Source organism: Gobio gobio, assembly GCF_949357685.1.
Source record: "Gobio gobio genome assembly, chromosome: 4".
Taxonomy (NCBI): Eukaryota; Metazoa; Chordata; class Actinopteri; order Cypriniformes; family Gobionidae; genus Gobio; species Gobio gobio.
The window spans coordinates 67791273-67861859 of record NC_137100.1 but is presented as its reverse complement, the minus strand read 5'-3'; the positions used below and the strand labels follow the sequence as shown (position 1 = coordinate 67861859).

The 70587-nt window shown below is 44.1% G+C and overlaps 4 protein-coding genes across 6 annotated transcripts in view; 1 reads left to right on the top strand and 3 right to left on the bottom strand.

Moving 5' to 3' along the window:
* Nucleotides 1-8434: 8434 nt before the first annotated feature.
* Nucleotides 8435-11123, bottom strand: LOC307125285 (polymeric immunoglobulin receptor-like). The gene is made up of 5 exons (XM_079815036.1): nucleotides 10956-11123; nucleotides 10502-10819; nucleotides 9965-10282; nucleotides 9557-9877; nucleotides 8435-9031 (listed from the first exon to the last, which is right to left on the bottom strand). Exons 1-5 carry the CDS (start codon nucleotides 10993-10995, stop codon nucleotides 8904-8906), a joined length of 1125 nt encoding a protein of 374 aa, XP_079671162.1. The 5' UTR covers nucleotides 10996-11123; the 3' UTR covers nucleotides 8435-8903.
* Nucleotides 11124-17898: 6775 nt separating this feature from the next.
* On the bottom strand, nucleotides 17899-28660 carry LOC307124968 (polymeric immunoglobulin receptor-like). Its single transcript, XM_079814489.1, has 8 exons — nucleotides 28530-28660; nucleotides 28076-28393; nucleotides 27542-27856; nucleotides 27132-27452; nucleotides 21372-21419; nucleotides 19371-19466; nucleotides 18474-18517; nucleotides 17899-18388 (listed from the first exon to the last, which is right to left on the bottom strand). The coding sequence occupies exons 1-8, from the start codon at nucleotides 28567-28569 to the stop codon at nucleotides 18041-18043; spliced, it is 1530 nt and encodes a 509-aa protein (XP_079670615.1). The 5' UTR covers nucleotides 28570-28660; the 3' UTR covers nucleotides 17899-18040.
* Nucleotides 28661-32676: 4016 nt separating this feature from the next.
* Nucleotides 32677-52815, bottom strand: LOC307124496 (inactive phospholipid phosphatase 7). Its single transcript, XM_079813718.1, has 3 exons — nucleotides 52670-52815; nucleotides 50234-50677; nucleotides 32677-34296 (listed from the first exon to the last, which is right to left on the bottom strand). The coding sequence occupies exons 2-3, from the start codon at nucleotides 50655-50657 to the stop codon at nucleotides 33908-33910; spliced, it is 813 nt and encodes a 270-aa protein (XP_079669844.1). The 5' UTR covers nucleotides 50658-50677; nucleotides 52670-52815; the 3' UTR covers nucleotides 32677-33907.
* Nucleotides 52816-67629: 14814 nt separating this feature from the next.
* Nucleotides 67630-70587, top strand: part of fam78ab (family with sequence similarity 78 member Ab) — a 14878-nt gene continuing 11920 nt past the window's right edge. The window contains exon 1 of one of the 3 annotated variants that reach the window (XM_079813876.1): nucleotides 67630-68544. In XM_079813876.1, the coding sequence (XP_079670002.1) occupies nucleotides 68252-68544 (293 nt within the window). In that variant the 5' untranslated portion in view covers nucleotides 67630-68251. Of the gene's footprint in view, nucleotides 68545-69056; nucleotides 69081-70587 lie in introns of those variants that run through there. The other 2 variants (XM_079813878.1, XM_079813877.1) reach the window with 2 other exon arrangements.

The following is a 70587-nucleotide window of genomic DNA, read 5'->3' as shown; positions in this document are numbered from 1 at the left end:
CTGACAGGATCTGCAAAACCTGTTCTTTTTGCCATTGGGTTGTCTGTTGGGTTGTCTGCTACCTTCTCCTGGAGTTTCAGTATATTCATGACTCTCGGATGCTTGCAAATCATCCTGCATCCCCTTAAGAGCTAAAATAGACACACTTTCTTGTGCATTTTCTGAACTAAATGCTTCAGATTCATTAGAGCAAGTCACCTCATCTACGAAGTGAACATGCTTTTTAATCCCATTGCTGTTAAGCATTATGGGAGTCATGCACTTTTCAGCATTTAGCTTAGATTTCCATCTATTTTCTATTCTTGAGCCCCAGTCTACTATGGATTGGAATGTGTTTTTAACTGGATCGACGCCATTTGACAAAGCCCGTTGGATTGGGATGCCAGCATTATTTTTCACAAGTTGTAATAACGCGTCATGGTCTCGATCTGCATTTTCTAATCCTGAGTGTTCTCTGTAAGTTACCCATAACCGCTCGGCGTATGTCTCAAATGTTTCATCACTCGCCTGTTGGATTTCTAGTATTTTGCTCCAATCTGCGTGTGTCGGTCCCCTCATTTCTAATAATGCCTGTTTTAGTCGTTCATATATGGCTTCGTCTGTTTCGTTGCGGACTCGTTGGATTATGTTGCCAGATTTCATGCCTTCGGTTAGTTTCGGTCTGAGCTCTTCAGGGAGAGTGAGAAGTGCTATTTGCCACACGTCTCTAACTGCTAGCTTATACACCGTAGCCTGTAACATCAATGTTTCCCAGTAGGGTTGAAACGGCCCTTTTCTTGGCATTACTCCAACGACTTGTTTGTGTCTGGAACATTCTTCGCAGGTTAACGGACGGCTGATCGTTGTGGTTTCGTCGTTCGCATTAGTCATAGTTTTAAGCACGGCGACCTTAACAGATTTCTTAGCTGTGTCGTTAGCTTTTGTGCGAGTCTTTATCAGGCTTCGTTGTTTTGGATGTTCAGGCATTAACACAGGAGCTCGGTTATGAGTTTCTCTCTGTGGCCTGTATCCTAACGCAGCATCATTGTCATCATTATCATTTGGCTTCGCTAGCTCAAAAGTTTCATTCAGTGCTGCTTGTTTTACCGCGGCCACTGGAAATCCTGCATTATCACAACAATCTTCGAGAGCAGATATGTAATTATTGCCGGTTTGAAGTTTTCCTTGTAACTGATCAATTTTTGTTGCCATATTTTCACGCTGCCTAGCCCACTCAAGTTGCTCGTATGAGACTGATTCGACTTTTGATCTTAACTTTTGTAATTCGTCAGATCGCAATCTTTCAATTTCTTTGATATTTGCTATCGTTCGTTCGTTCTCGACCATTGTCTTGAGATCGTTACGACGAAGCAAATAAACAATTGCAGCGGGATTTTCTTGTATTTTGATTCAGATTTGAGCTGTGCGCCCTTAGCAGAATACCAGGATATAATTTCGGTGTTACTCCATTTCAGGTTCAATCCTTTATCGCTTAATCGAACGAGGAGATCTTGTAATTGTACGCCTAAAATTGCCATAATTTCCTCATCTACACTGCTGCTGTTATTTCCCTGAAAAGTCATGTTTCACGTCTAATTCTTACACAATATCGGATTTCTACGGTTCCGATCTATAGTGGGCATACCGACCCGTTCTAGAAATGTGTCTATATGTGTGAGTTGCAAATAAAACTTTCCCTCAACAAAACTAAAAGGCAAAGAAAGTTTACTTACTCATTCTCTGGTCGGAGGGTCAGCTTTAATCCATTCACAAGATCAACAGAACAGCTGAAAAAGAGAAGCTCAAATCTCTTGTTGATTTTAAATCCAATACTTCGCTGAAAACACGTTGCTCGTCTGCTCGCAACATCACGTCGAGGTCACCAACTGTAAGACCGCATGAATTCGCTCCAAGGATCGGCAGCGAACCGCGGTGAAGGCCTTACGCGTTCAGTGTCTCAGCTGGAAGAATGGATTTGATTATAATATTCTTTATCTGACTCCATTTCATTTAGTTGTCGCATTTAGAAGAGAATCCCAACCGAATGTTTGGTCATCTATATTTGATAGTTAATCATACATTTAATCGTTCCGTTTTAACCCTTTGTTACAATTATAACGTTCCACATTGGAGATAGTTAATAATTACAGATTAATTCAGAAAGGATCAAAATGTAACAATTTATTAACAATCAAGTAAATGTAAAATGTCAATTACATCATAGACATAAATCTCTTCTAAAAGGAAACACAAATTCTGGTTATGGTTACACTTAAAATCGTTTCAAATAAATGTAAAACATAAACCCTTAATTATGCTCTGTAGGCCTCTGCCTAGAATGTTACCTGTGAGAGAGAGAGATAGAAAGAGAGAGAGAGAGAGAGAGAGAGAGAGAGAGAGAGAGAAAGGGAGAGAGCTAAAGAACAGCTCTCTCCAGAGAAAGCCAGAGAAACCAAAGAGAGCGAGCTACAGATGAAATCCTCTTTTATACTCTTCCCTGATGTCACCAAATTCAAATCTGACTCTTGTAAAACTGACCAATCAGACCAACCCGTGAGACATTTGAAAATAACCAATCAGACAAAACTTCCCCCATTGTATCAAAGGTGCGAAAACCTGTTGGCCAGCCGGCCAATCATTCTTTTGTCTTTCTAACTCAACCTGGCCCTTCTGATGGCGTTAAGGGGGAAGGGGTTGAGTCAATTTCAATATCTTGATCACGACGATGGCAGTTAACAGCAAAGCAGAGGATTTTGTTCCATTTCAAATATCTTTGATTATTTTCCACCTTACATACCTTTCATTGCAAAGACACTTGAGCGGGCTGTGTTTAATCAGCTCTCTACGTTTCTTGAACAGAACAATCTCCTGGACATCAACCAATCCGGTTTCAAAAGCGGGCACTCAACTGACACTGCCCTGCTCTCAGTTACGGAGGCACTGAGACAGGCAAGAGCAGCCTCCAAATCCACAGTACTTATCTTACTGGATTTGTCTGCTGCTTTTGACACAGTTAATCACCAGATCCTCCTGGCAACTCTCATGAAGATGGGCATCTCAAGAACCGTTCTCCAGTGGTTCAAGTCTTACCTCTCAGGTAGGTCCTTCAGGGTGTCATGGAGAGGTGAAGTGTCTAAGTCACATCATCTAGCTACTGGAGTTCCCCAGGGCTCAGTGCTTGGACCACTACTCTTCTCCATCTACATGTCATCATTGGGATCGGTCATTCAGAAACATGGCTTTTCCTATCACTGCTATGCCGACGACACTCAACTCTACTTCTCATTTCAACCTGATGATCCATCGGTTGGTGTTCGTATCGCTGCCTGCCTAACAGACATTTCAGCCTGGATGAAGGAACATCACCTGCAACTCAACCTTGCCAGGAACCTTGGGGTTGTGATTGATGATCAGCTAAAATTCACTGACCACATCACTGCAACAACCCGGTCCTGCAGATTTGCACTATTCAACATTAGGAAGATTAGAGCCTTCCTATCAGATCATGCCACACAACTACTGGTCCAAGCTCTCGTTCTCTCCAGACTGGACTACTGTAATGCTCTTCTTGCGGGCCTTCCGGCATGCACTACTAAACCCTTGCAACTGATCCAGAATGCAGCGGCGAGGTTGGTCTTTGGTGAGCCGAAGAGAGCACACGTCACGCCTCTCCTCATCAGTCTGCACTGGCTACCAATAGCCGCTCGCATTAAATTCAAGGCACTGGTGCTCGCCTTCAAAACATCCACTGGCTCTGCACCAATATACCTAAACTCGCTCGTTCAGACTTACACACCCTCCAGGAACCGATCAAATGATCGAGAATAGCACTTATCATTCTATTCATTGTCTGTCTGTCTAATTTATTTAAAACAAAAAACAAAAAAAAAATAATTCTGTACTAGACTAACTGAGACTTGTTACAGCACTTGCATATTGCTGATATTGTTGCCCTTCGACTGCTCTAGCTGCTTCTATTGCCCTCATTTGTAAGTCGCTTTGGATAAAAGCGTCTGCTAAATGACTAAATGTAAATGTAAATGTTTATTCTGTGTGCGTCTTTACAAGTAATAATCTGTATTTTGTTGATCTTTTACTGTCATTGCTAAGGCTAGATTGGTAGTGTTTTGTCTGTTTAGTGTTGCTAACTGTAAGCTCAGGCGAGAAGGTCACGAGGTCACGGCAGGACAAGGAGGCCCTTGAATGCTTGGATAAACAAACGGTGTGAGTACAGGTTAATGGTGTCCACCGCTATGCTACTCCTCTCCTCCGCGTGAAGAACTTTCCCCAGCTCTGCGCACCAAAGGAGGCAGTACTTCCTCAGCTTCGGAACACGGAAAGGTGGCTGGCGAAGAACCCTGAGATGGCACAAGTTTATAACAAAGAGATCCAGAGACTTGAACAGGCTGGTTATGTGGCGAAACTACCCCCTGGCACAGAGAACACCTCAAGCAGCTGGTACATCCCTCATCACATTGTCGAGCACAATGGCAAGCACAGAGTGGTTTTTAATTGCTCTATCCAGTACAGCGCCGCTGACTTGAACAAACTCCTGCTCCCTGGTCCAACCCTTGGTCCACCACTCCTTTCAGTTCTCCTGCGATTCAGAGAATATTGTGTGGCCTTCAGCAGTGACATACGGGGATGTTTCACCAGGTCAGGCTCCTTCCAGAGGATGAGCCTCTCCTCCGCTTCCTCTGGAGGGAGCTCAAGCGTGATGAACAACCTACCATCTACCAGTGGAAGGTGCTTCCCTTCGGCACTACCTGTAGCCTCTGCTGTGCTACATATGCCCTACAGAAACACATCACCGACCATACTCAGCCAGCTGATGCAGTGAGCGACTCTGTGTTAAGACATTTCTACGTGGATAACTGTCTACAAAGTGTGCCTACAGTTGAAGATGCCAAGCCCATCATTGACAAGCTGCAGACTGTCCTTGCCGAGGGAGGCTTTGAGCTACGTCAGTGGGCCAGTGCTAAAAAAAGTGGATCGCCCAAGGTCAGCCAGGCCAAGAAGAATCAGCCTTGGGCCTGCAGTGGGACTGTCGAGAGGACACTCTGTCCTTCAAGTGTCGAGAGGCTGTAGCCACTGAAGAAGGCGTCACTATGCGCTCCATCTATAAAGTGGTGGCAAGCCAATACGCCCCCCTTGGCTTTCTAGTACCTTACACCACCAGGGCCAAAGTTGTCATCCAACATCTGTGGGACAAAAAGTGTGAATGGGACGACCCTGCTCTGCCAGATCACCTGCTAGCCACATGGAGAGAGTGGGAGGACGAGTTACCTCACCTACAGAGCATAGCACTTCCGAGGTGTTACACTGGCCGTGAGTTAGACTCTCCCACCTGTGAATATGAGATCCACGTGTTCTGTGATGCCTCAGAGCGAGCCTATGGCTCCGTGGCATACCTCCGAACCGAGAATCCTCATGGCGTCCAAGTAGCTTTCGTCACTGCAAGATCCAGAGTTGCTCCAAAAAGGCAGCAGTCAATCCCACGACTGGAGTTATGCACTGCTCTGACCGGAGCACAAATGGCTCGGATCCTCAAATCTGAACTCACACTGCACATCCAGCGGGTGGTGCTCTGGTCGGACTCTACTACCGTGCTCCAGTGGCTTCAGTCGGAGTCATGCCGATTCAAAGTGTTTGTTGGTACACGCGTGGCAGAGATTCAAGATCTCACTGAGGGTGACACATGGCGGTATGTGGACTCTGTGCAGAACCCTGCCGACGAAATAACGCGCGGCAAACCTCTCGACACATTGACACCAGACAGCCGCTGGGGGCAGGGCCCAACCTTCTTGTGGTGTGCCCCAGACACATGGCCACAAAGTCCTCAGATCCAGAAAAAGGGCAGATCAGGGTGAAGAGCTTAAGAAACCTCATTTCTGTGGCCTCACCACTACCGCGCCAAGTCATCTCCCGGACGCTAAGCAGTTCTCTTCCTTCAGAGACCTCCTGACCTCCACAACACAGACTCTACATGCCTCAGGCATCATCTCAGCCTACAGGCAAGCCCAGTTGGCTCTGCTACAACAGGTCCAACAAGACAGTTTTCCTATTGACTATGCCCAGCTGCAGTCAGGGAAACCAGTCGCCAAAAGCAGCAGACTTCTCAAGCTTGCACCAGAGTTCGACCACAGTGACAAGCTCATCCGTGTTGGTGGATGTCTGCGCCATAGTAACCAGCTGAAAACTGTTCACCTGGTGGTGCTGGATGCCAAACACCCAGTCACGCAGCAGCTCATCTAAGAGTATGATTATCAGCTGCACCATCCAGGCTCAGAGAGGGTCTTCGCAGAGATGCGCCGCAAGTATTGGCTACCAGGAGGGCGAGAGGCTATCCGCCGCTTTCATCGCAAGTGCCAAGAGTGTCAAAAATGGCGTGGAAAGCCACAATTCCCTAAAATGGCAGACCTGCCTCCATACTGAGTCCGACTTTTCAAGCCAGCATTTTACTCAGCAGGAGTAGACTGCTTCGGGCCATACTCGGTGGCGATTGGAAGGAGGAGTGAAAAGCGCTGGGGAATAATCTTTAAATGCATGACCACCCGAGCCGTGCATATCGACCTGCTCTCCAGTTTGAATACAGACTCATTCTTCATGGCCCTGAGACGGTTCATCGCCCGCAGAGGAAATCCATTCGAGCTGATTTCAGACCAGGGGACTAACTTCAGAGGTGGTGATCGAGAACTCCGGGAAGCATTCGCCGACCTTGCTCCAGACATCAAAGCTCAACTCGCTTTAAGTTTAATCCACCTAACGCCCCCCACTTTGGCGGCTGCTGGGAGCGCGAGATACGCTCAGTAAAACAAGCCCTGCAAGTAACCCTTGGAGCCCAGCTTGTTACAGATGAGGTGTTGAGAACCCTACTAGTTGAGATTGAAGGGATTCTCAACTCCAAACCATTAGGTTACACATCTGCGGACATTGCCGACCTTGATCCAATAACTCACTGCTCATTGGGCGGCCAGATGCCTCTCTCCCGCAGGTGGTTTATCCTGACTCCGAGCTCCTGAGCAGTAGGCGTTGGTGCCATAGCCAGCTGTTGGCTGACCACTTCTGGAAACATTTTATCCGTTTCTATCTGCCCAGCCTCCAGGCCCGACAGAAGTGGAATGCTGAAAACCCAGACCTGCACATCGGCAAGACGGTCATCATCATTGACCCGCAGCTCCCTCGCTCACTGTGGCCAGTGGGTACAGTGACCAGCGTCTCCCCCGGCCTCGACGGTAAAGTACGATCTGCTGAAGTGAAGGTGGGAGACCGGGCGTACACCCGCCCTGTGGCTCGACTCATCCAGCTTCCAGAGTTGTCAGACTGACCACTACCGGACGAGTGGGTGCCTTTTCTTCTTCTGCAGGCCCCCTTTGTGGCCGCTAAGCATCAGACACTTTACTGTGACTCTCTCCCTCCTACTAGAAGACGCCTCGCTTCACCTGGACTATTAGCCAATCACAAGTGACTCAGGATTGCTGCACACTGGAAGCATTCTGTCCGAGACTTTGCCAGTAGTTTACACTAACCGCACGGACTTGCAACCCGCCTTGATACAACTGCTTTATTCTGTGTGCGTCTTTACAAGTAAGAATTGGTATTTTGTTGATTTTTTACTGTCATTGCTAAGGCTAGATTGGTAGTGTTTTGTCTGTTTAGTGTTGCTAACTGTAAGCTCAGGCTTTCCTGCCCGGTTAGTCCTCGTGTCGTGATGCTTCTTTCTATCAATGTATTCTATCAATTCTATCAACCCGGCCATTATTCTTTGGTTACACATTGTAAAATACCAGTTAAAGACCCTCTGCGCATAGTTTGTAAGCTATTGCGGTGATATTCGCCTTCAATCTAGTTAATCGGTTATAGGGCACGCACCTCCCGCATGTACGCTGGTCATCACGTGACACCTCTCTGAGCGGCCTGGTGTAGTTATTGATGCGACCAGCAAATGGAGCCAATGTATAGTGAATGGTTCATAATTACTCATTGTTATAGTTGTAGCTGCCTAGACCTACAGTACAGCTATTTTCATTCTTTTAATGCCAGTTTTGGCCATGTTAAAATATTATTGTATTTATTTCTGCTATATTATTAGAATAGGATGCAGTTACTACAGTTGCAGTTGTCAATTCAATAAATACTTCCAATGAAGAAATCTTGCGTGATTCTGACCGATCACCCGCTGTGAGCTCTACGTAACGATCCTCACACTCTCTGAATCAAAGAAACCAATCCTCTTCTACAACAACACAACAACAAATATAAGTGATAATGCAATAACTAGTTAAGTATTTTCTATAAAGATATTGTCATGATGTATTTATTATTGTACTAATTTTGACATTTTAGCAAATTAGAATTTTTTAAATATATATATATATATATGCATGAAAGAGTTGTTAAAAATTGGATAATTAAGAGATTAAGATAAAACAACAACACATTGTCCTAATGTGATACTTTGCACAGAATCAAAATTTATTTGAGGTAAATTCAAACAAAATACAATGTTTTTTTTTTTTTTGCAACAACGTTTAGACAGTTCTGTTCCTAACGGTAGATCTGCTGAAGAAGAAGTGCAGCTACAAGAAAATCACCAAACACACACACAGGAGAGAGAAGAGAAGATATATCCGCAACACACACACACACACACACACACACACACACACACACACACACACACACACACACACACACACACACACACACACACACACACACACACACACACACACACACACACACACACACACACACACACACACACACACACACACACACACACACACACACACACACACACACACACACAGGAGAGAAGAGATATCAGGGAATGAAGATGATGAAAAGGGAAGTGAAGGTGCAGTTCAAGAGAGAACCTTTCACTATTTTGCACGGCCTCAGCCTAAAGATCTAAACTTTTTTTATGTGATGACCATACAAAACACTTGGTTCTCCGTGGTTCCAACATGTGTTGTGGGTTTATGGGATGGCCTGGATGATGGTGGTGATGATGATGATGATGATGATGGTGGTGGTGATGATGATGTCTCTGAAAATTTTGTATATGAAAATAAAAAAAAAATTATTTCTAAATTAATTTCTTTTCACACCCAGAACTTGACATCATTCTCTAATGGTGAAGAGACATGTTACTGATGGCTTTCACACATTCATTACCCAGAATTCAAGTTGCTAATACAGAGAAACTGTTTGTTTGAGTTTCTGTAAATAACGCCTGTGGTTTCACACTGAATAATACAGTCCAGCAGTGTCACTGATGAGCAGCCTTAAACTGCAGTTAACTACAGTACAAGTGTGGTAAAAGAACAGATGACCACACCTGTACTACAGGTAAAACTGCACTCAGAGCTCAGTCCTGTAGAATGACAATCATACGAACTGCAGTTTGTGGTTTTGTTGTTAAACAGACAGAACATCTAAATTAAAAAATAACCCTGTGGTTAAACCTGCTTATAGAATCAGCTTCAAGCATCCTGATAAATAACACACAGTGATCTGCTGAAGAGATGTTATACTGCCTTATGATTAATATCAGTGAGAAAAGCATCCGCACCTGTGAGGTTGACCAGGACTCGTGTGATGAAGCTCTTGTGTCCTCCATCAGACTGAACTCCACACCAGTATTCTGAATGTTGTTCAGTCACATGACTGATGCTTCCCTTCAGGAGCCGCTCTTCTCTGTCATCATACAGCCGGATCTTTCCCTCACTCCATCTTCTGCTCTCATTCACAGACGTCTCTTCAGCACAGAGATCAGCTCCAGATCTCCGGCAGAGAAACTTCACATCACTCCTGTGGGATTGTGGGTATTTGCAGCTGATGTTCACAGATCCTCCTGCAGCCGCTGATAGACTGATGTTCTTCACACAATCATCTGTTTCAGATCCAAATAAAGCGCAGTAATGTTAGAATGACCAGATATATTCATGGATTCACCTCATAATGACTGAAAGCGGCTCACCCTTCTTAATGTTCAGGTTAAACTCAGAGAAGAAACTGTAGTCTTCAGAAACTTTGACTGTAATCTTATATTTTCCAGAGTCGTTCTCTTTCAGCTCTCTGATAAACACACGGAAGAGCCCTGCAGATCCGTCCTCATGAACGGAGAATCGTCTGTCATGTGTCCATTCTGCGGCTCTGTTAGTGTTTATTACAGGAAAACACTGATCTGCTCCAGATTTACAGATTAATTTCTCATGGTTCATGTGTTTCTTCTCATATTTGACGTTTATGATGACGTTTCCTCCTGAATATCCTCTCACGGTCCTGATTGGCTGATCTGTTCAACACAAACCCAGATCATTTGTCATTTTGTTCTCAATATAAACACATTTATCTTCACTTTGCTACAACATTTATGAACTCAAGTCTGTAAAAGAGTGTAACTCTTCCATCAGGAGATAAAAAGGTTATTGATGGCGTGAGTTATGAGTTAGACGAGTGAACGGCAGTAATTCCAGTCAGTGTTGAGTATCGTGATGTTGTCTCAGTTACTCACCGGTTATAACCTTCAGATTCACTTCAGTGGAGGAATCTATTCCAAACTTTCCAGTTCCACAATAGTACATCCCAGAATCCCCTTCACTCAGATCTCTGATGGTCACTCTGATGACGGCTGAACTTGTATTGTCATGCAGAGAGAATCTTCCAGAATTAACCCATTTATTTTTCACATTAGTCTTGATTTGTTCTGTGCACTGTGGCCACGTTCCTTTACAAAAATACTTTTCATTCTCTGTATGTCCTTCATAATATTTGCATGAGATTTTGACTCCGCCTCCTGAATATCCAGTCACTTCTATGGAGCTCACGACACCTACAACAAACCAGCATCTTAACACAACACTAATACACACTGAAGGGAGATTCATGTCAAAGGTCATTAGTTATGGATAAAGACTTGTGTTCATTATTTAATCTCTGTTCTGGTTCTTCTGAGTTCAGACTCTTACCAGGAATCATCAGCAGAGTGAAAGTCCAGATGATCTTCATTCTTCTCTCTTATTAAAGGATCTTCTCTGTTGTCCGGAAATTCAGTTCTTCTGAAGCTCTCGCTGTGTGTCCAGAGCAGGTTTGAGTGTTTCTTTCCTGTTACATGTTTAACATGAAGTGTTGAATGTGACAGAGATGCGCACTTCCTCTGAGAGAGAGAGAGAGAGAGAGAGAGAGAGAGAGAGAGAGAGAGAGAGAGAGAGGGGGTTAACAAGCACTTTATTACTGTATGTAGTGATGTGTGTGTGTGTGGGGGGGGGGGGTGATCTACCCACCAGATTTCGTCATGAGTCATTTTGTACCCAACACATTTAAAAAAAAAATGTTTACGGTGAAGCATTGCTGCCACATCCATATTGTTTTTTCAACTCAATTACGTCATACAAAAAACGAGATCGTATGTCGTTAAAACTACATATTTTTCTCGTTAAAACAACATCTTTTCTCCTAATAAGGGCATGTGTTGTATAGTGATGTGTGTATATATGTCTGTATCCACATTAGAGAATTTATTTAGCCCATGCCTTTGTCACACTTGTTTGAAAAGCAGAAGCTCAGCGTAAAATAGGCTCATCCGCTGCCTGTATCAGTGGCAGTGCCCATAGCACGAAATTGTTGTAATGTATTGATGTAGCCTATAGTTCATAACAGCCACGGGTAGCAGGTGCCATGGACCGCTCATGATTAGCGTAATGACGAACCCCGGTGCAGCCACAAATATCATAACTATCTATAGGCCTACTGTAATTAAGACATTCAAGAAATGTATTAAAAAGAAAGACGATTCCAGCCTTACTCAAAGGCCGCGGAAACAGGCCAATGGGTTCGTTACACACGTCAATCCATTCCCGGCGTTCCTATTTTGCTTCTTATGTATTAAATATACAGGCAATTAGTTTATGAAACCTTGATCAAAATTAAAATACAATTTATAGAAAACGAAATTCACTTTAAAGAAATGATTTCTGCAGAACAACACTCAATAAAAAGCATGTCTGACCCCACTCCATGTCTCCAAACATATTGCGCGTCTTATAGCCTATCTTACTCATGCTGCTCACTTTTCATCATCAACATATGAAATGAAAACAATAATATAATAGGCTAATATTTAAACATATAGCCTAACTATGAATCTAAATAGGCTACGTTTTGCATGTATATAGCCTACTCCACTCCAAACACTTCAAAAATGTATTTTGTTTATTAAACGCAAAGTTTCTAATTTCAAATTTAATTTCTAAATTCAGTTCATATTTCCAACAAACGAAATTCCGAGCCAAAATAACTAAGTGGTAAAAAAACCTGCAAAAATGAAAAATAGCCTATTAAAGAATTTGCGGGTGCTTAGATAGACGCGCAATATGTCTGGAGACATGGAGTGGGGTCAGACATGATTTTTATTGAGTGTTGTTTTGCAGAAATCATTTCTTTAAAGTGAATTTCGTTTTCTATAAATTTTATTTTAATTTGATCAAGGTTTCATAAACTAATTGCCTGTATATTTAATACATAAGAAGCAAAATAGGAACGCCAGGAATGGATTGATGTGCGTAACGAACCCACTGGCCTGTTTCCACGACCTTTGAGTAAGGCTGAAAGCGTCCTTCTTTTTAATACATTTCTTGAATATATGTATTACAGTATAACATACAATATAGGCTATTAAAGTAGGCCTATTATAGATAGTTATGATATTTGTGCACCGGGGTCCGTAATTTCTAGGTTAAAGTCATGCCACTGATGTGAACATGAGCGGTCCATGGCACCTGTTACCCAATAACTACATCAATAAATTACAATACTTTCGTGCCATGGGCACTGCCACTGATACAGGCAGCGGATGAGCCTATTTTACGCTGAGCTTGCTTCTGCTTTTCAGACATGGAAGTGTGACAAAGTCATGGGCTAAATTAATTCTCTAATGTGGATACAGGCATATTTTGTACACACCAATGTACAACACATGTCCTTATTAGGAGAAAATATATGTCGTATTAATGACATAAGATCTTGTTATTACGAGAAAAGATGTCGTTAAAACGTCATAACATCTCCTTATTACGACATAATTGAGTGGAAAAAATAATATGTATGTGGCAGCAATGCCTCACCGTAAATGTAGCCGTTCTGCTGCTTTAGCTAGTTACAGTTTGCGTTCGTACAGCAGGCAAGCATTGGTGGAGATGATCGTGGAGTAGTCAGTATCTTGTTTAATTATTGCTTGAATCTATTGCTGAATTCTGGAATAGTTGTGATGATGATGATGATGATGATGATGATGATGATGAGGATTGGATGCTTTCATGTAGATTGGATGGATGCATGTTGTTGTGAATTGAGAGCAGTCAGATCATGGTGTGATAGGCTATAGCGTTCATCTGTGCAACACGTATTTTTGCTTTTTCAATCTTGGCAAAATTTGTAGTGCAGAAGTTGTGTTGTGTGTAGATATGGTCAGTTGTACTGTGAATTAAATCAAATTATTACATGGCTTGGTTGAATTCCACTGTAGAATGCGGTGTGTTATATTTCTTGATATCAGACTGCTGCCAAGTATAACACACCGTTGCTATGAAAAACAAAGCGTTGCTATGGACGCGGCAGGATTCTAACCGTAGAGACGGAACTGACTATTTTCTTTAGCGGAAGCAATACAATCATGTTTAAATCAATAAACTCCTTTTTAAATCAATATATTGTGTCAAATTATTGATTTATTTGGTGGGTAGCCATGTAATAAGCGGGATAATGTAGAGCGAGGCCCGATTTTGGGTTAGATTTTTTTTTTCCGTTTTCAGTGGTTATGAGGAGCAACATGAGAGAGAAATTTGGTAATAATTGTTTAGGTACATTAAACCATGTCATGGCCATGTCATATTGTCAACATGGTACTTATGAAGCAGATTAGTGGGTCATATCATATGTCTAATGCTTTTTGAAAACTTACGGCTTTCTTCTTCATAAAACGAGTCGGACATCATCACATGATTTTTGTATACATTTTTATTTATTTACATTATAAGCTACAGGACATCGTCTTTCAAAAAATGACCTGCGCGAAAGAGAAAAACAATGAATGCATCATTGTACCCAGCACTTCTGAAAAAGCACTTCTGAATGCGTCTCTGTCCCCAGCACATTTCAAACCAATCTGACGCCCATGAAATCAGACACATAATTGCCTGTTATATTTAACAAATATGTTTTAAATACTTTGTGCTTAGTAACAGACCTTCCCCCAACACAACAGAGAAGGATCCTCAGTTAACCTGGAAACAAAACTGATAAGACGTTTTACGACCCCAAAGGAATGTGGCCACATGGAAAGTCCACAACGGAAAGACACAAAGCCTGTAAAACACACGCTTTTGCCTCAAGTTATAGACAAACCGTCTATAAATGATCAAGCACCCTAGGACCTTGTATGTACACACATAACTGTCTTTTAAAGGGTCCGTTGCATTGTATGTCACTTATGAATGTCTTATGAACAACTTACTATTTCAGGTAACCTCATACATGTCGTGTCTCCTATCAAATTAATGCTCGCTTCACGACTAACACTTTCATGTATGTCAATATGTGTTTGTTGCATTATTTAGAGTATAAATGGGCACAGACCTTTTTGATTTCAGGTTTGAAACAAAGAGCCATAAAATCTCCAAAGGAACTTCCCGCTTGGAAATCCCAACAATCTCATTGGTCAAGTCTACTTCAGGAGGTGGTGACCTCCTGCAGACTTCTTAAGGAGCGATGTCACTGCAAATCATGTTGTTATTCTTTGACGCTGTTCTTGATCCTCGTCCACCCGTCCTGACGTGGCCATCACAGGAACAGTACTTCAGTCGTCTCTCACACGCAGATTTGTTGAGGTTTTAATGAAGACATGAGTGGCATCAGCCAATCACTGAAGAGGGTTAGTCTTGAGTTACAGCTTCACTGGGCTCATGGCTTCTCTTACTGCTCTGTACATGAGACATCATCTAAACCTGATGATCCCACTCAGCTCATATCTCTGCTGGGATAGAGCGCCATCTACTGCATCCCAAACTGTGATCTTGCTTGGGCCTATTTATACCTGGTCATGTGTTTTTATAGCCTGGATGCCAGCCGAATTTAGCCCCGCCCACAAAATGTTTTGCTCGGGCAATTCGGTCTGGACTCGCTCCATAGAGGAGGAATTATGCCCGAACAGAAACTGTTCGGACCAATGAAATTGTCAGGGCGGGCTTTAGACGATGATTGACACTGATAAACAGTAACGTAATCATCTACGTCATCGAAGGCTCTTGGGTTGAATTTGCTCTTATCCTAAACGGAGAACTTGTTCGTATATGCATTCACCTTCACTATTTCTCTCAGAAACGATGATCGTGTTGGTAAGTACTCTGTGTATCCTTAAATTATTTTATTACTGCCAAAGATCGTTTACACTCATGTTTTTCTTGTAACGTTACTTAATCATGCGTGCGTGCAGACAGGGTTTCCAAGTGTTTTTGCAAAGTCGCGCACAATTGCTACTCAAAACGTTTGGTTGGCAAAATATGTTATTTTGGCAAGGTTGCCTGCTAAAATTCGCATTCCTGGGTTTATATAATCACATAATTGGGGTCGCTTCAACCCGCGGACATGGAGAAAAACACGGACTTGGTAACAGTGCAGTTGAGTTCTGTTGACATTTGACAACTAACGTTACGCGTCGCTCCGTTGCTCTGATTGGTTGTGGGTCTATCCAATTGAGGTCTTTCCTGGCTCGGTTGAAACACGCCCCATAATCAAAGCTCAATGGAGCGGTACCAGACTCAAATTCTGACTAGAATTGAGTATGGCCACGCCAGGCTAGTATTTTTACAGATCAGATATCTGATTTATCAGAATGATTCCATTTACACTTGGTCACATAAATGTGTGTCCGCAAAACGGATATAAATCCGATCTTCAATTCCCACGCTATATGCATTTTTAACGGAGTTCACGTCACAGAAAATATGAGTTGCATTTTATTGATCAACAGCTAATTTCAAAATCAAGGACCGCAAGTCAAGTCAACTTTATTTATATAGTGCTTTTAACAATGCAGATTGTTTCAAAGCAGCTTTACAGTGTTAAACAGGAAAATATTGGAACAGAATTGTATTCAGCCGTACAGCCGCTCCGGAGAAAACCTTGATGTCATCAGTTCATTTCAATTATCATACAGTGACAATGTGGGCTTTAGATCAGTAATTTAGTTTATATAGTTAATTTAGTTTAAAGGTCCCATGGCATGGCATTTTTCTATTATTTTATAATGTTTCCTGAGGTGTACTTATATTGTTAGTATGATTTTTACATCATAAAATGTCATAATTTAGAAATAAAAGGCATTTTTTCTATACTGATTTTTGCCCTGTGGCTGAATGCCCTGTTTCAAGCGGCCTGTCTGCTGTGAGACTTCAGTAAAAACGCCCACTGTTGTGATTGGCTGACATCTTTGCATTTGAAATGAGTATCAGATCTTGTAGCAGAGGGGGCGTGGTTTAACGAGGTCTACGAGGCACGAGCCTGCAAGAGAGACGGATGGACCTGAGTTCACTTCTCATCAGTTCTCAGCATGTCTCAGTTCAGTGAACTGTTGTAGTTACAGCATATACTACAGGTTATTCATTTATTTCTAGTCGGAGGGGCTGTCACTCATGTCAGAAAGTTAGTAACTTTAGTAAATTATGGATCAGCGCTGACTGGAGACACGAACCGTTTAGAACGATTCAGTCCGATTTGGTGAACTGGTTCGGTTCACTAAAAAGAACCAGTTCAAAAGAATGATTAGTTCGCGAACCGGACATCACTAATGTACCAGAGACTGAGCGATTGCTAACAAAGTTATTTATAGTAACAACAGAGTTGTGAGCTTATTGTGTTTGTATCTGAGAGTTCTGAATAAACATGAGTCTCAGTCACACTGAGTCCGTCTTCATCATTATTCTACCAACTTTGTAACACATGCAATGTACCATTACAGCTGTCGAGATGAACGAGTTACGAGTAAGTGTTGATTATAGCATTATTTTTAGATATTTTCCTATCAAATGAAAAGCGTCAGTGACGCGCATTGAGTACACAGCGCAAACAAAGACACAACAGCAGTAATCGAATGTAATCCAGTTTATTGTGGGGCTAGGCTGGCTAGCCTAGCCGGATACCCTCATGCTTACCCCCTTCTGCTTAATCTCACGCCGCGTTTGGCTCCTCCGCTGTGGGCCAGATGCAGTACTGGGGGTCGGGGATGTTGAAGGCCGAGCTTCGGCGTGCATGAGTTTTATCTCTAAAGATGTGACTCTGCTGATGTTGAGCAGAAACTCACGACTGTATGCACATTTTAGAACAGATAGACGCGACGAGGACGTACAAAAACATGGACTCACAAGATAGAAAACACGAAAACACCATTCTGTCGGGAGAGAGAGAAGCCGCAGCCTGTGCACGAATAATAAATAATTAGCTACACATCAGAAATCACTGATCACAGATCAGAAGGAACTGAAAAAAGACTTCTGTTTTCATTTGTACATCCAAACACTGAGAAACTGCCAGCATTCACTCGTTCACAACCCATGATCTCTCGAGGACAAATATGGCGCTTGCATGGGCGTGCCAGATTCTCTGGGCGGAGGAAAGGGAGGTAACCGTTCTTGTTATGACTTCATAACAGGAAAATTCAGGATTGGCTAGTCTGGCCTGTCATTTTCTCAAAGGCAGAGAAAGACACCCACAACTCGGTTTACACTGATCAAAATTTCTAGCCACTTGGGGACAATATTCAGGCTAGGGGAACTCATATTAATGTTGAAAAACCTCATAAAATGAAAATTTCATGCCATGGGACCTTTAAAGTACACAATTACCAGACATTGAGGAATCATCTTCATGAAGAAACGCTATCACGCTAACATTTTATTTTTTCCTTGGCACACAAGCCAGTGCCTCTCTCATGTCCACATGTCCTAAAATATAAGGCAAAGGAGCATCACTGAAGAAGACGAACACAAACTCATTGATATTCTCAAGCCGAGAGATGATTGACAGCAGCGTATTCACTGTAATCCGGATTATTCCTGACTCCAGCAGGACCGTCCGACTGCTTGTGGAAATTCACCACTGCGTAATTCAGATCCTCAGCAGAAGCGATGCAGCACTGAGAGTCTCCAGCGGCTTTCTGAACCGTAGCGTAAACGCAGTCAGAGGGGTTTGTGGGTAATTGGGCAGTGGCGTATAGGAAGTCAGAGGAATCAGAGGGGTTTGTGGGTAATTGGGCAGTGGCGTGTAGGAAGTCAGAGGAATCAGAGGGGTTTGTGGGTAATGGTTTGTGAGGGTCTTTAATCTCCTCATAAACACAACCAGTGTGAGAAACCTGAGGAGAGACAGAGGGATTATTTACAGTTAATAATTTAACATTATTTACATCATTATGAATAAAAATCAGTAACTGGACTCACCACTTCATGTTTGCCTGATCCAGTGTGAGATGACGAATCAGCGCCTGTCAAAAACAAGCATCCTAAATGAATGACATTACTGTACGTCTCAATTCAACTCTGATGTCTTGTGTAATGTTTTCACACATCATCAATGTCTGTATTTTGCCATTTACCTTCAGTCTTTGTGCGAAGCTAGGCTAGCTGGAGCAGTTTACCTCCAGTCTTTGTGCGAAGCAAGGCTAGCTGGAGCAGTTTACCTCCAGTCTTTGTGCTAAGCTAGGCTAGCTGGAGCCATTTACCTCCAGTCTTTGTGCTAAGCTAGGCTAGTTGGAGCCATTTACTTCCAGTATTTGTGCTAAGCTAGGCTAGCTGGAGCAGTTTACCTCCAGTCTTTGTGCGAAGCTAGGCTAGCTGGAGCAGTTTACCTCCAGTCTTTGTGCTAAGCTAGGCTAGCTGGAGCAGTTTACCTCCAGTCTTTGTGCTAAGCTAGGCTAGCTGGAGCCATTTACCTCCAGTCTTTGTGCTAAGCTAGGCTACCTGGAGCCATTTACTTCCAGTATTTGTGCTAAGCTAGGCTAGCTGGAGCAGTTTACTTCCAGTCTTTGTGCTAAGCTAGGCAAGCTGGAGCCATTTACTTCCAGTCTTTGTGATTAAGCTAGGCTAGCTGGAGCCGTTTACTTCCAGTCTTTGTGCTAAGCTTGTCTAGCTGGAGCCATTTACTTCCAGTCTTTGTGCTAAGCTAGGCAAGCTGGAGCCATTTACTTCCAGTCTTTGTGCTAAGCTTGGCTAGCTGGAGCCGTTTACTTCCAGTCTTTGTGCTAAGCTAGGCTAGCTGGAGCCGATTACCTCCAGTCTTTGTGATTAAGCTAGGCAAGCTGGAGCCATTTACCTGAAGGAGTTTAGAGTGAGTTTTACCTGGAGACTGACGCTTCTTACAGAGAAACAGTAACAAGAGTCCAGCGATGATCAGAACCAGAAGCAGCAGAACCAGAGAGATGATCAGAGAAGAGTCTGAAAACACAGGAGGAATAATCAGAGTCTGATCACTGTGAGATAAACATCAGATTAGATCATGGGCGGAGCTGGAGGAGGACTGACCAGACATGATACCGGATCTTCATGGTTAGCCCCATGGCTAAATCACCTAGTCAATCGCGCTGCAGAGGATTATGTAGAAGATTTTTGTGGACTCTGTTACTTGGTGGACTTTAATGATGTGGCACTCAAAGACATTTTTCGATTGGGTTTGGATGAACCCATTCATTCCCAGATGCCTGGAGGGAAAACCCATTTTTCCCTAGTGGAATATATTGACCTTGCATTATTACTGAGTGGATTCTCTTTTACTGTGGGGACAGTGGAAGAGGAACCCCGCAATTTTCCAGTATCTACTAAGCTAGAGCCCCCAAGATGGCCGCTGAGCCTGAGCCCTCGGCCAAGATGGCCGCTGAGCCTGAGCCCTTGGCCAAGATGGCCACTGAGCCAGAGCCCTTGGCCAAGATTGCCGCTGAGCCTGAGCCCTTGGCCAAGATGGACACCGAGCCTGAGTCCTCTGCCAAGATTGCCGCTGAGCCTGAGCCCTTGGCCAAGATGGCTGCCGAGCCTGAGCCCTCGGCCAAGATGGCCGCTGAGCCAGAGCCCTCGGCCAAGATGGTCGCTGAGCCAGAGCCCTTGGCCACCACGTTTGAGCCCTCAGCCATTACGGCCGCCACACCAGAGTCTCTATGCATTATATTCGCCATGGCTAAGTCACCAGAAATTTTTCGACCAAGATGGCCGCTGAGCCAGAGCCCTCGAACAAGATGGCCGCTGAGCCAGAGCCCTCGAACAAGATGGCTGCTGAGCCCTCAGCCAAGATGGCCGCTGAGCAAGAGCTCTCGACCAAGATGGCCGCTGAGCCCTCAGCCAAGATGGCCGCTGAGCCAGAGCCCTCGACCAAGATGGCCGCTGAGCCCTCAGCCAAGATGGCCGCTGAGTCAGAGCCTTTGGCCAAGATGGTCGCTGAGCCAGAGCCCTCATCCAAGATGGCCGCTGAGCCAGAGCCCTCGGCCACCACGTTTGAGCCCTCAGCCATTACGGCCGCCACACCAGAGTCTCTATGCATTATATTCGCCATGGCTAAGTCACCAGAAATTTTTCGACCAAGATGGCCGCTGAGCCAGAGCCCTCGAACAAGATGGCCGCTGAGCCAGAGCCCTCGAACAAGATGGCTGCTGAGCCCTCAGCCAAGATGGCCGCTGAGCAAGAGCTCTCGACCAAGATGGCCGCTGAGCCCTCAGCCAAGATGGCCGCTGAGCCAGAGCCCTCGACCAAGATGGCCGCTGAGCCCTCAGCCAAGATGGCCGCTGAGTCAGAGCCTTTGGCCAAGATGGTCGCTGAGCCAGAGCCCTCATCCAAGATGGCCGCTGAGCCAGAGCCCTCGGCCGCCACGTTTGAGCCCTCAGCCATTACGGCCGCCACACCAGAGCCTCTATGCATCATATTCACCATGGCTAAGTCACCAGACATTTTTTTGGGGGGTATAACACTTCCGGCCACGATTCCCGGTTCACTGTACCTCTATTGGTGAGTCCATGTTTAGTCCAGGTTTATGTTTATTTCATGTTTCTATTTAAGATAAATCTAGTCCTTATTTTGTATTTGTTCACGTTTTGTTTAAATAATAAACTGCACTTGGGTTCATATACACTGGCCTCAGTGGAATCATATGTATTAATTTATTTTTTCGGGAGTTTTGGCATTCCATAACGAACCACCAAAATGCAGATTCAACTCAGTATGCAATTGAGAATGATTGGGTTATTATTACTATTTATTTTTATACATATTAACTATTTAAGATGTATTAAATTTAATATATGCCTGCTCACAAGCTTCACCCACTGATCACATGTTTGTATTTCCGCTCAAGATCACCTGAGTTTGTGTTCGGAGACGGTGGTGATGTAGAAGTTTTGGAAACACCTGTGAACGGTGAAGGAGAAGTAGCTGATGATGATGATGATGATGATGATGATGATGATGATGGTGGTGGTGATGATGATGTCTCTGAAAATTTTGTAAATGAATATGAAAAAAAATTCACACCCAGAACTTGAAATCATTCTCTAATGGTGAAGAGACATGTTACTGATGGCTTTCACACATTCATTACCCAGAATTCAAGTTGCTAATACACAGAAACTGTTTGTTTGAGATTCTGTAAATCTCTTCCCACTGAATAATACAGTCCAGCAGTGTCACTGACGAGCAGCCTTAAACTGCAGTTAACTATAGTACAAGTGTGGTAAAAGAACACACATCAGTGATAAAAACTGTGTCCAGATGACCACACCTGTACTACAGGTAAAACTGCACCCAGAGCTCAGTCCTGCTGTCACAAACTTGGCCTCTGTGGCTCTCTCCGATCACCACCAGAGGGCTCCCTCTCCTGAGTATTAACCTTTCCTGGACTGCATTTCCCATAACCCTGTACCTGGACTGATTACACACACACCTGTCTCCTATCACCCAGTATATTTAAGCTTCACACACTCATGCACTTATCGCGAAGTCTTGTTCTGCCACGGCTGACACTACTGAGCGTTTATCCTGTGATCTTTATTCCTGTGTTTGACCTCGGACTGTTGTGTACCCTTGAGTTTGTCTTGCCGCCTGCCCTGTGACCTACCTGCCTGTTTACTGGTTATCTCTGTCTTGTCTGCTGCCTGCCCTGACCCTGTGCCTGTCTCCCTTTCCGACTCTTCTTTGCCTAGGACATTGTTGTTGCTGTTATCGACCTCTGCCTGTACGACTACGTGTGTTCTCAATAAAACTGCAAATGGATCCGACTGAGTCTGCTGCCTCGTTACAGAAGACTTCGCCTGACCAGGATCCAGCAGCCATCTATCGTCTGTCAACAGAGGTTTCCGCCCAGGCCAGTGTACTAGCCGCCCACCAACAACAACTGGCCCGTCTCTCCGCCTTAACCGAGGAATTAGTGGAGACGCTACAGAGTATGCTCACCAGCAAGATGCAAGGGGTTTCTGCTGCAATGCACACTGTTTATGTCGCAACAGCCCACTCTATATACCAGCGATGAGAGTCGTATAGCCTTTGTGTGTTCCCTTCTAACTGGTAAAGCACTGGAGTGGGCCACCACTGTGTGGAATAACACCCAACCTACGTTTACTTCACTAGATGACTTCTTACAACGATTCCGCAAGGTTTTTGAACACGCAGAGGGAGGTAAGGAGGCGGGTGAATTACTACTGGCACTTTGCCAAGGAAGACAAACTGCTGCAGAATACGGCCTCACTTTTCGCACACTGGCTGCTCAAACAACCTGGGTTGATGACACGCTAAAACTACTGTTCCGCAAGGGCTTAAACATGGACCTTCAATCCGAGGTAGCTTGTTGTGACGAGGGGAGAACTTTGAATGACTTCATTGATCTGGCGATCCGTGTCGATAATTTAATTCGCTCCCGACGTCCTCTGAGAAACACTTTGTCAGCCTCAGCCACCACCCCACCCATGCAGGATCCTGAGCCCATGCAAATCCGTACCACTCACCTATCCTCGGAGGAGAGAGACAGGCGTATTCGACAATGCCTTTGTCTTTATTGTGGTCAACCCGGCCATATGAGAGCATTGTGTCCCACTCGACCCGCAAGCCGAGATGTCACTGCAGTGAGTTTCCATTCTATCTCTCCCAATATTGAAATTTCGGCCAGATTCATGTTAAAAGATAGCTCAGTTAATGCCCTAGCCATGATAGACTCAGGGGCAGCGGGTAATTTCATGGACTTTGAATTCTCCAAGACACATAATATGGCACTAATTCCCTGTGATTCTGTGTTGTCAGTGGCAGCGTTAGACGGTCGCCCCCTGGGGACTGGAAGGGTTCGTTACACCACTGACGATGTGACTCTTCAAATTGGGGCATTACACACAGAGAAAATCCGTTTCTTTATAATCAAGTCACCTCAGAGTCCTATCATCCTCGGATTACCATGGTTACACCAACATAACCCACAAATATCATGGGCAGACAACCAAATCATCCACTGGTCAAACTATTGTCACCGAAACTGCCTCCAGGCCCCTCAATTACCGAACTCTCCCAAACAATCACTACCCACTGACCTACTACCAGCCGAATACCAGGATCTCCTCGAGGCCTTCAGCAAGTCCAAGGCAGCCCAGTTACCACCTCATCGCCCTAGCGATTGTGCCATTGATTTAATCCCAGGTACGACACCTCCCAAGGGTCGCATCTTCCCGCTTTCACAGCCTGAGTCTGAAGCAATGAAGAAATATATTGAGGAGGAGCTGGCCAAGGGCTTCATTCAACCATCTACCTCCCCTGCATCTGCTGGGTTCTTCTTCGTAAAGAAGAAAGACGGGGTCCTAAGACCCTGTATCGACTACCGCGGCCTCAACGACATCACAGTGAAATTTCGGTATCCCCTACCGTTGGTTCCAGCTGCCCTAGAACAACTTCGTACCGCTAATTACTTTACCAAGCTAGACCTTCGGAGCGCTTATAATCTGATACGCATCAGGGAAGGGGATGAGTGGAAGACAGCTTTCTCCACTACCACAGGGCACTATGAATACCGCGTGATGCCATTCGGGCTGGTCAATAGTCCTTCCATCTTCCAGGCCTTCATCAATGATGTCTTCCGAGACATGCTAAACAAGTGGGTAATAATATACATCGACGACATTCTTATTTATTCAGATACTTACCCCGATCACATCCACCACGTCCGCTCCATCCTGCAGAGACTTATTGAAAATCAACTCTACGCCAAAGCTGAGAAGTGTGAGTTTCACCAGACAAACATTTCTTTCCTGGGTTACATTATCAGTCCTGAGGGGGTCGCTATGGATGACAGCAAGGTTCAGGCAGTGGTTAATTGGCCATTACCAACCACCATCAAGGAACTGCAACACTTCTTAGGATTTGCCAACTTCTACAGAAGATTTATCAGAGGCTTCAGCATGATTGCTTCACCTCTCACCTCCATGCTCAAGAAGGGAAGTACAAAGCTGGTCTGGTCTACTTCTAGTAAGGATGCTTTCCACAAGTTGAAGGAACTGTTTACAACCGCCCCTATCCTGCATCATCCAGACCCCGAACGAGAATTCCTTGTCGAGGTAGACGCCTCCAACACGGGTATAGGGGCTATCCTCTCTCAACGTCAGGGCAATCCTCCCAAACTGTTTCCTTGTGCATATTACTCCCGCAAACTCACACCCACCGAACAGAATTACGATGTGGGAGATCGTGAGCTACTGGCCATGAAGGCAGCCTTGGAACAATGGCGGCATTGGTTGGAGGGAGGTAAGCACCCATTCATTGTCTTAACCGATCACCGAAACTTGGAGTACCTTCGTTCAGCGAAGCGTCTCAATCCCAGACAAGCCAGATGGGCTCTGTTCTTCACCAGATTTCAATTTACTGTTATCTACAGACCCGGCTCCAAGAACACCAAGGCTGATGCTCTCTCACGTCAGTATGAGTCCTCCGTAGTATCACCGACCAACGAACCTATACTTCCTCCCACTATCATTCTCGCACCCATTCAATGGGACATCATGACAGAAATCACCGATGCACACCATGCTGAACCACCTCCTCCGAACTGCCCCACTGGTCGTACTTATGTTCCCACATCTCTCCGCCAGAAGGTCATTCAGTGTGTACATACATCGCCCAGTTCCGGTCATCCAGGTATAGCTACCACCACCCAACTTGTCAGTAACCGTTTCTGGTGGCCCACCTTACAGTCTGATATCATCATCTTCATCCGCAACTGTGCCATATGTCAGACTTCCAAACCGTCACACCAAAGGCCTGCTGGACTGTTACATCCACTGCCCATTCCACAATGCCCCTGGTCTCATATCGCTATCGACTTTGTTACCGACCTCCCCAACTCTCAGGGCCAGACTACCATCCTTACAGTAATTGACCGCTTCTCCAAGGCCTGTCGCTTCATCCCCTTACCTAAACTCCCTACTGCTCTAGAGACCGCTGAACACCTCTGCAATTATGTATTTCGATTCTATGGCCTTCCTGAGGACATTGTTTCCGATCGGGGACCCCAGTTCACCTCAAGGCTCTGGAAATCCTTCTTCCAAAAACTCAATATCAACGTCAGCCTAACTTCGGGCTATCACCCCCAAGCGAATGGTCAAGTGGAATGCCTCAATCAAGAACTCACCCGGTATTTACGTTCCTATTGTCACAACAATCAAACCGACTGGAGTCGGTACCTGTTCTGGGCCGAGTATGCTCAGAACTCGCTTCAGAAACCTTCGACGGGACTCACACCCTTTAAGTGCATACTCGGATATCAACCTCCACTCTTCCCTTGGTCAGGAGAGCCCTCGGATCTCCCCTCGGTGGACCATTGGCTCCAGTGGAGCGAGGCTGTCTGGAACGAGGCTGTCTGGAACGAGGCCCACGTTCACCTGCAGAGGGCAGTTCGACGACAGAAGGAACAGGCTGACCACTATCGTCGTCAGCACCCGGACTACCGCCCTGGACAGTGGGTCTGGTTATCAACCAGGGATCTTCGTCTCAGGCTACCCTGTAAGAAGCTCAGTCCGAGGTACGTGGGTCCATTCAAAATCATCAGACAGATAACTCCAGTTTCTTATCGTTTAGCATTACCGCCTGAATACCGTATCTCACCCACTTTCCACGTCTCTCTGCTCAAGACCGCAGGTGGTCCGAGAGGAGAGGAGAACCTAGACGAGGCCAGTGACCAGAGACCTCCTCCCCTGATCGTGGAAGGCGAGGTGGCATATCGAGTACACGAGCTCATCGATTTCAGACGTCGGGGCAGAACACTACAATATCTCGTCGACTGGGATGGATACGGCCCGGAGGAACGGTCCTGGGTTAATGCAGAGGACATTTTGGACCCATCTCTCATCAATGAATTTCATAGGACCCATCCGGAGCGACCTGCCCCTCGTCCTCGTGGAAGACCCCGGCGTCGACCGCCTCCTCGCCTCAGGAGCTGCTCGCAGGGAGGGGGCTCTGTCACAAACTTGGCCTCTGTGGCTCCCTCCGATCACCACCAGAGGGCTCCCTCTCCTGAGTATTAACCTTTCCTGGACTGCATTTCCCATAACCCTGTACCTGGACTGATTACACACACACCTGTCTCCTATCACCCAGTATATTTAAGCTTCACACACTCATGCACTTATCGCAAAGTCTTGTTCTGCCACGGCTGACACTACTGAGCGTTTATCCTGTAATCTTTATTCCTGTGTTTGACCTACCTGCCTGTTTACTGGTTATCTCTGTCTTGTCTGCTGCCTGCCCTGAACCTGTGCCTGTCTCCGTTTCCGACTCTTCTTTGCCTAGGACATTGTTGTTGCTGTTATCGACCTCTGCCTGTACGACTACGTGTGTTCTCAATAAAACTGCAAATGGATCCGACTGAGTCTGCTGCCTCGTTACACCTGTGTTCACACACTGCTGTACAATGACAATCATACGAACTGCAGTTTCTGGTTTTGCTGGTAAACAGACAGATCATCTAAATTAAAAATAACCCTGTGGTTAAATCTGCTTATAGATTCAGCTTCAAGCATCCTGATAAATAACACACAGTGATCTGCTGAAGAGATACTGCCTTATGATTAATATCAGTGAGAAAAGCATCCGCACCTGTGAGGTTGACCAGGACTCGTGTGATGAAGCTCTTGTGTCCTCCATCAGACTGAACTCCACACCAGTATTCTGAATGTTGTTCAGTCACATGACTGATGCTTCCCGTCAGGAGCCGCTCTTCTCTGTCATCATACAGCTGGATCTTTCCCTCACTCCATCTTCTGCTCTCATTCACAGACGTCTCTTCAGCACAGAGATCAGCTCCAGATCTCCGGCAGAGAAACTTCACATCACTCCTGTGGGATTGTGGGTATTTGCAGCTGATGTTCACAGATCCTCCTGCAGCCGCTGATAGACTGATGCTCTTCACACAATCATCTGTTTCAGATCCAAATAAAGCGCAGTAATGTTAGAATGACCAGATATATATTCATGGATTCACCTCATAATGACTGAAAGCGGCTCACCCTTCTTAATGTTCAGGCTAAACTCAGAGAAGAAACTGTAGTCTTCAGAAACTTTGACTATAATCTTATATTTTCCAGAGTCGTTCTCTTTCAGCTCTCTGATAAACACACGGAAGAGCCCTGCAGATCCGTCCTCATGAACGGAGAATCGTCTGTCATGTGTCCATTCTGCGGCTCTGCTAGTGTTTATTACAGGAAAACACTGATCTCCAGATTTACAAACATATTTCTCATGGTTCTTGTGTTTCTTCTCATATTTGAAGTTTATGATGACGTTTCCTCCTGAATATCCTCTCACGGTCCTGATTGGCTGATCTGTTCAACACAAACACAGATCATTTGTCATTTTGTTCTCAATATAAACACATTTATCTTCACTTTGCTACAACATTTATGAACTCAAGTCTGTAAAAGAGTGTAACTCTTCCATCAGGAGATGAAAAGGTTATTGATGGCGTGAGTTATGAGTTAGACGATTGAACGGCAGTAATTCCAGTCAGTGTTGAGTATCGTGATGTTGTCTCAGTTACTCACTGGTTATAACCTTCAGATTCACTTTAGTGGTGGCATCTATTCCAATCGTTCCAGTTCCACAATAGTACATCCCAGAATCCTCTTCACTCAGATCTCTGATGGTCACTCTGAAGACGGCTGAACTTGTGTTGTCATACAGAGAGAATCTATCATTCTCAACCCATTTATTTTTCTCATTAGTCTTGATTTGTTCTGTGCACTGTGGCCACGTTCCTTTACAAAAATACTTTTCATTCTCTGTATATCCTTTATCATATTTGCATGAGATCCTGACTCCGCCTCCTGAATATTCGGTCACTTCCATGGAGCTCACGACACCTACAACAAACCAGCATCTTAACACAACACTAAAACACACTGAAGGGAGATTCATGTCAAAGGTTATTAGTTATGGATAAAGACTTGTGTTCATTATTTAATCTCTGTTCTGGTTCTTCTGAGTTCAGACTCTTACCAGGAATCATCAGCAGAGTGAAAGTCCAGATGATCTTCATTCTTCTCTCTTATTAAAGGATCTTCTCTGTTGTCCGGAGATTCAGTTCTTCTGAAGCTCTCGCTGTGTGTTCAGAGCAGGTTTGAGTGTTTATTTCCTGTTACATGTTTAACATGAAGTTTTGAATGTGACAGAGATGCGCACTTCCTCTGAGAAAGAGAGAGAGAGAGAGAGAGAGAGAGAGAGATGGGGGGGGGATAACAAACACTTTATTTTTATACGCTCCTCTCTAAAAACACTTCTCCATGTCTGCAGCACAGACTTATAAAAGTGTGGCGGCTCTGAAGCCCCAAGATGGCCGCCACGCCTGAGCCCTCAGCCAAGATGGCCGCTGAGTATCGTGTTTTTAGAGAGGAGCGAGACATGGAGGGTCACCGACATTGGGCTCTTTTGTTTTTCAGCCCAATGATCCAGACTAGACTCCTGTCCTCTGTGAGTGTGAGGAGATGTTTAATGAGGAATGGCGTTCACACACTTGGTCCATGATGCAAGTTTCATAGAGTAATAAAGTGCTTGTTAACCCTCTCTCTCTCTCTCTCTCTCTCTCTCTCTCTCTCTCAGAGGAAGTGCGCATCTCTGTCACATTCAACACTTCATGTTAAACATGTAACAGGAAAGAAACACTCAAACCTCCTCTGGACACACAGCGAGAGCTTCAGAAGAACTGAATCTCCGGACAACAGAGAAGATCCTTTAATAAGAGTTTGAGCCCTCGAGCCTGAGCCCTTGGCCAAGATGGCCGCCGAGCCGGAGCCCTCCTATGTACTTCCGCTCAATTTTCATTTTCCTTCAGGACTCGTCTGGGATTACGGTATATTCGCTGGTTTTCTCCGGTCCTGTAATAAGGGCACTGTAAGTCACTTTGGATAAAAGCTATAGTCTTGTTATTGACCACCAGAGCTCTCCTCCTATTGGACAACTGTGGCAAAAGCCATTTCCATTTCAGCCGTTTAGAGACACGTTCTCCAGCAGAGCTTCACGGTTTTTCTTTTGAAACTGGTCGTTCCCCAAAATAACTCATAATGTTTTCAATCCGTCCTGTCTTCACCGTTGAGGAAACCCAGTACCTTCCCAATAATAAACCCTTCACTTTTAGAGCAATAACTCCAGCAGAAGAGGCTTTTTCATATTTAATTTCATAATAAACAACTTTATATTATTTGTGTGTGTATCCAACTTTTTACGACCACAAAAAATCTCGAGTCAGGATTCATGGTATGGTATGGGAGCTGCTCTGTTGCGGAGCTCAAGGCACTGCAGCGGGTGGTGAAAACTGCCCAGCGCATCACAGGGACTCCACTGCCTGCCATCGAGCACATCCAGAGGAAACGCTGTCTGCATCGAGCTCGCAGCATCCTCAGGATCCACCAGACCAGGACCAGCAGACTAAAGAACAGTTTTTTCCCCAGAGCTGTCTCTTTACTGAACTCAAACCCCCACTGATCCACTCCCCTCATATACTGATAACTCTCCTACCTCACATCTGCCTTCACTTTGCTATTTGCACTACCGACTGTTTATTACAGTAACAACTGTTTACTTATGCATTTTGCACTACCATATCTTAACTGGATTATGCTCATTTGCACTGCCGACTGTTATTTACAGTACCTACTGTTTACATTAGCATTTTGCACTGTACTTCTAACTGTAATATGCAATCACTTTCCACTGCACTTTTACACTTTCTCGGATAGCTTCTGTCCATAATTTATTGCACTACCTTAATCCACTACCATATTCCTCATCTTAGCCTAACATATCATTGTATACCTCTACCTGTAAAATTCTGTTTATAGTAATAGCCATCTGTATATTTATTCACTGTACATATTCACCTGTAAATTCTGTTTATAGTAATTACCATCTCTCTATTTATATATATTAATATATATTCAGTGCATATTCATGTCCTGCACTTTTGCAACCGTTGTATACATTTACATTTACATTTATGCATTTAGCAGACGCTTTTATCCAAAGCGACTTACAACTTGGGGGTACAATAAGCGATTGGTCGTGAAGAGTCGAGTGAGCGCAACAAGTGCCTGAAATACTTAGTCCGTGTACATTTCTCAGTGTAGCACAGGCTAGAGTAGGGCGGGAAAGAGGAGGAAAAGAGGAAAGGAAAATTTTTTTTTTTTTTTTTTAGGAGGTTAAGTGCTCACGGAAGAGATGAGTTTTTAGTTGACTTTTGAATGTTGTCAATGAATCCGCATTTCGGATGGCGGTGGGCAGATCATTCCACCAGCTGGGAACGTTGAATGAAAATGTTCTGGAAAGGGATTTTTTGCCTCTCTGTGAAGGTACCACAAGCCTTCGCTCCTTGGTTGAACGAAGGCTTCTGGTGGGGGTGTGGCGACGTAGAATCGAGTCAGAGTATGCAGGAGCTGAGTGCGTGGTGGCTCTGTAGGCAAGCGTCAGCGACTTAAACTTGATGCGAGCAGCGAGTGGACGCCAGTGCAGAGAGATGAAGAGTGGTGTGACGTGGGTCCTTTTGGGCTCGTTGAAGACCAGACGTGCCGCTGCATTCTGGATCATTCGAAGTGTTTGGATCGCACAAGAGGGGAGACCAGCCAGAAGCGCATTGCAGTAGTCAAGTCTAGAAATAACCAGGGCCTGGACAAGAAGCTGTGTTGCGTGTTCTATATATATCCTGCACTTGCTGCTATTGCACTTCTGGTTAGACCCAAACTGCATTTCGTTGCCTTGTACTTGTACTTGTGTAATGACAATAAAGTTGAATCTAATCTAATCTAATCTAATCATGCCATTCCACTCAGCGATGTACCACATATACTAAATATTCCACGCTCAACTGTTAGTGGGATTATAACAAAGTGGAAGCGATTGGGAACAACAGCAACTCGGTCACAGAGCGGGGTCAGCGCATGCTGAGGGTCACAGAGCGGGGTCAGCGCATGCTGAGGGTCACAGAGCGGGGTCAGCGCATGCTGAGGGTCACAGAGCGGGGTCAGCGCATGCTGAGGGTCACAGAGCGGGGTCAGCGCATGCTGAGGATCACAGAGCGGGGTCAGCGCGTGCTGAGGGTCACAGAGCGGGGTCAGCGCATGCTGAGGGTCACAGAGCGGGGTCAGCGCGTGCTGAGGGTCACAGAGCGGGGTCAGCGCATGCTGAGGGTCACAGAGCGGGGTCAGCGCATGCTGAGGGTCACAGAGCGGAGTCAGCGCATGCTGAGGATCACAGAGCGGGGTCAGCGCGTGCTGAGGGTCACAGAGCGGGGTCAGCGCATGCTGAGGGTCACAGAGCGGGGTCAGCGCATGCTGAGGATCACAGAGCGGGGTCAGCGCGTGCTGAGGGTCACAGAGCGGGGTCAGCGCATGCTGAGGGTCACAGAGCGGGGTCAGCGCATGCTGAGGGTCACAGAGCGGAGTCAGCACATGCTGAGGATCACAGAGCGGGGTCAGCGCATGCTGAGGGTCACAGAGCGGGGTCAGCGCATGCTGAGGATCACAGAGCGGGGTCAGCGCATGCTGAGGGTCACAGAGCGGGGTCAGCGCATGCTGAGGGTCACAGACTGGGGTCAGCGCATGCTGAGGGTCACAGAGCGGGGTCAGCGCATGCTGAGGGTCACAGAGCGGGGTCAGCGCATGCTGAGGGTCACAGAGCGGGGTCAGCGCATGCTGAGGGTCACAGAGCGGGGTCAGCACATGCTGAGGATCACAGAGCGGGGTCAGCACATGCTGAGGGTCACAGAGCGGGGTCAGCGCATACTGAGGGTCCCAGAAGTGGCCAACTTTCTACAGAGTCAAGAGCTCCAGACCTCCAAACTTTTGTGGCCTTCAGATGAGCTCAAGAAGTGTGTAGAGCTTCATGGAATGGGTTTCCATGGCCGAGCAGCTCATCCAAGCCTTAGAGGAGGGGGGATTATGGGGTGGACAATTTCATGCTCCCAACTTTGTGGGACCAGTTCCTGTCCCAGCATGACTGCGCTCCAGTGCACAAACTTCTAGAAGATTTCCCATAAACACACTCCTAAACCTTGAGGAAAACCTTCCCAGAAGAGCTGCGACTCCATATTAAACCCTACGGATCGAGAATGGAATGGCATTAAAGCTCATGAAGAGTCATGAGTGAATCTGAGGCTGATGTTCAAGTTCATCTCAACAAAGAGTGGCTCATTTATTTATAGTTACAGTAGAAATATGTACAGTACAGAACCATTTCAGAAGGGCATTTTCTGACCAAATCAAAGGAAACGGATCCCTTGAATATTGCATATCATTACAGTACCGGATCGGTAACGATTCAAAACATTCATGCACACAAAGAAAACCAGACCGGAAGAAATACGCCTGATCAAATTCGTCAGCACACTCATGTACAGTGTTGGGGGAAACGCATTACAAGTAACTTGAGTTATGTAATAATATTACTTTTCCAAGTAACTAGTAAAGTAACGCATTACTTTTCAAATTTACAACAAAATATCTGAGTTAATTTTTGACATTTATTTGACTGACAGCTCTCCTTCCCCATGTTGAGAAAAATCGAGAGTAAATGCAGAGGCGTTGTGAGTAAATGTGTTATTGTAGTTCTAGACTAAATGTGATCTTTTATTCATCTCACTTGCACAATAAAGATTCTGTACTCCTAAAATTAATAAAATCAGTCAAAATCAGAGTACTATGCAAACCTCAAATATATAAATGTTAAATAAAATATATTTTTAAGCATTTAATCTACCTTTATTGACTAATGTCTTGTTCCTAACCTTCGATGATTCAGTTAAACTATGAGCAAAAATTACTAGATTTTTTTGTTTTCATTGGTAAAACTTTTTTCTCCTGCGTCCTTTTCTTCCATGATCCAGAATGGCAGCACATCTTTACCTAAGCCTGAGGCTTATTATTTAAATTTTGTTATGAAGAGGTCTTTACATTTGCACAAAATATAACTTTTTTTGCTATTAAAAAACCCCCAAAAAACAAAAATTAACGCAAAAGTAACGTAACGCATTACATTTCTAAAAAAGTAACTAAGTAACTCAATTAGTTACTTTTTAAGGGAGTAATGCAATATTGTAACGCATTACTTTTCTAAAAAAGTAACTAAGTAACTCAATTGGTTACTTTTTAAGGGAGTAACGCAATATTGTAACGCATTACTTTTCAAAGTAACTTTCCCCAACACTGTTCATGTCACATTAAATGCATGAGTTATTAAATTACAAAAGAATGTTTCAGATGTTGTTCTTCTTCTGTTCCGCCGAGTGAGACGACCGAAACTCAAGCCAGACAAAATGTCAGTCGTTTTATCAAAAACACTTGAACTGAGGCAGAATCAAGGATCCGCGGTGCGTTTGATGGAGTGTCCGCCTAAGGGCCGGAGCCCCAGCTGAATGTCCCGATGGAGAGGAGCGTCTGACAGGAGCCGGACGACAGCCACACCGTCTCCATCAGAGCGAAGTGAAGGAAGCCCAGGGCAAATCCGCACGCCATGTCGGTCAGGTGGTGCTGACCCAGCAGGACCCGCGACAGGCCCACCAGGACGGCCCACAGCACCAGCAGGACCCGCAGCGGGACGGCCAGCACCAGGTGGGACAGGAGGAACTTGGACACCAGGGCGGCTCGGCTGGCGTGTGCCGCCGGGAACGAGAACGTGTCCAGAGCCACGCAGTCCAGGAAGCCGGGACTCATGTCCCATGGGCCTTTGCGCCGGACCAGTTTCTGAACGCCCGCCACAGTCAGGACGTCCAGAACCAGCGCTGAAAAACACACCAAAGAGGGACATTTAACCAACTAAATATGACTAAAACACAACAAAATGACTAAAACTTGAACTTGAATGAAAATAAAACCTGAATCTGAAATTAAAATTAATTTTTAGACATTTTTAACACATGAAAATTCTAAATAAAAGCAGAAAAAATTTAAAATAAAACCAAATCTGAAATGGAAATGAATTAAAAGTATTTAGACCTTTAAAATATAAATGTATAAAAGACATAAAGATGTGTAAAGACATTTAAAAAACTACTAAAAATGACAAAAACACAAGATAATTACTAAAATTGTAACTAAAATTCAAAATGAACATGGAAAATACAAAAATAAATTTGAAATAAAATTAATAAAAACTATTTAGACAGATCTTTAAAAAAAAACACTTATATCCAAAAAAATATCCAAAACTTCCACTAAAATAAATATTAAAAACTGAAAATAAAAGCAGAAAATGCACAAAAAAAAAAAAAATATTAATAATAATTAAAATAGACCTTTTTAAAAATAACTACTAAAAATGACAAAAACACAAGAAAAATTGTAACTAAAATTCTCAATGAAAACAGAAAATACGGAAAACAAACTGAAATAAAAAAATGAATAAAAACTATATTACATTTTTTAAAAACTACTGAAAATTACCCAATTGAACAACAAAATGGCTAAAACTTTAACTAAAATGAAAATAAAAGCAGAAAATACAAACATAAAATCTAAATTTGAAATCAAATTTAATACCTATTTAGAAATATATTTAAAAATGAAAAAACTAAAATGAGCTAAAATTCAAAAACAAAAAATAAATCTAATATACTAAAATGACAAAAACAAAAGAAAATTACTAACTTTAACTAAAATGAAAATAAAAACAATACAAAAATGACTCTGTCAGGAGACATTTAACCAACTAAATATGACTAAAACACAACAAAATGACTAAAACTTGAACTTGAATGAAAATAAAACCTGAATCTGAAATTAAATTAAATTTTTAGACATTTTTAACACATGAAAATTCTAAATAAAAGCAGAAAAAATTTAAAATAAAACCAAATCTGAAATGGAAATGAATTAAAAGTATTTAGACCTTTAAAATATAAATGTATAAAAGACATAAAGATGTGTAAAGACATTTAAAAAACTACTAAAAATGACAAAAACACAAGATAATTACTAAAATTGTAACTAAAATTCAAAATGAACATGGAAAATACAAAAATAAATTTGAAATAAAATTAATAAAAACTATTTAGACAGATCTTTAAAAAAAAAAACACTTATATCCAAAAAAATATCCAAAACTTCCACTAAAATAAATATTAAAAACTGAAAATAAAAGCAGAAAATGCACAAATAAAATAAAAAATATTAATAATAATAAAAATAGACTTTTTAAAAATAACTACTAAAAATGACAAAAACACAAGAAAAATTGTAACTAAAATTCTCAATGAAAACAGAAAATACGGAAAACAAACTGAAATAAAAAAATGAATAAAAACTATATTACATTTTTTAAAAACTACTGAAAATTACCCAATTGAACAACAAAATGGCTAAAACTTTAACTAAAATGAAAATAAAAGCAGAAAATACAAAAATAAAATCTAAATTTGAAATCAAATTTAATACCTATTTAGAAATATATTTACAAATGAAACAACTAAAATGAGCTAAAATTCAAAAATAAAAAATAAATCTAATATACTAAAATGACAAAAACAAAAGACAATTACTATAACTAAAATGAAAATAAAAACAATACAAAAATGACTCTGTCAGGAGACATTTAACCAACTAAATATGACTAAAACACAACAAAATGACTAAAACTTAGAATTGATTAAAACTTGAACTAGAATAAAATAAAAACTGAATCTGAAATAAAAATTAAATTATAAAAAAAATATATATAGACATTTTTAACACAAGAAACAAGAAAATTCTAAATGAAAGCAGAAAATTAAAAATAAAAATACATCTGAAAGAAATTAATAAAAACTATATAGATATATTTAAAAACTAAAAATGACAAAAACGCACAACAAAATTACTAAAACTAAGTAAAAACCAATTAATAAAAAAAATTATATATAAACATATTTTTAAACACTACTAAAAATAGCAAAAACACACTTTAACTAAAACTTTAAAAACTAAATCTGAATTAAAAATGTATAGACATTTTAAAAGAAGAAAACAAACCCTAAAAATTATTTAAATTTTTTATAAATAATAAACTATATAGACATTACAAAAACTGCTAAAAATGACAAAAACACGAAATCATGAACTAAAATGAAAACATAAGGTAACTTTATTTTATAGTGTCCTTGTTACACGTTACATGTTCCTGTAGTAATAACAGTAAATTATGCATAATTACATGCAACTAACCCTGACCCTAATTACTATTAGGCAGTATTTAAAGCTGCAGTGTGTAAGTTGTGCCTCTCTGTCGCCCTCTCTGTGTGAAACCTGTAACTGCAGTTATTTGTGAATTATCATCTTTACGTGTGTGTGTGTGTGTGTGTGTGTGTGTCGGCGGCTCCTCAGAGCGGATTAACCTCATGTTGTGAGGAGTGTGTGTGGCTGTCAGTGTGAGGAGTGTGTGTTGCTCTGAGGAGTGAGGAGTGTGTGTGGCTCTGAGGAGTGAGGAGTGTGTGTGGCTCTGAGGAGTGAAGAGTGTGTGTGGCTCTGAGGAGTGAGGAGTGTGTGTGGCTCTGAGGAGTGTGTGTGAGGAGTGTGTGTGAGGAGTGTGTGTGGCTCTGAGGAGTGGCTGTGAGGAGTGTGTGTGGCTCTGAAGAGTGTGTGTGAGGAGTATGTGTGGCTCTGAGGAGTGTGTGTGGCTGTGAGGAGTGTGTGTGACTGTGAGGAGTGTGTGTGACTGTGAGGAGTGTGTGTGAGGAGTGTGTGTGGCTGTGAGGAGTGTGTGTGGCTGTGAGGAGTGTGTGTGAGGAGTATGTGTGGCTGTGAGGAGTGTGTGTGGCTGTGAGGAGTGTGTGTGACTGTGAGGAGTGTGTGTGAGGAGTGTGTGTGGCTGTGAGGAGTGTGTGTGAGGAGTGTGTGTGGCTGTGAGGAGTGTGTGTGGCTGTGAGGAGTGTGTGTGGCTGTGAGGAGTGTGTGTGACTGTGAGGAGTGTGTGTGAGGAGTGTGTGTGGCTGTGAGGAGTGTGTGTGACTGTGAGGAGTGTGTGTGACTGTGAGGAATGTGTTTGGCTGTGAGGAGTGTGTGTGACTGTGAGGAGTGTGTGTGACTGTGAGGAGTGTGTGTGGCTGTGAGGAGTTTGTGTGAGGAGTGTGTGGCTGTGAGGAGTGTGTGTGGCTGTGAGGAGTGAGGAGTGTGTGTGGCTGTGAGGAGTGTGTGTGGCTGTGAGGAGTGAGGAATGTGTGCGGCTCTGAGGAGTGTGTGTGGCTGTGAGGAGTGAGGAGTGTGTGTGGCTGTGAGGAGTGAGGAGTGTGTGTGGCTGTGAGGACTGAGGAGTGTGTGTGGCTGTGAGGAGTGTATGTGGCTGTGAGGAGTGAGGAGTGTGTGTGGCTGTGAGGAGTAGCTGTGAGGAGTGTGTGCGGCTCTGAGGAGTGAGGAGTGTGTGTGGCTGTGAGGAGTGAGGAGTGTGTGTGGCTGTGAGGAGTGTGTGTGGCTGTGAGGAGTGAGGAGTGTGTGCGGCTCTGAGGAGTGAGGAGTGTGTGTGGCTGTGAGGAGTGTGTGTGGCTGTGAGGAGTGAGGAGTGTGTGCGGCTCTGAGGAGTGAGGAGTGTGTGTGGCTGTGAGGAGTGTGTGCGGCTCTGAGGAGTGAGGAGTGTGTGTGGCTCTGAGGAGTGAGGAGTGTGTGTGGCTGTGAGGAGTGTGTGCGGCTCTGAGGAGTGAGGAGTGTGTGTGGCTGTGAGGAGTGTGTGTGGCTGTGAGGAGTGTGTGTGGCTGTGAGGAGTGTGTGTGTGGCTCTGAGGAGTGTGTGTGAGGAGTGTGTGCGGCTCTGAGGAGTGAGGAGTGTGTGTGGCTCTGAGGAGTGAGGAGTGTGTGTGTGGCTCTGAGGAGCGTGTGTGAGGAGTGTGTGTGGCTCTGAGGAGTGGCTGTGAGGAGTGTGTGTGGCTCTGAGGAGTGTGAGTGAGGAGTGTGTGAGGCTCTGAGGAGTGTGTGTGAGTAGTGTGTGCGGCTCTGAGGAGTGAGGAGTGTGTGTGGCTCTGAGGAGTGAGGAGTGTGTGTGGCTCTGAGGAGTGAGGAGTGTGTGTTTGGCTCTGAGGAGTGTGTGTGTGTGAGGAGTGTGTGTGGCTCTGAGGAGTGTGTGTGAGGAGTGTGTGTGGCTCTGAGGAGTGTGAGTGAGGAGTGTGTGTGGCTCTGAGGAGTGTGTGTGAGGAGTGTGTGCGGCTCTGAGGAGTGAGGAGTGTGTGTGGCTCTGAGGAGTGAGGAGTGTGTGTGGCTCTGAGGAGTGAGGAGTGTGTGTGTGTGGCTCTGAGGAGTGTGTGTGAGGAGTGTGTGTGGCTCTGAGGAGTGTGAGTGAGGAGTGTGTGTGTGTGGCTCTGAGGAGTGGCTGTGAGGAGTGTGTGTGGCTCTGAGGAGTGGCTGTGAGGAGTGTGTGTGGCTCTGAGGAGTGGCTGTGAGGAGTGTGTGTGGCTCTGAGGAGTGTGTGTGAGGAGTGTGAGCGGCTCTGAGGAGTGAGGAATGTGTGTGGCTCTGAGGAGTGGCTGTGAGGAGTGTGTGTGGCTGTGAGGAGTGGCTGTGAGGAGTGTGTGTGGCTGTGAGGAGTGTGTGTGTGGCTCTGAGGAGTGTGTGTGAGGAGTGTGTGTGGCTGTGAGGAGTGTGTGTGGCTGTGAGGAGTGTGAGTGTGTGGCTCTGAGGAGTGTGTGTGAGGAGTGTGTGTGGCTCTGAGGAGTGAGGAGTGTGTGTGGCTCTGAGGAGTGTGTGTGAGGAGTGTGTGTGGCTCTGAGGAGTGGCTGTGAGGAGTGTGTGTGGCTCTGAGGAGTGTGTGTGAGGAGTGTGTGTGGCTCTGAGGAGTGGCTGTGAAGAGTGTGTGTGGCTCTGAGGAGTGGCTGTGAGGAGTGCGTGTGGCTCTGAGGAGTGAGGAGTGTGTGTGTGGCTCTGAGGAGTGTGTGTATGAGGAGTGTGTGTGGCTCTAAGGAGTGTGTGTGAGGAGTGTGTGTGGCTATGAGGAGTGTGTGTGAGGAGTGTGTGTGGCTCTGAGGAGTGGCTGTGAGGAGTGTGTGTGGCTCTGAGGAGTGTGTGTGAGGAGTGTGAGCGGCTCTGAGGAGTGAGGAGTGTGTGTGAGGAGTGTGTGTGGCTCTGAGGAGTGTGTGTGAGGAGTGTGTGTGGCTCTGAGGAGTGGCTGTGAAGAGTGTGTGTGGCTCTGAGGAGTGTGTGTGTGAGGAGTGTGTGTGGCTCTGAGAAGTGTGTGTGAGGAGTGTGTGTGGCTCTGAGGAGTGGCTGTGAGGAGTGTGTGTGGCTCTGAGGACTGTGTGTGAGGAGTGTGTGTGGCTCTGAGGAGTGGCTGTGAAGAGTGTGTGTGGCTCTGAGGAGTGTGTGTGTGAGGAGTGTGTGTGGCTCTGAGGAGTGTGTGTGAGGGGTGTGTGTGGCTCTGAGGAGTGAGGAGTGTGTGTGGCTCTGAGGAGTGTGTGTGGCTCTGAGGAGTGTGTGTGAGGAGTGTGTGTGGCTCTGAGGAGTGTGTGTGAGGAGTGTGTGTGGCTCTGAGGGGTGTGTGTGTGTGTGTGTGTGTGTGTGTGTGTGAGGAGTGTGTGTGGCTCTGAGGAGTGTGTGTGTGTGTGTGAGGAGTGTGTGTGGCTCTGAGGAGTGTGTGTGAGGAGTGTGTGTGGCTCTGAGGAGTGAGGAGTGTGTGTGGCTGTGAGGAGTGTGTGTGGCTCTGAGGAGTGTGTGTGAGGAGTGTGTGTGGCTCTGAGGAGTGGCTGTGAGGAGTGTGTGTGGCTCTGAGGAGTGTGTGTGAGGAGTGTGAGCGGCTCTGAGGAGTGAGGAGTGTGTGTGGCTGTGAGGAGTGTGTGTGAGGAGTGTGTGTGGCTCTGAGGAGTGTGTGTGAGGAGTGTGTGTGGCTCTGAGGAGTGTGTGTGTGAGGAGTGTGTGTGGCTCTGAGGTGTGTGTGTGGCTCTGAGGAGTGAGGAGTGTGTGTGGCTGTGAGGAGTGTGTGTGGCTCTGAGGAGTGTGTGTGAGGAGTGTGTGTGAGGAGTGTGTGTGGCTCTGAGGAGTGTGTGTGAGGAGTGTGTGTGGCTCTGAGGAGTGGCTGTGAGGAGTGTGTGTGGCTCTGAGGAGTGGCTGTGAGGAGTGTGTGTGGCTCTGAGGAGTGTGTGTGAGGAGTGTGAGCGGCTCTGAGGAGTGAGGAGTGTGTGTGGCTCTGAGGAGTGTGTGTGGCTCTGAGGAGTGTGTGTGAGGAGTGTGTGTGGCTCTGAGGAGTGTGTGTATGAGGAGTGTGTGTGGCTCTAAGGAGTGTGTGTGAGGAGTGTGTGTGGCTATGAGGAGTGTGTGTGAGGAGTGTGTGTGGCTCTGAGGAGTGGCTGTGAGGAGTGTGTGTGGCTCTGAGGAGTGTGTGTGAGGAGTGTGAGCGGCTCTGAGGAGTGAGGAGTGTGTGGCTCTGAGGAGTGTGTGTGAGGAGTGTGTGTGGCTCTGAGGAGTGTGTGTGAGGAGTGTGTGTGTGGCTCTGAGGAGTGTGTGTATGAGGAGTGTGTGTGGCTCTAAGGAGTGTGTGTGAGGAGTGTGTGTGGCTCTGAGGAGTGAGGAGTGTGTGTGGCTCTGAGGAGTGTGTGTGAGGAGTGAGGAGTGTGTGTGAGGAGTGTGTGTGGCTCTGAGGAGTGAGGAGTGTGTGTGTGGCTGTGAGGAGTGAGGAGTGTGTGTGGCTCTGAGGAGTGGCTCTGAGGAGTGTGTGTGAGGAGTGTGTGTGGCTCTGAGGAGTGAGGAGTGTGTGTGGCTCTGAGGAGTGTGTGTGGCTGTGAGGAGTTTGTGTGAGGAGTGTGTGTGGCTCTGAGGAGTGAGGAGTGTGTGTGGCTGTGAGGAGTGTGTGTGGCTCTGAGGAGTGAGGAGTGTGTGTGGCTGTGAGGAGTGTGTGTGGCTCTGAGGAGTGAGGAGTGTGTGTGGCTGTGAGGAGTGTGTGTGGCTCTGAGGAGTGAGGAGTGTGTGTGGCTCTGAGGAGTGGCTCTGAGGAGTGTGTGTGAGGAGTGAGGAGTGTGTGTGAGGAGTGAGGAGTGTGTGGCTGTGAGGAGTTTGTGTGAGGAGTGTGTGCGGCTATGAGGAGTGTGTGGCTGTGAGGAGTGTGTGTGGCTGTGAGGAGTGTGTGTGAGGAGTGTGTGCGGCTCTGAGGAGTGTGTGCGGCTATGAGGAGTGTGTGTGTCTGTGAGGTGTATGGGGCTGTCAGTGTGAGGAGTGTGTGTGTCTGTGAGGAGTGTGTGTGACTGTGAGGAGTGTGTGTGACTGTGAGGAGTGTGTGTGTCTGTGAGGAGTGTGTGTGACTGTGAGGAGTGTGTGTGACTGTGAGGAGTGTTTTACTGTGAGGAGTGTGTGTGACTGTGAGGAGTGTGTGTGACTGTGAGGAGTGTGTGTGACTGTGAGGAGTGTGTGTGGCTATGAGGAGTTTGTGTGAGGAGTGTGTGTGGCTCTGAGGAGTGTGTGTGTGAGGAGTGTGTGTGGCTCTGAGGAGTGTGTGTGTGTGTGAGGAGTGTGTGTGGCTCTGAGGAGTGTGTGTGGCTCTGAGGAGTGTGTGTGAGGAGTGTGTGTGGCTCTGAGGAGTGTCTGTGAGGAGTGTGTGTGGCTCTGAGGAGTGTGTGTGTGAGGAGTGTGTGTGGCTCTGAGGAGTGTGTGTGTGTGTGTGTGTGTGTGTGTGTGTGTGTGTGTGTGTGTGTGTGTGTGTGTGTGTGTGTGTGTGTGTGTGTGTGTGTGTGTGTGTGTGTGTGTGTGTGTGTGTGTGTGTGTGTGTGTGTGTGTGTGTGAGGAGTGTGTGTGGCTCTGAGGAGTGTGTGTGAGGAGTGTGTGTGGCTCTAAGGAGTGAGGAGTGTGTGTGGCTGTGAGGAGTGTGTGTGGCTCTGAGGAGTGTGTGTGTGAGGAGTGTGTGTGGCTCTGAGGAGTGTCTGTGAGGAGTGTGTGTGTCTGTGAGGAGTGTGTGTGACTGTGGGGAGTGTGTTTGACTGTGAGAAGTGTGTGTGTCTGTGAGGAGTGTGTGTGTCTGTGTGGAGTGTGTGTGACTGAATCAGTGTTTTTGAGAAAATCTCGTGAGTGAATGATTCAATGACTCACTCATAAAGACTTCATTTGTTTCATTACTGGATGAATCAGTGTTTCTGAGCGAATCTCTTGAGTGAATGATTCAATGACTCACTCATAAAGACTTCACTTGTTTCATTACTGGATGAATCAGTGTTTCTGAGCGAATCTATTGAGTGAATGATTCAATGACTCACTCATAAAGACTTCACTTGTTTCATTACTGGATGAATCAGTGTTTCTGAGCGAATCTCTTGAGTGAATAATTCAATGATTCACTCATAAAGACCTCACTTGTTCCATTACTGGATGAATCTGTGTTTTGAATGAATGATTTAATGACTCACTCATAAAGACACACAGGAGTGTGTGTGGCTCTGAGGAGTGAGGAGTGTGTGTGGCTGTGAGGAGTGTGTGTGGCTCTGAGGAGTGAGGAGTGTGTGTGGCTCTGAGGAGTGGCTCTGAGGAGTGTGTGTGAGGAGTGAGGAGTGTGTGTGAGGAGTGAGGAGTGTGTGGCTGTGAGGAGTTTGTGTGAGGAGTGTGTGCGGCTATGAGGAGTGTGTGGCTGTGAGGAGTGTGTGTGGCTGTGAGGAGTGTGTGTGAGGAGTGTGTGCGGCTCTGAGGAGTGTGTGCGGCTATGAGGAGTGTGTGTGTCTGTGAGGTGTATGGGGCTGTCAGTGTGAGGAGTGTGTGTGTCTGTGAGGAGTGTGTGTGACTGTGAGGAGTGTGTGTGACTGTGAGGAGTGTGTGTGTCTGTGAGGAGTGTGTGTGACTGTGAGGAGTGTGTGTGACTGTGAGGAGTGTTTTACTGTGAGGAGTGTGTGTGACTGTGAGGAGTGTGTGTGACTGTGAGGAGTGTGTGTGACTGTGAGGAGTGTGTGTGGCTATGAGGAGTTTGTGTGAGGAGTGTGTGTGGCTCTGAGGAGTGTGTGTGTGAGGAGTGTGTGTGGCTCTGAGGAGTGTGTGTGTGTGAGGAGTGTGTGTGGCTCTGAGGAGTGTGTGTGGCTCTGAGGAGTGTGTGTGAGGAGTGTGTGTGGCTCTGAGGAGTGTCTGTGAGGAGTGTGTGTGGCTCTGAGGAGTGTGTGTGTGAGGAGTGTGTGTGGCTCTGAGGAGTGTGTGTGTGTGTGTGTGTGTGTGTGTGTGTGTGTGTGTGTGTGTGTGTGTGTGTGTGTGTGTGTGTGTGTGTGTGTGTGTGTGTGTGTGTGTGTGTGTGTGTGAGGAGTGTGTGTGGCTCTGAGGAGTGTGTGTGAGGAGTGTGTGTGGCTCTAAGGAGTGAGGAGTGTGTGTGGCTGTGAGGAGTGTGTGTGGCTCTGAGGAGTGTGTGTGTGAGGAGTGTGTGTGGCTCTGAGGAGTGTCTGTGAGGAGTGTGTGTGTCTGTGAGGAGTGTGTGTGACTGTGGGGAGTGTGTTTGACTGTGAGAAGTGTGTGTGTCTGTGAGGAGTGTGTGTGTCTGTGTGGAGTGTGTGTGACTGTGAGGAGTGTGTGTGACTGTGAGGAGTGTGTGTGTCTGTGAGGAGTGTGTTTGACTGTGAGAAGTGTGTGTGACTGTGGGGAGTGTGTGTGACTGTGAGGAGTGTGTGTGTCTGTGAGGAGTGTGTGTGTCTGTGAGAAGTGTGTGTGTCTGTGAGGAGTGTGTGTGTCTGTGTGGAGTGTGTGTGACTGTGAGGAGTGTGTGTGACTGTGAGGAGTGTGTGTGTCTGTGAGGAGTGTGTGTGTCTGTGAGGAGTGTGTGTGTCTGTGTGGAGTGTGTGTGACTGTGAGGAGTGTGTGTGACTGTGAGGAGTGTGTGTGTCTGTGAGGAGTGTGTTTGACTGTGAGAAGTGTGTGTGACTGTGGGGAGTGTGTGTGACTGTGAGAAGTGTGTGTGTCTGTGAGGAGTGTGTGTGTCTGTGTGGAGTGTGTGTGACTGTGAGAAGTGTGTGTGACTGTGAGGAGTGTGTGTGTCTGTGAGGAGTGTGTGTGTCTGTGAGAAGTGTGTGTGACTGTGAGAAGTGTGTGTGACTGTGAGAAGTGTGTGTGACTGTGGGGAGTGTGTGTGACTGTGAGAAGTGTGTGTGTCTGTGAGGAGTGTGTGTGTCTGTGAGGAGTGTGTGTGTCTGTGAGGAGTGTGTGTGACTGTGAGAAGTGTGTGTGACTGTGGGGAGTGTGTGTGACTGTGAGAAGTGTGTGTGTCTGTGAGGAGTGTGTGTGTCTGTGAGGAGTGTGTGTGTCTGTGAGGAGTGTGTGTGTCTGTGAGGAGTGTGTGTGGCTGTGAGGAGTGTGTTTGACTGTGAGAAGTGTGTGTGACTGTGGGGAGTGTGTGTGACTGTGAGAAGTGTGTGTGTCTGTGAGGAGTGTGTGTGTCTGTGAGGAGTGTGTGTGTCTGTGAGGAGTGTGTGTGACTGTGAGAAGTGTGTGTGACTGTGGGGAGTGTGTGTGACTGTGTGGAGTGTGTGTGACTGTGAGGAGTGTGGGGCTGTCAGTGTGAGGAGTGTGTGTAACTGTGAGGAGTGTGTGTGACTGTGAGAAGTGTGTGTGACTGTGAGGAGTGTGTGTGACTGTGAGGAGTGTGTGTGACTGTGTGGAGTGTGTGTGACTGTGTGGAGTGTGTGTGACTGTGAGGAGTGTGTGTGACTGTGAGGAGTGTGTGTAACTGTGAGGAGTGTGTGTGACTGTGAGAAGTGTGTGTGACTGTGAGGAGTGTGTGTGACTGTGTGGAGTGTGTGTGACTGTGAGGAGTGTGTGTGACTGTGAGGAGTGTGTGTGACTGTGAGGAGTGTGTGTGTCTGTGTGGAGTGTGTGTGACTGTGAGGAGTGTGTGTGACTGTGAGGAGTGTGTGTGGCTGTGAGGAGTGTGTGTGACTGTGAGGAGTGTGTGTGGCTGTGAGGAGTGTGTGTGGCTGTGAGAAGTGTGTGTGACTGTGGGGAGTGTGTGTGACTGTGAGAAGTGTGTGTGACTGTGAGGAGTGTGTGTGACTGTGTGGAGTGTGTGTGACTGTGAGAAGTGTGTGTGACTGTGGGGAGTGTGTGTGACTGTGTTGAGTGTGTGTGACTGTGAGTGTGTGTGTCTGTGAGGAGTGTGGGGCTGTCAGTGTGAGGAGTGTGTGTAACTGTGAGGAGTGTGTGTGACTGTGAGAAGTGTGTGTGACTGTGAGGAGTGTGTGTGACTGTGAGGAGTGTGTGTGACTGTGAGGAGTGTGTGTGTCTGTGTGGAGTGTGTGTGACTGTGAGGAGTGTGTGTGACTGTGAGGAGTGTGTGTGGCTGTGAGGAGTGTGTGTGGCTGTGAGGAGTGTGTGTGACTTTGTGGAGTGTGTGTGTCTGTGAGGAGTGTGTGTGTCTGTGAGGAGTGTGTGTGGCTGTGAGGAGTGTGTGTGACTGTGTGGAGTGTGTGTGTCTGTGAGGAGTGTGTGTGTCTGTGAGGAGTGTGTGTGGCTGTGAGGAGTGTGTGTGGCTGTGAGGAGTGTGTGTGACTGTGAGGAGTGTGTGTGTCTGTGAGGAGTGTGTGTGGCTGTGAGGAGTGTGTGTGACTGTGATGAGTGTGTGTGGCTGTGAGGAGTGTGTGTGTCTGTGAGGAGTGTGTCTGACTGTGAGGAGTGTGTGTGACTGTGTGGAGTGTGTGTGACTGTGAGAAGTGTGTGTGACTGTGGGGAGTGTGTGTGACTGTGTGGAGTGTGTGTGTGACTGTGAGAAGTGTGTGTGACTGTGGGGAGTGTGTTTGACTGTGAGAAGTGTGTGTGTCTGTGAGGAGTGTGTGTGTCTGTGTGGAGTGTGTGTGACTGTGAGGAGTGTGTGTGTCTGTGAGGAGTGTGTTTGACTGTGAGAAGTGTGTGTGACTGTGGGGAGTGTGTGTGACTGTGAGTGTGTGTGTCTGTGAGGAGTGTGTGTGGCTGTGAGAAGTGTGTGTGACTGTGAGGAGTGTGTGTGACTGTGAGGAGTGTGTGTGACTGTGAGGAGTGTGTGTGTCTGTGTGGAGTGTGTGTGACTGTGAGGAGTGTGTGTGACTGTGAGGAGTGTGTTTGACTGTGAGGAGTGTGTGTGACTGTGAGGAGTGTGTGTGACTGTGAGGAGTGTGTGTGTCTGTGAGGAGTGTGTGTGACTGTGTGGAGTGTGTGTGACTGTGAGGAGTGTGTGTGACTGTGAGGAGTGTGTGTGTCTGTGAGGAGTGTGTGTGACTGTGTGGAGTGTGTGTGACTGTGAGGAGTGTGTTTGACTGTGAGGAGTGTGTTTGACTGTGAGGAGTGTGTGTGACTGTGAGGAGTGTGTGTGACTGTGAGGAGTGTGTGTGGCTGTGAGGAGTGTGTGTGACTGTGTGGAGTGTGTGTGTCTTTGAGGAGTGTGTGTGACTGTGAGAAGTGTGTGTGACTGTGAGGAGTGTGTGTGACTGTGAGGAGTGTGTTTGACTGTGAGGAGTGTGTGTGACTGTGAGGAGTGTGTGTGACTGTGAGGAGTGTGTGTGGCTGTGAGGAGTGTGTGTAACTGTGAGGAGTGTGTGTGACTGTGAGAAGTGTGTGTGACTGTGAGGAGTGTGTGTGACTGTGTGGAGTGTGTGTGACTGTGAGGAGTGTGTGTGACTGTGAGGAGTGTGTGTGACTGTGAGGAGTGTGTGTGTCTGTGTGGAGTGTGTGTGACTGTGAGGAGTGTGTGTGACTGTGAGGAGTGTGTGTGGCTGTGAGGAGTGTGTGTGACTGTGAGGAGTGTGTGTGGCTGTGAGGAGTGTGTGTGGCTGTGAGAAGTGTGTGTGACTGTGGGGAGTGTGTGTGACTGTGAGAAGTGTGTGTGACTGTGAGGAGTGTGTGTGACTGTGTGGAGTGTGTGTGACTGTGAGAAGTGTGTGTGACTGTGGGGAGTGTGTGTGACTGTGTTGAGTGTGTGTGACTGTGAGTGTGTGTGTCTGTGAGGAGTGTGGGGCTGTCAGTGTGAGGAGTGTGTGTAACTGTGAGGAGTGTGTGTGACTGTGAGAAGTGTGTGTGACTGTGAGGAGTGTGTGTGACTGTGAGGAGTGTGTGTGACTGTGAGGAGTGTGTGTGTCTGTGTGGAGTGTGTGTGACTGTGAGGAGTGTGTGTGACTGTGAGGAGTGTGTGTGGCTGTGAGGAGTGTGTGTGGCTGTGAGGAGTGTGTGTGACTGTGTGGAGTGTGTGTGTCTGTGAGGAGTGTGTGTGTCTGTGAGGAGTGTGTGTGGCTGTGAGGAGTGTGTGTGACTGTGTGGAGTGTGTGTGTCTGTGAGGAGTGTGTGTGTCTGTGAGGAGTGTGTGTGGCTGTGAGGAGTGTGTGTGGCTGTGAGGAGTGTGTGTGACTGTGAGGAGTGTGTGTGTCTGTGAGGAGTGTGTGTGGCTGTGAGGAGTGTGTGTGACTGTGATGAGTGTGTGTGGCTGTGAGGAGTGTGTGTGTCTGTGAGGAGTGTGTCTGACTGTGAGGAGTGTGTGTGACTGTGTGGAGTGTGTGTGACTGTGAGAAGTGTGTGTGACTGTGGGGAGTGTGTGTGACTGTGTGGAGTGTGTGTGTGACTGTGAGAAGTGTGTGTGACTGTGGGGAGTGTGTTTGACTGTGAGAAGTGTGTGTGTCTGTGAGGAGTGTGTGTGTCTGTGTGGAGTGTGTGTGACTGTGAGGAGTGTGTGTGTCTGTGAGGAGTGTGTTTGACTGTGAGAAGTGTGTGTGACTGTGGGGAGTGTGTGTGACTGTGAGTGTGTGTGTCTGTGAGGAGTGTGTGTGGCTGTGAGAAGTGTGTGTGACTGTGAGGAGTGTGTGTGACTGTGAGGAGTGTGTGTGACTGTGAGGAGTGTGTGTGTCTGTGTGGAGTGTGTGTGACTGTGAGGAGTGTGTGTGACTGTGAGGAGTGTGTTTGACTGTGAGGAGTGTGTGTGACTGTGAGGAGTGTGTGTGACTGTGAGGAGTGTGTGTGTCTGTGAGGAGTGTGTGTGACTGTGTGGAGTGTGTGTGACTGTGAGGAGTGTGTGTGACTGTGAGGAGTGTGTGTGTCTGTGAGGAGTGTGTGTGACTGTGTGGAGTGTGTGTGACTGTGAGGAGTGTGTGTGACTGTGAGGAGTGTGTTTGACTGTGAGGAGTGTGTGTGACTGTGAGGAGTGTGTGTGACTGTGAGGAGTGTGTGTGGCTGTGAGGAGTGTGTGTGACTGTGTGGAGTGTGTGTGTCTTTGAGGAGTGTGTGTGACTGTGTGGAGTGTGTGTGACTGTGAGGAGTGTGTGTGACTGTGAGGAGTGTGTTTGACTGTGAGGAGTGTGTGTGACTGTGAGGAGTGTGTGTGACTGTGAGGAGTGTGTGTGACTGTGAGGAGTGTGTGTGGCTGTGAGGAGTGTGTGTGACTGTGTGGAGTGTGTGTGTCTGTGAGGAGTGTGTGTGTCTGTGAGGAGTGTGTGTGGCTGTGAGGAGTGTGTTTGACTGTGAGGAGTGTGTGTGGCTGTGAGGAGTGTGTGTGTCTGTGAGGAGTGTGTGTGACTGTGAGAATTGTGTGTGACTGTGAGGAGTGTGTGTGACTGAGGAGTGTGTGTGACTGTGAGAAATGTGTGTGACTGTGGGGAGTGTGTGTGACTGTGTGGAGTGTGTGTGTGACTGTGAGAAGTGTGTGTGACTGTGGGGAGTGTGTGTGACTGTGTGGAGTGTGTGTGTCTGTGAGGAGTGTGTGTGTCTGTGAGGAGTGTGTGTGGCTGTGAGGAGTGTGTGTGACTGTGAGGAGTGTGTGTGACTGTGTGGAGTGTGTGTGTGACTGTGAGAAGTGTGTGTGACTGTGGGGAGTGTGTGTGACTGTGTGGAGTGTGTGTGTCTGTGAGGAGTGTGTGTGTCTGTGAGGAGTGTGTGTGGCTGTGAGGAGTGTGTGTGACTGTGAGGAGTGTGTGTGACTGTGAGGAGTGTGTGTGGCTGTGAGGAGTGTGTTTGACTGTGAGGAGTGTGTGTGACTGAGGAGTGTGTGTGACTGTGAGAAGTGTGTGTGACTGTGAGGAGTGTGTGTGACTGTGTGGAGTGTGTGTGACTGTGAGAAGTGTGTGTGACTGTGGGGAGTGTGTGTGACTGTGTGGAGTGTGTGTGTCTGTGAGGAGTGTGTGTGTCTGTGAGGAGTGTGTGTGGCTGTGAGGAGTGTGTGTGGCTGTGAGGAGTGTGTGTGTGTGTGTGTGCGGCTATGAGGAGTGTGTGTGTGTGTGTGTGTGTGTCTGTGAGGAATGTGTGCGGCTATGAGGAGTGTGTGTGTGTGTGTGTGTGTGTGGGCATGTTTTTGTGAAATATCAGGACACAAATGTGTATAATGACATGGGTATTACAAAAAGAGGGTGAAATATGAGGACGTTCCCCATGTCCTCACTTTTCAAAATGCTTATAAATCACAGAATGAGGTTTTCTTCACAGAAAGTGAACTGCACAGTCTCCTGTGAGGGCTAGGTTTAGGGGCAGGGGCAGTGTGTGTGTGTGTGTGTGTGTGTGTGTGTGTGTGTGTGTGTGTGTGTGTGTGTGTGTGTGTGTGTGTGTGTGTGTGTGTGTGTGTGTGTGTGTGTGTGTGTGTGTGTGATGGGTAGGTTTAGGGTCAGTGTAAGGGGATAGAAAATACGGTTTGTACGGTATAAAAACCATTACGCCTATGGAATGTCCTCACATTTCACAAAAACAAACATGTGTGTGTGTGTGTGTGTGTGTGTGTGTGTGTGTGTGTGTGTGTGTGTGTGTGTGTGTGTGTGTGTGTGTGTGTGTGTGTGTGTGTGTGTGTGTGTGTGTGTGTGTGTGTGTGTGTGTGTGTGTTTGTCACCGATCAGCAGGTTGACGAGCAGCTCCTGTCCCGCCGGCGTGTCGCTCTGGCTCAGGCACAGTAGAGTCCCGCAGACCCATGTGACCCCGTGACCCGTCAGAGCCAGCAGGGCCACGGCCGACCGGACCCCGGCCCAGGAGGAGGAGCCGTGCACACACACACTCATGCGCTTGGACAGGCAGATGTCGATGGCCAGCAGAGAGCTGAGGGCGATGCCCCTGAAGGACGGGTTGAGGAGCATGCAGTCTTCATCCGGCGGGTCCGCGGGGCCCTCGCTCGACGGGTTCTGCTGGCTCCTGGACGGGCCGGCCCTTCTCCACGCTTTGCTGGTGCTCCGGGGCGGGACATTCAGCGACAGAAACTCGGGCCGGCCCAGAACACTGCTCCGGTCTCTGGCTCTGGAGCGGCTCGGGTTCAAACGCATCGCTTCAGATTCAAAGCAGGCTGTGAAAACAGTGTCAAATCTCTTGAGTGAATGATTCAATGACTCACTCATAAAGACTTCACTTGTTTCATTACTGGATGAATCAGTGGTGAATGATTCAATGACTCACTCATAAAGACTTCACTTGTTTCATTACTGGATGAATCAGTGTTTCTGAGCGAATCTCTTGAGTGAATGATTCAATGACTCACTCATAAAGACTTCACTTGTTTCATTACTGGATGAATCAGTGTTTTTGAGAAAATCTCGTGAGTGAATGATTCAATGACTCACTCATAAAGACTTCACTTGTTTCATTACTGGATGAATCAGTGTTTCTGAGCGAATCTCTTGAGTGAATGATTCAATGACTCACTCATAAAGACTTCACTTGTTTCATTACTGGATGAATCAGTGTTTCTGAGCGAATCTATTGAGTGAATGATTCAATGACTCACTCATAAAGACTTCACTTGTTTCATTACTGGATGAATCAGTGTTTCTGAGCGAATCTCTTGAGTGAATAATTCAATGACTCACTCATAAAGACCTCACTTGTTCCATTACTGGATGAATCTGTGTTTTGAATGAATGATTTAATGACTCACTCATAAAGACTTCACTTGTTTCATTACTGCATGAATCAGTGTTTTTGAGCGAATCTCTTGAGTGAATGATTCAATGACTCACTCATAAAGACTTCACTTGTTTCATTACTGGATGAATCAGTGTTTCTGAGCGAATCTCTTGAGTGAATGATTCAATGACTCACTCATAAAGACTTCACTTGTTTAATTACTGGATGAATCAGTGATTTTGAACGAATCTCTTGAGTGAATGATTCAATGACTCACTCATAAAGACTTCACTTGTTTCATTACTGGACGAATCAGTGTTTTTGAGCAAATATCGTGAGTGAATGATTCAATGACTCACTCATAAAGACTTCACTTGTTTCATTACTGTATTGATCAGTGGTGAATGATTCAATGACTCACTCATAAAGACTTTACTTGTTTCATTACTGGATGAATCAGTGGTGAATGATTCAATGACTCACTCATAAAGACTTCACTTGTTTCATTACTGTATTGATCAGTGGTGAATGATTCAATGACTCACTCATAAAGACTTTACTTGTTTCATTACTGTATTGATCAGTGGTGAATGATTCAATGACTCACTCATAAAGACTTTACTTGTTTCATTACTGGATGAATCAGTGGTGAATGATTCAATGACTCACTCATAAAGACTTTACTTGTTTCATTACTGGATGAATCAGTGGTGAATGATTCAATGACTCACACATAATGACTTTACTTGTTTCATTACTGGATGAATCAGTGTTTTTGAGCAAATCTCTTGAGTGAATGATTCAATGACTCACTCATAAAGACGCCACCTACTGGTGTAACAATGAAACCTGCAGAAAGAGTGACTGAAAATGACAAAATGTTGCAGTGTTTTATTTCATAACTCTTTTAATCTTATAATTATGAATTAATGTCATAATCTCGACTTTTTAAAAAAAAGATACACGTCTACAAAACTATCTTCGTCATTCCACACATTGTTTTTGTTTCTCTCACTGTAAGAAATGCATTTTATAAAGATTATTGGAGCATGTTTTACAATAAACATTATTTTTAGTATACAGCTAGTTTTAAATACTGTAACCCCCTGACCAAAAACTTTCTGCATTTTTACCATTTTAAATATACTTGCTTTTTATATCGTTTTTACAAATAAGGAAGGTTTTTATCAGATATAGCTCTCAATGTGTCCCAATATGGTTAAGTGTGTCCACACACAAACACACTCTCAGTGGAGCATTTGGTGTTTATGGCTGAACTCTGCTTGTCCAAACGGTGAATATGTCAGAGAAACAATGAGCGTCCTTTATAAAAAACAACAAACAATAAACAATTACTACCAGCAGCCATCTCGTATTGTTTTAATCAGATGCTGGTTCAGTCCTAAACCACATGTAAACCCATCAGCTGGCCTACCTCAGCTCAGATCGGGTTTATTATGATCCTCCTCACAGTCGCATCAGGCGTCGAGACTCCGTGGTTTTGGAAAACATCTTTACAGATCATATGAATCTGTCAGCACTGCTCCAGCATCCTCTCCGCAGAATCACTAACACTACTATGGTGAAGGGTTGCCTGTTTAATATTAATGAGGAACGCCCACAAGCCATGCTGATTGGCTGCAAGGCACACAGCTGGCGAATGAAGCTCCGGCTCGTGAATATAAGTCACGTGATTTAATACATATTAATGAGCTCTGTTCTTTGTGTTCACTTGGCGTTCTCCAAGGTGCTTAAACGAAGCATTTTACTCTTTTGATGCCTGAAATCCCTTCAGAATATATAAATAGACCAAATTTGGTTCAACAAACTCGTTGCGTTTTTTACTTTTTTAAATCTTATTAAAATTCAAAAGGTGTATAAATCTGCTAAGGACCTTTTATAGGAATGTTTGTTTAGTTGAAAAGTGGAAAAAGGATTATTTTTCTTTCTCTTTTCAGAAACTGTGGTCAGATACTACATGTAATCCATAATAAAGTCAAAGAAACTCCCTTTAGAGTAATACATCTATATTAAATTCAAAAAAGGTTTTTTTCCCCGTCATTATGTTGTTTCTGTAAAGAGTCACACCATTTGAACTCTAAATATGTTGAAGTTAATTTAAAAAAATAAAAATTGAGACATTATTACAGCATTTTTCCTATTTCCCCAGGTTTGCATATCCCAATTTCATGATAAACAAAACACTGTATGTGATTATTTCCAAACTGTTTACATTGTTGGGTATATCAGTATGATTCTCTCTATATATTATTTCTGTTATTATTTTGTCCGCTCTGTTATCACTTTGTCTATATAAAGTTTATTTTTTTCAATTATTACATTTATTTAAATGGTTATAATAAATGTTTTAGCATAATAAATAAATGTTTTATCACTTTGTCCACCCTGTTATTATTTTGTCAGCTCTGTTATTATTTTGTCCACTCTGTTATTATTTTGTCAGCTTTGTTATTATTTTGTCCACTCTGTTATTATTTTGTCCACTCTGTTATTATTTTGTCCACTCTGTTATTATTTTGTCCACTCTGTTATTATTTTGTCAGCTCTGTTATTATTTTGTCCACTCTGTTATTATTTTGTCAGCTCTGTTATTATTTTGTCCGCTCTGTTATTATTTTGTCCGCTCTGTTATTATTTTGTCCACTTTGTTATTATTTTGTCCACTCTGTTATTATTTTGTCCACTCTGTTATTATTTTGTCCACTCTGTTATTATTTTGTCAGCTCTGTTATTATTTTGTCCGCTCTGTTATTATTTTGTCAGCTCTGTTATTATTTTGTCAGCTCTGTTATTATTTTGTCCACTCTGTTATTATTTTGTCAGCTCTGTTATTATTTTGTCCGCTCTGTTATTATTTTGTCCACTCTGTTATTATTTTGTCAGCTCTGTTATTATTTTGACCGCTCTGTTATTATTTTGTCCACTCTGTTATTATTTTGTCCACTCTGTTATTATTTTGTCAGCTCTGTTATTATTTTGTCCACTCTGTTATTATTTTGACAGCTCTATTATTATTTTGTCCGCTCTGTTATTATTTTGTCCACTCTGTTATTATTTTGTCCACTCTGTTATTATTTTGTCAGCTCTGTTATTATTTTGTCCACTCTGTTATTATTTTGACAGCTCTATTATTATTTTGTCAGCTCTGTTATTATTTTGTCCACTCTGTTATTATTTTGTCAGCTCTGTTATTATTTTGTCCGCTCTGTTATTATTTTGTCCACTCTGTTATTATTTTGTCCAGTCTGTTATTATTTTGTCAGCTCTGTTATTATTTTGTCCACTCTGTTATTATTTTGACAGCTCTATTATTATTTTGTCCACTCTGTTATTATTTTGTCCACTCTGTTATTATTTTGACAGCTCTATTATTATTTTGTCCACTCTGTTATTATTTTGTCAGCTCTGTTATTATTTTGTCAGCTCTGTTATTATTTTGTCCACTCTGTTATTATTTTGTCCACTCTGTTATTATTTTGTCCACTCTGTTATTATTTTGTCCACTCTGTTATTATTTTGTCCACTCTGTTATTATTTTGTCAGCTCTGTTATTATTTTGTCAGCTCTGTTATTATTTTGTCCACTTTGTTATTATTTTGTCCACTCTGTTATTATTTTGTCCACTCTGTTATTATTTTGTCCACTCTGTTATTATTTTGTCAGCTCTGTTATTATTTTGTCCACTCTGTTATTATTTTGTCCACTCTGTTATTATTTTGTCAGCTCTGTTATTATTTTGACCGCTCTGTTATTATTTTGTCCACTCTGTTATTATTTTGTCCACTCTGTTATTATTTTGTCAGCTCTGTTATTATTTTGTCCACTCTGTTATTATTTTGACAGCTCTATTATTATTTTGTCCGCTCTGTTATTATTTTGTCCACTCTGTTATTATTTTGACAGCTCTATTATTATTTTGTCCGCTCTGTTATTATTTTGTCCACTCTGTTATTATTTTGTCAGCTCTGTTATTATTTTGTCTGCTCTGTTATTATTTTGTCCACTCTGTTATTATTTTGTCAGCTCTGTTATTATTTTGTCCACTCTGTTATTATTTTGACAGCTCTATTATTATTTTGTCCACTCTGTTATTATTTTGTCCACTGTTATTATTTTGTCCACTCTGTTATTATTTTGACAGCTCTATTATTATTTTGTCCACTCTGTTATTATTTTGACAGCTCTATTATTATTTTGTCCACTCTGTTATTATTTTGACAGCTCTATTATTATTTTGTCCACTCTGTTATTATTTTGTCAGCTCTGTTATTATTTTGTCCACTCTGTTATTATTTTGTCAGCTCTGTTATTTTTTTGTCCGCTCTGTTATTATTTTGTCCACTCTGTTATTATTTTGTCCACTCTGTTATTATTTTGTCCACTCTGTTATTATTTTGTCAGCTCTGTTATTATTTTGTTATTATTTTGTCAGCTCTGTTATTATTTTGTTATTATTTTGTCAGCTCTGTTATTATTTTGTTATTATTTTGTCCACTCAGTTATTATTTTGTCCACTCTGTTATTATTTTTTCCCCTTTCTCTGTCTCCCTCTTGTGGTCACACACTCATTCGCACACTCACTCACACAATCACGCACACTCATCATCTCCTCTGCTCATTATCTCTTACAGCTGTTTCCCCTTTCGTTCCTATCTCCTCACCTGTTCCCTTTTTCCCTTGATTATCTCAGCTTCTTATTCCCTCTCCTACCCTGTCTTGTTGTCTGATTATTCAATGGCCTCATATGAGAAGCGTCTGTGATCTCACCCTGTCCTGTCCTGTCTGCTTGACGTGATACCAGTTGTTCTACTGTGAGTTATACAGCCATCAGACTGTGTATTATCCAGCGGTGCCTGTTTGCAGAGTACCTGGTCAGCGCCTGCTCACGGCTGTTCACCCTCTCTGCTGCCATTACAATTCCTGACTGGCTATAAGCATCTCAGGGTCCCTGGCCACCGTCCTCGTGGGAGTTTGTGTTGTTATTATCCAGCCATCTGGCAGTTTCCGTTCTGGCTCTTATTAATGCCTGTGATTTGTGTTCTAATTATTCATCTAGGACCATTTCCTTTATCCATTAAAGACTGTTAATTGCACCCCGCCCTGGTCTTCCATCATCCTTACCATAACAGAGTGGCAATCCCCTTCACAACGCTGTCGAGCTCCAGGGTGCCCTGTTGGGAAAGCATGAAGAGGATTTATCCGCTGCGAGACTTGCTGTTGATTCCTTGACCGCCCAGCTCTCGGATCTTACCCAGCAATTCCATTACTACCGTCATGAAGCCACTGGTTTGGCTGGACAGCGCGATTCTTCCGAGCCGCGTATTAACAACCCGCCATGCTACTCGGGTGAGCCCTTACAGTGTTGATCTTTCCTCACCTAATGCAAGGTTGTTTTTTCCCTCCAGCCATATACTTATGCCAAGGAGCGGTTTAAGGTGGCTTATGTGATTTCTCTCCTCAGTGGGCGGTGGCGAACTGGGAGGCAGAGGTAGACAGTGTTTTCAAGTTTTCTCTTTTTAAGGACGAGATGATCCAAGTTTTTGACCGGTCTGCACACGGTGATGAAGCATCCCGCCACTTTGCGCCAGGGGAAGAGGTCAGTCACTGATTACTCGATTGAGTTTCGAACCCTGGCCTCCACGAGTGGATGGAACGATCCGGCACTCCTTGCCCGCTTTCTCGAGGGTCTGAACTCAGAGATCAAGGATAAGGTCTTTGTCCGAGAGGTTCTTGACAGTTTCGATTCCCTTGTTCCATGGGCGTCGGAAGCAAAAAAAATGTGGGTGGGTCCTCAGAATTTTTTTACTGGAGTAGATGCCAATTACATTAAGTACAAATATACCGCTTTGCTTGCTAAACGTATAGTTCGGAAATACAAAATTACGGAAATCGCCATATCATTGAGAGCGGTAGTAGTGTAGGGGTAAGACGCACGGCATCTAGTTTTGACAGAAATCAACCCGCGATTTGATATGTAATGGGAAAACAGAGAAGATTGAGTTTGGCGAATGCCGGACTCAATCTTCTCTGTTTTCCCATCACATATCAAATCGGAATGGCATTTTATTTTCAATAAAACTGAAGAAAATATTAGAAAAGTGGAAATAAAGCGTCTAACGTTTTTAATAATAACTGTTTATCGATTAAGGGTAGGTAAACAGACATGTACTGAATGTTAGAGACGATAAACGTGAGTGGTCCAATATCATTGACCGTAAAAAGTGGTTGGGTCTTGTCCCACACAGGATTATGAATCGCCTTTGCATGTACTGTGCTGCCGCTGATCATTTTGTCTCTAGGTGCCCAGTAAAAGCCAGCGCTCGTCAGTAGGCGGAGGGTTGCTCTCCATGGGTCTCTCCATCTAGGTCCTGCACTTCCCTTCCTGTACACCTCCGCTGGCTGGGATCGTCAGTTTCTTGCTCTGCATTGATTGACTCAGGGGAACTATGTGAGATGGTGGTCCAGTGGGTTAAACCATGGAACTGATACGCAGAAGGTTGCTGGTTTGATCCCAGCGATCACCACCAGTGTGTCGTTGAGCAAGGCACTTTACTCCATGTTGCTCCAGGGGGATTGTCCCTGTAATAAGGGCACTGTAAGTCGCTTTGGATAAAAGCGTCTGCCAAATGCATAAATATAAATAAATATATAAATATAACTTTGTTGATGAGACTTGGGCCTTGGAACAAGGTATTCCCCTCTTAGATTTACAAGACTCCACCTCCCTGTTCGCTCTAAATGGCAGCTCCCTTCCTAGGGTGCAGAGAAGAACTTCTCCATTGACTCTTACTGTTTCAGGAAATCATAGAGAGACTATTTCTTTTTTTCTTTTTCATTCCCCTTTTTCTCCAGTGGTTTTAGGCCATCCGTGGTTAGTTCTCCACAACCCCCAGCTTAGCTGGGCGGAGGGATCTATTCTATCTTGGAATTTGTCTTGTCATGTTGATTGTCTGTCTTCTGCTGTGCCCCCAGTCTCATGTGTAAGTGTTTTTCAGGAGGAGCCAGGTGATTTATCTGGAGTGCCGGAGGAGTATCACGATTTGCGGGAGGTAGTCAGCTGTTCCCGGGCCACTTCTCTCCCTCCTCATCGCCCGTATAACTGCAGTATAGATCTTCTCCCGGGTACCACGCCCCCTCGGGGAAGACTATTGAGAATGAGGAGATGTCGTCACGACACAGCGCCCCGCCCCCAAATATCACGGCATCCTCCCCCTTCCGCCATTTTGGGAGGATACCCACCAGGTAATGGATTCTGACAGAGACTAGAGAAGAGATATCGATCTGAGAAAGCAGCGGCTGGTAAACCGATGCCATTATTTCACCACAGGGTGTCAGTCATGGTCTAAACTAATGATCGCAATGCTGAAGTGTGAGACACTTGATGAATACGAGCCTTTATTTATTTGTATTAAACATGTTGATCACTATTCTGTCATTTTTCATTGTCAGTCATTTTACTGTATGTTATAAACATGATTATGCCCAAAACGCTTAATTAATATTCAAGGTAGGCCTAGTTGACTGTTGATTTTCCTCTACTGTGTGCATCGCTGTTTGAGATTAATTCAATATTTAACATTGTTAACGTTACATTTATTTAAGGCACGTACCGAGCATTCATTCTACTTAAGAAGGCTGGAATAAAAGCACCAGCGCACACAAACGATCATTTAAATTTTTAGTCAAATTCATTTAAAAATGTAAAATCAACAGATATAAAATATGATCAGTAAGAGAAAAACACTGTTAATGAGTACGAGCACTGGACTGCTGCAGGATAGTGGGGATGCACAGGAAATATATTTATAGAAACATTTCAGTGCAAGGTGGTAAAGAGTTCTGAGTTCTGCCACGGAAGCTCGTATGGGTCAACGGTTTTGATATCAGCCAGCTTCTCTAAATACCTCAGCTTGGCGCTGGTGGTAAGTTTCTCCCTGTAAGAGACCTCTTCTTCTCCATTTCTTCTAAGTTTTCTCGTAATTTCTCAGCTTAAACTCTGCGATGATAATTCCTTGAGCCGTCTTTCCTGCTTACAATGTTGCCCCTGGCAACCGATAGCGTGGGATCCCAAAAGGGTGGACGGGCTCAGACTCCGCCCAATTTGTCACATGACAGCAAGCAACCATGACGTATCTCCTCATTCTCAATACTCGTTATCCACTCCCGAACGGGAGGCGCTCGAGATATACCTTTCTGACTCGTTCAACACCAGTACTATCATTCCCTCCTCATCTCCAGCGGGAGCCGGCTTCTTCTTTGTGAAAAAGAAGGACGGCTCCCTGCATCCCTGTATAGACTATTGGGGTTTAAATGACATCACTGTCAAGAATCGTTATCCATTGCCACTGATGTCATCTACCTTCGAAGTCTTACAGGGAGCAAAGATTTTTACAAAGCTCGATTTACGTAACGCCTATCACCTAGTGCGTATAAGGGAGGGGGATGAATGGAAGACCGTGTTTAACGGGCTCCTCGGGCACTTTGAATACCGAGTCCTTCCTTTCGGGTTAGTAAATGCCCCCGCGATCTTTCAAGCCTTAGTCAATGATGTCCTACGGGACATGCTCAACGTAGGACATCATCGTGTTCTTCGTGTTCGTCTACCTCGACGACATTTTTATCTTTTCGCCATCATCCAGGTGCACGTCCAACATGTTCGTCGTGTCCTTCAGCGTCTACTGGAGAATCGACTTTATGCAAAGGCTGAGAAATGTTCTTTCCACGTCCCCTCATCTCTGCAGAAGGGATTAGTTTGGACCCAGCTAAGGTCCAGGCGGTCACTGACTGGCCCGTGCCCGAATCCCGCCTCGCGCTACAACTTTTCTCGGGTTTGCAAATTTTTAGTGTCGTTTTATAGCAGGTTTCAGTCAAGTGGCCGCTCCCCATACCGCTCTGACCTCAGTCAAGTCCCAGTTTAGGTGGTCAGATTCTACGCAGACTGCGTTTGACGTTCTAAAGTCTCTTTTCACTATCGCGCCTATCCTTCTTACTCCTGACTTCACTAGACAATTTATAGTCAAGGTCGACGCCTCGGAGGTGGGGGTCGGGCGGTTCTTTCCCAGCATTCCACCGCTGATGGAAAGATACACCCTTGCGCTTTTTTTTCTCACCGTCTTTCCCCCACTGAGCGTAATTTCGACGTGGGCAACCGCAAACTGATCGCCATCCGTGGTCTGGACAGATCACCGAAATCTAGAATATATCCGTAAGGCCAAGAGAATTAACGCTCGTCAAGCCCGCTGGGCTCCTTTCTTTACCCATTTCGATTTTACCATCTCTTATCGCCCGGGCTCCAAGAACGTCAAGCCTGACGCGCTCTCATCTTTTTGACTCATCTTCATCGACTGAGCCTGAGGAGATTATTCCCCTGGGTCGTGTTGTTGGGGAATAGAGAGGCTGGTTAAGCGTTCTCTTTTTCGAGTCATAGTCCCGCGCAATGTTCCGAAGGAGCTTCTTTTTGTTCCCGTATCCGCGAGACGAGCTGTCCTTCAGTGGGGACACACCTCTAAATTAACTGCCCATCTCGGCTCGCTTTTATCCGTCAGCGCTTTTGGTGGACTTCTTTGGAACGAGATGTGCGACGGTTCATTGCCTCCTGCGTTATGTGCTCGCAAACTAAGGCTTGCAATTCCCCTCCAGCCGGTCTGCTTCGTCCGTTACCGGTTCCTACAAACCGTGGTCTCACTTAGCTCTCGACTTTATCACCGGGCTCCCTCTCTCGGCGGGTAACACCGTTATTCTAACCGTGGTAGATCGTTTTTCTAAGTCGGCCCATTTTATTCCGCTCGCTAAACTCCCCTCTGCCAAAGAGACCGCCCAGATCATGGTTGATCATGTTTTTAAGCTACATGGTTTACCAACTGATATAGTGTCTAATAGAGGCCCCCAATTTTCTTCTCAGTTCTGGAGGGAATTTTGTTGCCTGATTGGGGCATCTCATCCGGGTTTCACCCCCAAACGAACGGTCAAGCAGAACGGACCAATCAAATTGTCGCCAGCATTCTTCTTAGTCTCACCCATCAGAATCCCGCGTCCTGGTCACAGCAACTTTCCTGGGCTGAATACGCCCATAATTCGCTTCCGTCCTCTGCTACCGGATCTTTCACCCTTCCATTGCTGTCTCGGCTATCAACCTCCGTTATTTGCGTCCCAAGACTCTGAGTCTAATGTTCCATCTGTACAAGCTTTTATTAGCCGTTGCAAACGCACCTGGAGGAGAGTGCGGTCTGCTCTCTGTCAGGCTAGAAGACGCATGACAGTTGCGGCCAATAAGCGCAGAATTAAGAGTCCTCGTTATGTTTGTGGTCAGAGAGTGTGGTTATCCACTTCAAATTTACCTCTCCAGTCCGATTCACGTAAATTGTCTCCCCGTTTTGTTGGACCATTCCACATTGTAAGGATCACAAGTCCTGTCGCAGTAAAACTTCACCTTCCGCCTAATTTACGCCGGGTTCATCCCGTGTTTCATGTCTCCTGCATCAAGCCAGTCATCCGTCCCCCCTCTCGCCCGGTTTGCGCTCCTAGTCTTGTCAATGATACCCCTATCTACAGGGTTCGTCAAATTCTCGACATGCGCCGTCGGGGACATGGCCATCAGTATCTCTTCGACTGGGAGGGGTATGGTCCTGAAGAGAGAAGCTGGGTTCCCTCCCGGGACGTCCTGGATCCTTCACTCATCGCTGATTTCCTCCGGTCTCGCCAATTGCCCTCAGGAGCGCCAGGTAGCGTTCGTTGAGAGAGGGATACTGTCATGATCCTGGGTTTTCTTTCCCCTTTCTCTGTCTCCCTCTTGTGGTCACACACTCACTCGCACACTCACTCACACAATCATGTACACTCATCCTCTCCTCCGCTCATTATCTCTTACAGGTGTTTCCATATTTTGTCTGCTCTGTTATTATTTTGTTCGCTCTGTTATTATTTTGTCCGCTCTGTTGTTATTTTGTCCACTTTGTAATCACTTTGTCCACTCTGTTATTATTTTGTCCACTGTTATCACTTTGTCCACTCCACTCTGTTATTATTTTGTCTGCTCTGTTATTATTTTGTCCGCTCTGTTATTATTTTGTCCACTCTGTTATCACTTTGTCCACTCTGTTATCACTTTGTCCGCTCTGTTATTATTTTGTCCGCTCTGTTATTTTTTTGTCAACCCTGTTATCACTTTGTCAACCCTGTAATTTTTTTTGTCAACCCTGTTATTATTTTGTCAAACCTGTTATTATTTTGTCAACCCTGTTGTCACTTTATCAAACCTGTTATTATTTTGTCAACCCTGTTATCATTTTGTCAACCCTGTTATTATTTTGTCAACCCTGTTATCATTTTGTCAACCCTTTTATTATTTTGTCAACCCTGTTATCATTTTGTCAAACCTATTATTATTTTGTCAACCCTGTTATCACTTTGTCAAACCTGTTATTATTTTGTCCGCTCTGTTATCACTTTGTCAACCCTGTTATCACTTTGTCAACCCTGTTATCATTTTGTCAACCCTGTTATTATTTTGTCAACCCTGTTATTATTTTCCACTCCACTCCTTTATCATTTTGTCAACCCTGTTATCATTTTGTCCACTCTGTTATCACTTTGTCCACTCTGTTATCACTTTGTCCGCTCTGTTATCACTTTGTCCACTCTGTTATCACTTTGTCCACTCTGTTATTATTTTGTCCACTCTGTTATCACTTTGTCCACTCTATTATTTTGTTTGCTCTGTTATTATTTTGTCCGCTCTGTTATTATTTTCTCCACTCTGTTATTATTTTGTCCACTCTGTTATCACTTTGTCCACTCTGTTATTATTTTTTCCACTCTGTTATTATTTTGTCCACTCTGTTATTATTTTGTCCACTCTGTTATCACTTTATCCACTCTGTTATTATTTTTTCCACTCTGTCCACTCTGTTATTATTTTGTCCGCTCTGTTATTATTTTGTCCACTCTGTTATTATTTTCTCCACTCTGTTATTATTTTGTCCACTCTGTTATCATTTTTTCCACTCTGTCCACTCTGTTATTATTTTGTCCACTCTGTTATTATTTTGTCCGCTCTGTTATTATTTTGTCCACTCTGTTATTATTTTGTCCACTCTGTTATTATTTTGACCACTCTGTTATCACTTTGTCCACTCTGTTATCACTTTGTCCACTCTGTTATCACTTTGTCCACTCTGTTATTATTTTGTCCGCTCTGTTATTATTTTGTCCACTCTGTTATTATTTTGTCCACTCTGTTATTATTTTGTCCACTCTGTTATTATTTTGACCACTCTGTTATCACTTTGTCCACCCTGTTATCACTTTGTCAACCCTGTAATTTTTTTTGTCAACCCTGTTATTATTTTGTCAAACCTGTTATTATTTTGTCAACCCTGTTGTCACTTTATCAACCCTGTTATTATTTTGTCAACCGTTATCATTTTGTCAAACCTGTTATTATTTTGTCAACCCTGTTATCATTTTGTCAAACCTGTTATTATTTTTTCAACCCTGTAATCATTTAGTCAAACCTGTTATTATTTTGTCAACCCTGTTATCATTTTGTCAACCCTGTTATTATTTTGTCAACCCTGTTATCATTTTGTCAACCCTTTTATTATTTTGTCAACCCTGTTATCATTTTGTCAAACCTATTATTATTTTGTCAACCCTGTTATCACTTTGTCAAACCTGTTATTATTTTGTCCGCTCTGTTATCACTTTGTCAACCCTGTTATCACTTTGTCAACCCTGTTATCATTTTGTCAACCCTGTTATTATTTTGTCAACCCTGTTATTATTTTCCACTCCACTCCTTTATCATTTTGTCAACCCTGTTATCATTTTGTCCACTCTGTTATCACTTTGTCCACTCTGTTATCACTTTGTCCGCTCTGTTATCACTTTGTCCACTCTGTTATCACTTTGTCCACTCTGTTATTATTTTGTCCACTCTGTTATCACTTTGTCCACTCTATTATTTTGTTTGCTCTGTTATTATTTTGTCCGCTCTGTTATTATTTTCTCCACTCTGTTATTATTTTGTCCACTCTGTTATTATTTTGTCCACTCTGTTATCACTTTATCCACTCTGTTATTATTTTTTCCACTCTGTCCACTCTGTTATTATTTTGTCCGCTCTGTTATTATTTTGTCCACTCTGTTATTATTTTCTCCACTCTGTTATTATTTTGTCCACTCTGTTATTATTTTGTCCACTCTGTTATTATTTTGTCCACTCTGTTATTATTTTGACCACTCTGTTATCACTTTGTCCACTCTGTTATCACTTTGTCCACTCTGTTATTATTTTGTCCGCTCTGTTATTTTTTTGTCAACCCTGTTATCACTTTGTCAACCCTGTAATTTTTTTTGTCAACCCTGTTATTATTTTGTCAAACCTGTTATTATTTTGTCAACCCTGTTGTCACTTTATCAACCCTGTTATTATTTTGTCAACCGTTATCATTTTGTCAAACCTGTTATTATTTTGTCAACCCTGTTATCATTTTGTCAAACCTGTTATTATTTTTTCAACCCTGTAATCATTTAGTCAAACCTGTTATTATTTTGTCAACCCTGTTATCATTTTGTCAACCCTGTTATTATTTTGTCAACCCTGTTATCATTTTGTCAACCCTGTTATTATTTTGTCAACCCTGTTATCATTTTGTCAAACCTGTTATTATTTTGTCAACCCTGTTATCATTTTGTCAAACCTGTTATTATTTTTTCAACCCTGTAATCATTTAGTCAAACCTGTTATTATTTTGTCAACCCTGTTATCATTTTGTCAACCCTGTTATTATTTTGTCAACCCTGTTATCATTTTGTCAGACCTATTATTATTTTGTCAACCCTGTTATCACTTTGTCAAACCTGTTATTATTTTGTCCGCTCTGTTATCACTTTGTCAACCCTGTTATTACTTTGTCAACCCTGTTATCATTTTGTCAACCCTGTTATCATTTTGTCAACCCTGTTATTATTTTGTCAACCCTGTTATTATTTTCCACTCCACTCCTTTATCATTTTGTCAACCCTGTTATCATTTTGTCAACCTAGTTATTATTTTGTCCACTCTGTTATCACTTTGTCCACTCTGTTATCACTTTGTCCGCTCTGTTATCACTTTGTCCGCTCTGTTATCACTTTGTCCACTCTGTTATCACTTTGTCCACTCTGTTATTATTTTGTCCGCTCTGTTATTATTTTGTCCACTCTGTTATCACTTTGTCCACTCTGTTATTATTTTTTCCGCTCTGTTATTATTTTGTCCACTCTGTTATCACTTTGTCCACTCTGTTATTATTTTGTCCGCTCTGTTATTATTTTGTCCACTCTGTTATCACTTTGTCCACGCTGTTATCACTTTGTCCACTCTGTTATCACTTTGTCCACCCTGTTATCACTTTGTCAACCCTGTTAGTATTTTGTCAACCCTGTTATCAATTTGTCAATCCTGTTATTATTTTGTCCACCCTGTTATCACTTTGTCAACCCTGTTAGTATTTTGTCAACCCTGTTATCAATTTGTCAATCCTGTTATTATTTTGTCAACCCTGTTATCATTTTGTCAACCCTGTTATCATTTTGTCAACCCTATTATTATTTTGTCAACCCTGTTATTATGTTGTCAACCCTGTTATCACTTTGTCAACCCCATTATTATTTTGTCCACTCCTTTATTATTTTGTCAACCCTGCTATCACTTTGTCAAACCTGCTATCACTTTGTCAAGCCTGTTATCACTTTGTCAACCCTGTTATCATTTTGTCAACCCTGTTAATATGTTGTCAACCCTGTTATTATTTTGTCCACTCTGTTATCATTTGTCAACCCTGTTATTATGTTGTCAACCCTGCTATCACTTTGTCAACCCTGTTATTATTTTGTCCACTCTGTTATCACTTTTTCAACCTTGTTATCCCTTTGTCCGCTCTGTTATCACTTTGTCAACCCTGTTATCACTTTGTCAACCCCTTTATTATTTTGTCAACCCTGTTATCATTTTGTCAACTCTGTTATCATTTTGCCAACCCTTTTATTATTTTGTCAACCCTGTTATTATGTTGTCAACCCTGTTATCACTTTGTCAACCCCATTATTATTTTGTCCACTCCGTTATCATTTTGTCAACCCTTTTATCATTTTGTCAATCCTGTTATCATTTTGTCAACCCTGTTATCACTTTGTCAACCCTGTTATTATTTTGTCCACTCTGTTATCATTTTGTCAACCCTGTTATTATGTTGTCAACCCTGCTATCACTTTGTCAACCCTGTTATTATTTTGTCCACTCTGTTATCATTTTGTCAACCCTGTTATCATTTTGTCAACCCTGTTATTATGTTGTCAACCCTGCTATCACTTTGTCAACCCTGTTATTATTTTGTCCACTCTGTTATCATTTTGTCAACCCTGTTATCACTTTGTCAACCCTGTTGTTATTTTGTCAACCCTGTTATTATTTTGTCAACCCTGTTATTATGTTGTCAACCCTGCTATCACTTTGTCAACCCTGTTATTATTTTGTCAACCCTGTTATTATTTTGTCCACCCTGTTATCACTTTGTCAACCCTGTTGTTATTTTGTCAACCCTGTTATCATTTTGTCAACCCTGCTTTCACTTTGTCAACCCTGTTATTATTTTGTCAACCCTGTTATCATTTTGTCAACCCTGTTATAACTTTGTCAACCCTGTTATTATTTTGTCAACCCTGTTATTATGTTTTCAACCCTGTTATTATTTTGTCAACCCTGTTATTATGTTTTCAACCCTGTTATAATTTTGTCAACCCTGTTATTATGTTTTCAACCCTGTTATTATTTTATCCACCCTGTTATCACTTTGTCAACCCTGTTGTTATTTTGTCAACCCTGTTGTTATTTTGTCAACCCTGTTATCACTTTTTCAACCTTGTTATCCCTTTGTCCACTCTGTTATCATTTTGTCAACCCTGTTATGTTGTCAACCCTGCTATCACTTCGTCAACCCTGTTATCATTTGGTCAACCCTGTTATCATTTTGTCAACCCTGTCATTATTTTGTCCACCCTGTTTCTACTTTGTCCACCATGTTAAGCAATTTTTTCCATAAAATAATTTAATAAAAATAGCTATTAAATAAATACTACTATAATATCATATACACAAAGCAAAATACATGTCAGCTGACTCAAACGTGGTAGACTGTTTTCCACTGACTTCCGTTGGAATCTCAATAAAGAACAGTCGTCAAGGTAAGATGTTGACATGTTGATGTTGAAAAAGATAATTGATGAAGAACTACAATGTTCAGCAGAACTACACGCCCCATGATGCGCGCGTCGGGCAGCGGAAGGGACGCCAGGGCTCGGAGTCGAGCAGCTGCAGCTGATGCGGGGACACTCACAGCGCTGCGGGACGGAGGCTGAGCGGAGCGGAGCGCGGCACCGGCACCGGCGCGAGGATGAGGATGGATCATAACCGATGAAGAGACGCGGGACAATGATGGGGTTGTGTTCGTGACAGCGGGACTGATGCATTCATCTCTCATGGTTATTCATCACCTGGATGCCGCGGATCGTTCACTCATTAGTGCACAGGAAAGTGAGCTTCCTCCAGCTGGAGCTCAAGGGCAAACTCATTCATCCAAATACTCAACCCAAAGAATGACTTTTCCAGCGTCCTATTTGATACCCAAACACACTATAGCAATCATAAATAATTTCTCTGCATGCAACATGCCAACAGTATTCTGAGCCGATGGGTTTAACCTATTTGTTTTAATCTGGAACCGAGCGTTATGACGCAGAAATGCACATTTGATGATGATTGGAGAACATTATTATTATATTATTTAACGTTCCGCCTATGATGCACAGTTGACGAACATTGTTTTTGTTTCTTTTCTTTTCTTTTCCTTTATCGTTTGTAAATAATCGCCCTGACGCGACACTGCGACGCGTCGTTTGCGCATTCCCAGAGCGTTATCCGAGGGACAGCGCGTAGTGTGCGTTATTCTGAGGGTTGATGTTCTGCTGGCCGCTCGTGCTGCTTGTGATGGGCTGTATTCAGAGTATCAGATGCAAACCCAAGAGTTTCCGCGACAGCGTCATGGTTCTGGAGGTCAACTCCTCCATCGACCCGAACCCCACCAGCATCGACGAGTCCTCCGGCGTGGTGCTGCGCTACCGCACGCCGCACTTCCGCGCGTCCGCCCGGGTCATCGTGCCGCCGGTGGCCGGGAAAGAGAGCTGGACGGTCGGCTGGATTCAGGCGTGCAACCACATGGAGTTTTACAACAAATACGGATCGAAAGGGATGTAAGTAAAAAAAAGGCTGTTACAATAGTTCAATGGTAACACTTTATTATTTACAATGTCCTTGTTACACATGTTTCATGTCCTTACCATAGTAGTAACAGCAAAATTACATGCAACTAAACTCTAATCCAACCCTAACCCTATAGTAAGTACATGACACCTTAAAATAAAGGGTATACTTACTATTTTAAAGTGTCATATGTGACATGTACTTTCCATTGAAGTAACAGCAAAATTACATGCAACTAACCCTAACCATAACCCTATAGTAAGTACATAACACCTTAAGATAAAGGGTTACACTTTAGTGTCATTGTTACATATGTTACATGTAGTTACTATAGGAATAACTATAAATTATGCATAAAAACATGCAACTAACCCTCAACTTAACCATAACCCTATAGTAAGTACATGCAGTTACTAAATATCACTCAGAAATTAAATATATTATTACAGTGTAACAATTACACCTTAAAATAAAGTGTAAGTGTAACTCCACACAAGTTTTACAACAAATACGGATCGAAAGGGATGTAAGTATAAAAAAGGCTTTTACAATAGTTCAATACACTTTATTTTACAGCTATATATGTTACATGTACTTACAGTGGTAACAGCAAATTTTGGTTAAACTTTATTTTAAGGTGTCACTGTTACAGTGTAATTATATATTCAAGTACAGAGTAATATTTAGTAACCACATGTACTTACTATAGGGTAATGGTTTGGTTGAGGGTTCGTTGCATGTAATTTTGCTGTTACTACTATGGTAAGTACATGTAACATGTGTAACAAGGACATTGTAAAATAAAGTTTAGCCAAAATTGCATGCGACTAACCCTCAAACAAACCCTGTAGTAAGTACACGACACCTAACACTTTATTTTGTTGTCATTGTTACAGTGTAATTATATATTTAAGTACTGAATAATAATAATTATCAATGTACTTACTATAGGGTTTCGGTTATGGTTTGGTTTGGTTGAGGGTTAGTTGCATGTCATTTTGCTGTTACTACTATGGTTAGTACATGACATGTGACACGTGTAACAAGGACACTGTAAAATAGTGGGTTATACTTTATTTTAAGGTGTCACTGTTACAGTGTTATCATATATTTAAGTACTGAGTAATATTTAGTAACTACATGTACTTACTACAGGGTTAGGGTAGGATTAGGGTTGGTTTAGTTGCATGTATTTATGTATAATTTACTGTTACTATGGTAAATACATGTAACATATGTAACTAGGACACTGTAAAATAAAGTGTGCCCTTTATCTTAAGGCGTTGTGTACTTACTACAGGGTTAGGGTTAGGGTTATGGTTTGGTTGAGGGTTAGTTGCATGTAACTTTGCTGTTACTACTATGGTAAGTACATGTAACATGTGTAACAAGGGCATTGTAAAATAAAGTGTACCCTTTATCTTAAGGCGTTGTGTACTTACTACAGGGTGATGGTAGGTTGAGGGTTTAGTTGCATGTAACTTTGCTGTTACTACTATGGTAAGTAGGCCTACATGTAACATGTAACAAGGACATTGTAAAATAAAGTGTAGCCAAAATTGCATGCGACTAACCCTCAAACGACACCTAACACTTTATTTTGTTGTCTTTGTTACAGTGTAATTATATATTTAAGTACTGAGTAATATTTAGTAACTATATGTACTTACTATAAGGTTAGGGTTTGGGTTGGTTGAGGGTTAGTTGCATGTAACTTTGCTGTTACTACTATGGTAAGTACATGTGACACGTGTAACAAGGACACTGTACAATAGTGGGTTATAATTTCTTTTTTAAGGTGTCACTGTTACAGTGTAATTATATATTTAAGTACTGAGTCAAACTCTGTGTAAGCGTGTGAACATCATGTGTGTCAGTGTTTAGCGTGATGATTTGATCATGTAACAGAAGCGTGGAGTGACATTACAGCACAGTTAGAGGTTTCACTTGTCCTACTTCCTGTTGAAGAAACTCTGCTCTGCCCTATTTCCTGTATGAAACTAAAGACATGTCTTAAGATGATGATGTCTGGA

Bases quoted from the DNA above. Each gene is read 5' to 3' on its own strand.
- LOC307125285 (XM_079815036.1), bottom strand. From the start codon at position 10,995: ATGAAGATCATCTGGACTTTCACTCTGCTGATGATTCCTG. The intron at 10,820-10,955 runs GTAAGAGTCTGA...GGTTTGTTGTAG, and splicing joins CACTCTGCTGATGATTCCTG to GTGTCGTGAGCTCCATAGAA. The intron at 9,878-9,964 runs GTGAGCCGCTTT...GATCTGAAACAG, and splicing joins TAACCTGAACATTAAGAAGG to ATGATTGTGTGAAGAACATC.
- LOC307124968 (XM_079814489.1), bottom strand. From the start codon at position 28,569: ATGAAGATCATCTGGACTTTCACTCTGCTGATGATTCCTG. The intron at 28,394-28,529 runs GTAAGAGTCTGA...GGTTTGTTGTAG, and splicing joins CACTCTGCTGATGATTCCTG to GTGTCGTGAGCTCCATGGAA. The intron at 21,420-27,131 runs GTGCGGATGCTT...CACCGTTCACAG, and splicing joins AGTCCTGGTCAACCTCACAG to GTGTTTCCAAAACTTCTACA.
- LOC307124496 (XM_079813718.1), bottom strand. From the start codon at position 50,657: ATGCGTTTGAACCCGAGCCGCTCCAGAGCCAGAGACCGGAGCAGTGTT. The intron at 34,297-50,233 runs GTGACAAACACA...TGTGTTTTTCAG, and splicing joins GCTCGTCAACCTGCTGATCG to CGCTGGTTCTGGACGTCCTG.